At 45.7% G+C, this 72,089-nt stretch overlaps 1 protein-coding gene and 1 pseudogene across 1 annotated transcript; both read right to left on the reverse strand.

The window, feature by feature from the left end:
• Nucleotides 1-9,303: 9,303 nt before the first annotated feature.
• On the reverse strand, nt 9,304-35,741 carry rhcgb (Rh family, C glycoprotein b). The gene is made up of 11 exons (XM_078529996.1): nt 34,308-35,741; nt 32,678-32,870; nt 29,973-30,123; nt 28,102-28,243; nt 21,044-21,210; nt 20,110-20,247; nt 19,191-19,327; nt 18,577-18,701; nt 13,709-13,782; nt 11,549-11,642; nt 9,304-10,194 (listed from the first exon to the last, which is right to left on the reverse strand). Exons 1-10 carry the CDS (start codon nt 34,489-34,491, stop codon nt 11,550-11,552), a joined length of 1,404 nt encoding a protein of 467 aa, XP_078386122.1. The 5' UTR covers nt 34,492-35,741; the 3' UTR covers nt 9,304-10,194; nt 11,549.
• Nucleotides 35,742-49,864: 14,123 nt separating this feature from the next.
• Nucleotides 49,865-49,986, reverse strand: LOC144668463 (U2 spliceosomal RNA; annotated as a pseudogene).
• Between the last annotated feature and the right edge of the window lie 22,103 nt (nt 49,987-72,089).

The following is a 72,089-nucleotide window of genomic DNA, read 5'->3' on the forward strand; positions in this document are numbered from 1 at the left end:
ATGTGAGGTGTCTCCCAGCGGCCTTGTCTCCCCAATAAAACTTGTTAAACCAGTGAGAGTCATTTGACCTCCTGACCTTTGACCACAGGACACCATTGGGATCAGCAACCAAATAAACGCGGATTGACGTGAAAGCAGCTTGTCCATTGACACTCCCACACTACCACAGGTAATTAATCACTGCCAAAAAACTAGAAAAAAATGAGTCCAGGCAAAAAAAAAATGTTAAATAATTGAATTGAATGGAACAAAATCTAACTTCAAAGTTTTTTTTGATTTGAAATATTTTACATCGGAGGGAATTTAAATGAATAACAAATGAAACTTCTCAAGAAACCAAAACCTGATCATTTACTGTTATTTAAGTGATCAGTTTATTACTTCTTACCATACATACATCATGAAGAGAGATCCTGTGCAGTCTGGAAATATGAGTGAAAATTAGTCTTAAAATCTTTGGTCTTAATGTAACCTTTTTTATTGGTAAAGCATGTTTTCATTTAAATTGCACTTTACTACATTTGTTTGTAAAATCTCAAAGTGCTTCATGAATGATAAGTCCCTGGATTCTGCTGATGAAGGATCTCTACTGATCTCTCTCTCTGCTAACTTCAGCAGACTGGTGGAACCCCCAGGAATACTGCTTAAGCAACCGCCCGGGGTTTAAGGTGATTCACGCTGCAGTAGCTCAGGGCTTGAATTACCTTTAAAATGTACAGTGTGCGTTGCTATATCGGTCAACTCTGCACCTGGGCCACAGCGAGTGAATGTGCCACGTGGTGTGGGTTGTACAAACCAGATGAAGAACGACTGCCTGGGTAAGATCCTTAGGAAACACAACCCTCAATAATTTTTATCACAGGACAGGAGAAATCAACGTGGAAGAAAATTAACAGACACCTAGTTGAGGGTGATGCAGTTTTAGGATGTTAATTCCATGTGGGTGAGGCAATTCATTCCATGTTCTCTTTTTATCTGCACCGCCTAAGCTTGGATTCAAAGCCTCTACCCTCTGATTGGCTGTAAAGGGCCCATGTGGACCCAATTTGTACAGTTCTGATCTGCTTCCAAGTTCTCAATTGGTCCACAGGACAAAATTGGCCCCATTGGCAATCTCGCCAAGAGGTCAGAATGGCAGGTATGGGAAATGTCACATGGTTAGAGTGCATTCTTCTGCTGGAGGCTGAGGCAGATTATAGAGGCAGTGTAGAGGATGTTATTGTCTTCATCCAATGCATATGGAATATAACCGGGAAATTCTTGATTGGCTTAATGTTGAGAAAACTTTAATCTTTATTTAAACGATGTTGTCCCTGTGTTTGATGCTACAGTGCATATGGAGCTTTGCCCTGCAGCTAACCTGTACTATATTTGGCTTAGGAGTTCTTGATGTGGCAGTATTAAGAGAGCTTTACTCTGAATTTGATAAGTTCTATATCTGAATTGGGCATGCTCAATGGGGCAGTGTTGGGGAAGCTTTATGGTGTACCTCACAATTTAACCTGGGAATAACTGATGGGACAGTATAGAAGCGGCTTTACTCTTTATATAAACTGTGCAGTACCTGTTCCCTTTCTCACCAGTTCATTTTGTTAAACACACCACACAAGGTGGCAATTTTTACAGTGGGTCCTTTTGTACCTCGCCTAAACTTGTCTATAGATTAGAAATGACAAACGTTCCGTGCTGAATTTTCCCAGTTCCACAGAGGCAGCTTTGAAGCTGGTAGGGGGTGTGGAAATTTGGAACACTGGGTGTCAGATTGGCTTCACAACGCCTTCCTGCCACCTTTCCCAGAGGGATGCTCCCATCGGTAGAGGATGCCAGCCCAATAGTGGCGCTTAAAGGGGAACTTGGCCCATATTTTTGAAAGTTTGCAAGCGGCCCTCTCGCTGTGTCCAATCTCCAACAGGCTTCAAAGCAGGAGATCAGAGCCTCACTGAGGCTGTCGGTGAACTCACCAGTGGCAAATGGCAAGGCCACGTCTGCTCATTTTACAGCCTTGCAATTGAATAATGAAATTATGGGGATGGATGCCTCCAATAACCAGCTGCATTTTACTTTTCAACCCACTCCACGGATGCTGGTGGTGGCTGCAGTGACTTCAAGTCGCTCCCTCTGTCTGACTCTCAGCAGAGCTCTCACTGGTCTCACAGTGGCAGCTACTGTGTACACAGTGGGCCACAGTATACGGTATTTGTGCTCCCGCCTCTGGAATCCACTGCCCCTGATTGGCTGGAGAACCCGGAAACGCCCTGTTAATTGGTTGCCTCCCGTAAAATGAGGACGTTGGGAGGACCTCTAAAATGCTGGGTTCAGGACCCAGAAATGACCTCGATGTCCACAGGAAAATTCAGCCCTCTGGCTGCCCTGATACTATAAGGAGTGAAAGTTTTAGCCCCAAAGAACTGAAGTTATCTCAGAAGTGAAATGAAAACAGAGATCATGGGCAGAATTTTAACTGTGGCGTGCCATTCCAGATGACGGAACAGCAAGTGGGCATCGGTTCCAGTCTCTTGTTTTTTTGCCAACTCCCAAGTAAATTTAATTAAAATTTAAAGTGCCAACAGTGTGCATGGGAGGCACATGAGACTCTGAGGCAGGTGAAATTTCTCACTGGTGAAACCTAGCTGACAATGCAGCAGGTGCAAGCAGGTTATAAAAGAGCCTCCTGCACAAACAAGGAGGCTCTGCCTCATAACCACAACTTTGCTGCCAAAAGCCAGTGCCCTTCTTCTATGATGCCTCTCCTGGATGGCTGCATCCTAAGCAGACCCCCCCCCACACCCCCCACCCCCCACTTCCCCCAACCTCTGGTGCTGCTGTCGCTGGCATTGCAGCCTCTGTTATTGACTGGCAAGAACCACCTCCCCCTGGCCACCCTACCCCACTCCGCCACTGTCACGTTCTCTCCTGCTCCCGGGGTTGCAGGAATAGGAGTGTATGGGCGTGAGAGACCCATAGGTACTTCAGCGATTGTGTTAAGAAGGTGGGCAGTGAGATGAGAATGTTTGTCCATGGTTCTCATCCATGGAACTGATGAGCAGGGAGATTTTCACCTCCTTCCATTGTCCACAACCAAAAATTCCACCGACCACACTCTGAGCTCCTCCCACTTTGATCTCCAATCCTGGCACTGCATGATGTGCTTTTGAAGATAGTCATTGTAAGGTTTGTGATAGAACCTGTTACCCTCCACCCATTTCATGTTTGTCCCCATCAGCCCTGACCCACCAACATCATTTTGCACCTTCCCTCTAGATCCTCCCCCCTCCCCGCATTACCCTGGACCCTGTCACCCTCCAGCTGGTCGTGCCATCTCTCCCCTGAGCCTACACCCATCCCCATTAATATTTCTGCATTGATCCTAGACCCTCCCTGCTTTATCCTTAAGAGCTGTTGTTAGAGGCCATGACCCGCCCTATGAGACCCTCGATTATCCCAACCTCAGGCTGGGCCTGCCTGCCTACCAAAATCAATCTCCCCCTGCGACTGTGAATGGAATGTTCCACCAACCAACACCCTGAGATGGACCCACATGTGGACAGTACTGACACTGCCCTTTGGGCTCCTCATTTTCTTACCTTGACTGACTGTCCCCACCCCCCTCCCCGAACCCAGGGCATCAGGCCCTTCCCTCTTTCACTCCTCCATGCCCCCGACCCCATTTCACACCCACAGCTCCTCCCCGCCTGCCCCCTTCACCCTGTTTCACCCAGGCTGGGCCCAGATCGCCATGCAAGCTGCTGTTCTCCTGCTGCTCTCCCTCCTGCCGTTAACCAGGGAAGCTGCTGATCTCAGGCACAACTGCACAAAGCCGACTGGGCCCCGCAACCTTCAAATGAACCGGGTACCACGAGATTCTGGTGCGCCACTGACTTTAGCTTGATGGTCGGGCGTAATTAAAAAAGTCTCAGCTAATGTGTATTCATGGGCTTGCGAATGTAACCAATAGAAACGCACCACACGATGGCAAGAGGCCCAACCTGCCACAAACACACGGCTGCCTTAATCTCTGCATCTCAACCTGCTGACAGGGCATCGAATTTTCAGCTCCTGCCTAATTCAGTCACCCTGCACACCACATCTGCCATTCTTGTAGGCTCCATAAAATTCTCCCCCACGTGTCGCAGTGAAAAAAATACATTGCAATAAGTATTTCTCTTGAAGATAAAATCCTTTACAAATATACAAATCTAAATTTGTGAAAACAGTTACAGTGTGATATGTTTAAGCTCAGGAACTTGCTTTAAAAAACGTACATGTATCTTTTAAAATTTATAAAGTCAAACTTCTATCCCATCACCTGCATGTTTCCTTTTCAAAACCGTTTTGCATTTTGTGCGCAGAACAAAAGGACGCTGGTTAGAGTTGTGTTTACCACAAACCATAATTAATAAAAGGAACACTGCCAAGAAACCATTCAGGCAAAGATAGCAGATTCCACCAATTAATTCTATTGCTTGTAGAGCCTCCTCCACACATAAACAAACCAAAGGTCCCAGGTTCAGACCTTGATTTGTGCTGATTTGACGGATTTTAGCCAAGCTGCCACTGGAGGTACTGAAATTGGCCTCAGGGGTCAGTTTCCTAGGGTTGGGAACAGGGTGTGTGCCAGAATTAGGCAGCCAAGGTTCCTGCAATGACCCTTACTGGGAAGGGCCTGTGCATAGACATCAGCTGAGGACAGAATGGAGCTTGGCTGTGATACCTCTCTTGCTTAAACGTCCTATCCTCACTTGCCCCATAGGTTAACAGCTCAGGAATGGTTTCTTGAGACAAGCTGTCCAAGGGCAGCCAGGACCTAGAGTGGGATGTTCCACACCCGCCGGGATCTTCTGGTTACACCGCAAGTCAATGGATTTCTGGCTGGGGGCACCGCCTCACAACGGGGCCGGAAAATCCCGACTCCAACATACCGTAAATGGATTAAAAACATGAAACCTGGAGCAGCCGAATCCCAGTGAGAGTCGGCAGCCTGTGGTGGGCAGTGAACTATCGCAGGCCACTGAACAATTTGCTCCATCCTTAGTCTGCAAGTGAGCCAGGGGGTTTCTGGCAGCCTGTTGAATTTGAACAAATTCGGGTGAATTTTGAGCTGGGTTCAGGCCAGTTTATTTTAGGCGGCTGTCAAAATAATGCCAATCGCAAAATCTAGGCGGTGCTTTCTGGCAAAGAGCGCAGCCGGAAGGTCAGATTGACGTTTGGAGGCTTTTGCAGACTCTGTCCACAGTAAATATAAATACAACAGAGATCAACACTGCACCCATCAGATTAGTGACAACCCAACACTGAAAAACCCAAGCCAGCTCGTTAGACTTTATTGCCAATGCATCAGTGAAGTGCAGAGTCGGTGATCCTCTGTGAAATATTTCAGTGTTGCATGTCTGTGCCAGTTATAACAGGGTTATGGAGGAAGCGCAGCTTTGCATCAGAAAGGTGTTCGTGAAGAATCCGTTTGCTGAGAGTTGCATCCACATTTAGCACTTTGCTGCAAATACCAACCAGAGGAAACCCTTACCACATTGCCAATGTCGTTCCACATAATGAGCAAAGGAATTCTTCCCAGCTTAAGTATTCGTGGTCGAATAGAGAAGGGGATTTGAGAACCCACCATGAAAGCCTAATTTTAAATATACTCTTTCGACTAAACCCAGCGCTGATGTGCATTATGGTTATAGCAGGGTCAACCCTCACCATGCGTGATGCTGTTTGATGCCCAAGTACCTTAATCATATTATAAAGAACCAAAGGCAATGAAGATATTGGTTTTTCATCAGATCCAAGACCCAAAATCACTCATCCTAATCACAATGATGTCCTTCATGTCATGAAGTCATTTTGGTTTCACTTTCACTGTCAGATGAATGCCTATTCAAGTTAAAATGTTTACAGTGTGATATTGATCTCCTGAGTAATCCAATCACAGGCTGTCCCAGAATACATCCTTTTATTGAACTCAGTTTTCAGCATAAAGATCTAGCTTATTTATATTTTAGAGGCTTTAGGAGATAGTTTGAGAGGAGGCATGGTCAGCATTTTGTTATCTCACTGCTGAATTCCACTTAGCTTAGACTAGCCTTTTGATCTGATTGAAGTCACATCACCTATATTGATATAACAAATATGAGCTAAATGACCAACTCTAGAACTCGGATGCTGTAAGTTAAACCAGCAATTGAAACTCTCTCTGTAACCTCTTTCATTCCTACAACCCTCCAAAATCTCTCTGCTTCTTCAATTCAGGCCCCTTGCCTATCCCCGATTTTCCTCACTCCATTGGCAGCCATGCCTTCAACTTGCTGTGTGAGAAACTCTGGAATTCCCTCTTTGTCTCTTCACATCTCTCTCCCTTTAAGCAGCTCCTTAAAATCAACTTCTTTGACCAAGCTTTTAGTCATCTGTCCTAATTTCTTCTAATGTGACTCAATGTCACATTTTGGTTCTTAATGCTTCTATGAAGCACTGTGGGGGGTTTTACTACATCAAAGGTGCTATATAAATGCAAATGAGTGGAGTGATGTCTCTTCCTTCCCTCAACTTGGATCGTTCAGTGAGGTCGATCAAGTATTTTACCTATCAAATCAAAATTATCCACTGCACAACTTGTAACAAAAGGACCCTCACTTCAATAGAGATAGAAAAAAAAGTTTAAATAAGAAATATCATCTTTCGACCCAATGGTGTGGTTACATGTCAAACCACATCTTCAGAATTTAGTAAGACATTATGGTCTCCTGTGTGCCTAAGACTTTAAGGCCCAGAATTTTCTGGGTTGGATGTAACTGCAATATAAGACCAGACCAGCAATGGGGGTTGTAATGAGGATGTTTGTGCAATAACTGATTTACACCACAACTTCATGAGGCTCAAATTTCCTCGATCATGTGCACTATGTCCAATACCCTCTGCCGCTCATTTTGCACAGCCCCACTACCACACTAAAGAGCAGCTCGCACGAGCTCCCTACATTTACTCCAGTGATGCATTAGTGTGTAATCACCCTCGGCAATTGCAACATGATCTAAAGCCGCCTAATATTGAATTAACTGGAGGAGCTGCATTTCTCAGTTATGAAGCCTTCATTTCTTTTAGGAAAGAAGCATTTTGATAACTATTAATGCTCCCTGGTTTTAAAACACCATTTCTATTTCTTCCTGTATTAATAATTTTAACTGTTAACTAGAAACTGTAGGATCAGACTTACAGGTTCAAATACTTTTTCAAACTCTCCAGTGAACGATCAACTGATCTCAATTAATGTTTGACCTGAATGCATAAGTTGCACCCCTGATACAACTGTGGATACGTGGAATTTCTAAAGAACCATGGTCACAAACTTTCATTCTTTACCACTGAAGCTTTGTATAAACACATAAGCACCTCTGCAGAGACCTTCCAATCGCTTCTTTCTCCACGGTTCTCTAATTTGCAGAAATGCAGGTCAGGGGAACAAGAGGCAGCCATTCGGCCCCTCAAACCTGTTCGCCCATTCAGTCAGAACATGGCTGATCTGTTCTTTCCCCCATAAAGTGGAGAAATCTGACTGATGCATTACACAGGAGGGATTTGGCAAATGCTACAAATCGCAAAGACTAGCCCAATTCAGCAGGGAAGGTGGTGGCATAGTATTGAGTAGTATTCGCTGACTAGTAATCCAGGGACCCAGGGTAATGATCTAGGGACCAGGGTTAGAATCTCGCCACAGCAGATGGTGAAATTTGAATTCAATAAAAATCTGGAATTAATAGTCTGATGATGACCATGAAATCATTGCCGATTGTCGTAAAAACCCAACTGGTTCACTAATGCCCTATAGGGAAGGAAATCTGCTGTCCTTACCCGGTCTGGCCTACATGTGATTCCAGATTCACAGCGATGTGGTTGACTCTTAAATGCTCTCTGAACAAGGGCAATTAGGGATGGGCAATAAATGTTGGCCTAGCCAGCAACACCCACATCCCATAAAAGAATAAAAAAAATATAATTATCAAGAAGGTCATATGGAACCACATGATCCAGTTCCAACTTTTGTTCAATTTTGGCTTTCTAAAAAATAGAAGTAATCACACTTGGGCTTCTCAACTAGTTCCACTCATCAAAGGCTAACATGGTAAAGAACTCCGTTTTATTTATTACCATCTTTGGTGAAAAGAAAAATGCAACAAAGCAAAACATGTTAGCACACAGGTGCATAATTTCCATCTACTTTAACAGGATGTGTCCAAGACAACCATTTCGGAAGGGTGGATTTTAACTTTTCCTGTTCAGAATGGCTGATCACATTCTATTCCCGCCCATCTCCAAAGTTTATTGCCACTGATTTTGGTTGAAGTGTCCCTCAGACTCAGGGGAAGGAGGGGGGGGTGGGTTGTGTTCAGGGTTGGGGGGCGCTGATTCATAAATGCTGATTAATGTCAGGGGATCCCAATTAGCACCTCAATTTCTTTATTAACTGTGGTCTGAACAGAGTGCACCCCACCAGATGAGGCAGGGGGTGTAAACACTCCATGCAAAAGCCAGGAGGAGCAAGCATTCTTCTCCCCACCACGAGAACGTTGCACAACCCCCCCCACCCCCCTCCCAGCCCTCAACTGCTGGTAGCCACTCTGCATCCTCTTCCTCTCCGTTCTGACCCAGCCAGATACCAGCTTGAGGTTAGAGATTTACCACTCTCTGTCCAGCCATTTTGAATATAATTCGAATGTGAGGCAACACTCCTGAGTTTGCGCTTGTTTTGTGACAATCAGGCAAACGGGCTCAGTGGAAAATTCGGCACACAAGTTCCCTTCCCACAAACTGGCAAGATTGGCACAGCAACTGACATCAATTTTGGTGTAATTTACATACACGCGTCATCCAGGAAATTCTGGGCCTTCAAGGGGCAGGAACGCTGGGTCTGGACAAGTTGAATTTCCGAATTCAACTATGTAACTACTTGCATCTTGCAGGAGGGTCACTGGATATTTTTTAGGGCTGAGTTAGATTCATTCTTGATTAACAAGAGGGTCAAAGGGTAGAGGGAGTGGACAGGAAAGTAGAATTGAGGCCACAATCAGATCAGCCATGATCGTATCAAAATGGCGGAGCAGGCTCGAGGGGCCAATGGTCTTCTCCTGCTCCTAATCCATATATTTGTATATATAGCAGCATAGACACAGCAAACCATTCCCAAGGGGTTTGCAGACTATGAGGAACAGAATGACCAGATCTGGGTGCTGTTGCCAATGGCTCAGTGAATACCTGGTATAGAACTGGCAAGGAAAGTGTCGTGTTCAGAGACCTCATCCAGACCACCTGCAATCAGGTTGGCCTTCCTGGTCTGATCCAGGGGGAGGGCAAATAAAATCCACTAAGGTTCCTTCCACTGATCATTGTCCACTGCCACCCAATGGAAAACAACTAATACGCAATTAACAGAGGCTTTAAACAGAATGGACATGGAGTTTCGCAAAGGAGCAAGTCAGGCTGCTGATTTCCTGTCACCTGTTTATTGTTCTTTGATAAAATTTGACATTAGGGCAGTGGTAATTAGGGAGGGGGAATATGTGTGGAATTTGCGTGAAAACAAAATTGGGCCCAGTCTTGGTGTCAAGCAGGCTGGCCGACATCACAACAGTCAACACACCTTTTAGAAAAAGATCAGCCACTTCACTGACCGTGAGGTGCTTTCGAACGTTCTGATGTGGTGAAAGGCACTGTGTAAATTTCTGACATTCACTGTGTGGCCTCCCATGTGTGAACAGGGAGCCTGCACTCCAGCAAGAGTTAGATCCTTCAGTGGAGGCAAGGAGGAAAATCAGAGGGGACTCTACAAAACAACAAAAAAAGGATCAAGAGAGCTGCTGGTGACAGTCGATGCTCTGGGTCCGAATGGATCCGTCCTTGGAAAGCTAATCACTCAAGAAAACACAGCAATCCTAAGGTGAAAGCAAACATTCCTGGTAAGTGTAGCTGAAGAGATGGAGATGGTCCTGGCCCCTGCAAGGTCATTCCAGAAGAATTCCATCACCCACAGGCTTTTGCGTAGAAATGTGAGGGAAGACATATTGCACAGTTCTGGGTGAGTTCAGTGAAGGTGCTGCTTTCACTTGTTGTTCAGTGTTGATCAGCACAGAGGTATCTGACAAAGCTCTTTTTATGTTTTCTGTAAATGCTTCATAAAATCAATCACGACATGCGATCTAAAACAGGCTAAAAAGACACAAAAATAATCATTTTGTAAGCAGAATGATCTTCAATAGGCTGATAATACAAATTGGCACATTTTTCTTCCAATCTCCTCTCAGATTATAGACTATTTTTCTTAACCCATCACCCCCATGTCCTTCCTTCTCTATTGCTTTTCCTATGTAGTTCAGAGCTGAACAACGCTCCCTTGTGGTGAGCCACTGAAGCTGCAGCTGTTTATTCAGTCAGTAAATGCTCAGTACTGTTCCATGCTCACTTTTCAAAGAAATTTGTTTCTTTACCCCCATTCGTACATTCATTATCTCTAGGCTCGACTATTCCAACACACTCCTAGATGGTCTCACACATTCTACCCTCCGTAAACTAGAGGTCATCCTAAATTCTGCCCCCTGGTACCTAACTCACAGCAAGTCACCGCTCCCTGACTTACATTGGCTCCCGGTCAAGCAGCATCTTGATTCTAAAATTCTCATCCTTCTTTTCAAATCCCTCTGTGGCCTTGCCCTTCCCTATCTGTAATCTGCTCCTGCCCTAAAACCCTCCAAGATATCTGCACTCTTCCAATTCTGACCTCTTGTGCATTCCCTGTGCCTTCAGTTGCCCAGGCCCTGAAATTCCCCCCCTCCCCTCTTATACCTCTCCACCTCCCTACCTCCCCATCCTTCTTTAAGAAACTCCTTAAAACCTACCTCTTTGACCAAGCTTTTGGTCATTTGACCTATAATAGCTCCTTCTGTGGCTCAGTGTCACAAGTTGTTTTATAATATGCACCTGTGGAACACCTTAGGATGTTTCCAAATGTTAAAGCTGCTATATAAATGTAAGCAGTTGTGTTTTTGTCTACATTTTTCTCTCTGCTGAAGTCTGCAGGATGGAGGAAGTTATCATTATGTGGCCCAGTGGTAATGTCACTGAACTGATAATCCAGAGACCCAGGCTAATGTTCTGTGGATAAGAGTTCAAATCCTATGATGGCAGCTGATGGAATTTAAATGAATAAACCTGGGATATAAAGCTAGCCTCAGTAATGGTGACCATGAAACTAACGTCGATTGTTGTTAAAAACCCATCTGGTTCACTAATGTCCTCTAGGGAAGGAAATCTGCCATCCTTGCCTGCTCTGGCCTACATGTGACTCCAGATCCACAGCAATGTGGTTGACTCTTAGCTGCCCCCTGAAAGCAAGCCAATCAGTTCAAGGTCAATTAGGGATGGGCAACAAATGCTGGTCTTGCCAGTGACACCCATGTCCCATGAAAGAATAAATATAAAACAAAAACTTTGTAAATAAATATAAAGATTGGCTCCAGTACACTCCTTCATCAGCTGGCTTTCTGGAATGAAACACATAACTCACCTCATTGTGGAGTGTCACTATTTGTAGTAGGTTTTATGGGTGAGTTGTTCACATATTGGACACTGTACAATGCAGATTCTTCTTCGTCTGGCACCTATAGATTCAAAGATGTTGATAAGAGTTAAAAAGAGCAAAAACCATCTTGTCTCAAATAACCTTCGTTGCAGAGATCTCATTTCATTGACAAAACAACATTTTCCTCAACCACTTTCAGGCTTTTAAACTCACTGACCACCAGCTAGAGTCTTGTTAGATATCAAAATCATCGAGCTGTGGAAGGAGCTTTGATAAATGGAGTAAGGTTCATGATTGGGTAGGGCATACATGGGCAGTGTACAGAATGGGTCTGATGGGCAGAATGGTTTTCCTTTACTCCAGTATAATAAAAGCAAAATACTGCAGATGCTGGAGATCTGAAAGAGAAACAAAGCGCTGGAAAAACTCAGCAGGTCTAGCAGCATCTGTGGAGAGAGAAACAGAGTTAACGTTGAGCACAATAAGTCAATTGACTTTTGGCTGCTCTCCAAATTTACCCATCCCGCCCGCAACGATGCCCATTGGAAAATCCTGACATCTGTTTCTCTCTCCACAGATGCTGCCAGACCTGCTGAGTTTCACTGGTACTTTCTGCTTTCTTTTCTTTCACTCTGGGTTTGCCTATATTCTTGGAAGGAAATCAGTTGCATTTAGAGATTTTCTTTAAAATCAGCAATCCTGCAACAGACTGTCCTGAAGATAACAGAATAGCCTCAGTTACCAACAAACATTTTGATACATGTACCACGTCAACTAGGGCTACCAAACTGGAAAGCTCAAGGCTGCCTCTGCTGCTGTATCAGTGAGGTTTCATAACTGGGTGGTGGATGGGGATTAAGTAGTGAATTTAACTTAGGTATCAGGTTAGGCTGAATTATTTAGCCCTGGGAACCCAGAAAGAAAAACCAGTAAAAACTGGGAAATAAGAATTCTGGTCCGAATTGGTCTTGTATACCTTAAAATGAACACCAGCAAAAACTGGGAAATAAGAGCACTGATCTGAACTGTTTTTTCCTCTGGGAAATTACATGGTGCTAACTGGGCTTCATCACAGAATGATACAGCAAAAAAGGAGACCATTCAGCCCATCGTGCCTGAGCTGCCTATTTGGCAGAGTAATCCAATTAATCCCATTACCCTTTTCTCTCTCCTGTAATTTGTTTCTCTTCATCCAATTCTCTTTTTGGAGATGACAACTGGTTCTGCTTCTACCACACGTTCAGGCGGCACATTCCAGATCACAACAATTTGTTTTATTTTTTAAAAAAGTTTCCTGTTACCACATCTGGTTCTTTTGTCTTAAATTCTGTGTCTCCTGGTTACCAATCCTTCTGCCACTGGATTACAATTTCTCATTATTTACTCAATCAAGGCATAAAGATTTAAACTGAGAGCGGGGACTGTAGGTTTCTGCAGAAGAGTGAGACAGATGAGCTGACTGACTTCCCTCAGCCATTCTCATCTTTATAACAGCACAAGGTTGAAAAGAGTGGTAGAGAAGCCGGAAAGCGGTGATTAGCCGACGTTGAGTTTAAGCACATAGGATGCAGGATGAAGGGGAGCTTGATTGACACATGGGGTTCCAGGGGTTTCAATGTCCCAGGAAAGAAGGAATTAGAGCGGGAGATTATTCTAATTCTGCAAATGAGAATTTACGACTATGGTAAGCAGCTAGCTTTATAATGTGTGAGTGTCACTGTGCCTGAAACATCAGGAATATGAACAACATTCAACATTATTGAAGCAGTCACTTAACTGAGGCAGTGGACTAACTAGGGCCTAGTCACCAAAAATCACACAAAAAGAAACATATTTCCACCTAAGGCATTAATCGATCTACTCGTTAACTCTGGCTGATGCATATATGGCAAAAAAGACAAACTTGTGTCTTTTAAATGTGTTCAGTTACAAAAAATTAAGGCGATGGAGATAGAGCAGGGGAATGGGACTGATTGGATCGCTCTACAGATGGTCAGTATGGGCTCAATAGGTCAAAAGGTCTCTTTCTGTGTAGTTGTGACTCGATAGCTCAACAAAAGCAAAATGAGGTACAGCTCCCAGTGTCAGTGATAAGGAGCCACAACTCCAGCTTTGCCATTACTTTATGTGCCCTCGTGAACTTACCTCCCAGTACACCTGGTCTTCATAACAGTTTTCATCTGATGGATCACCCCAGATTGGCAACTTCAGAATAAAACCTTCAGAAAAAAAAAATCAACAACATTCAGTGGCTTTCAAATTTTGAACTGTTAAACTTTCCCAGGATGACAGGGCTGGAAAGGGGGTTGTTACAATGGGCTATTAGGTGGCAGTAAAGGAATGGACTAAAATGTTAAAAAAAATTATCTTTTTTTAACCCATTTGAACCCATCCTTCCAGACTGCCAATCCTGCAATCTCTGCTCGATAGTGCATCACAAGAGGATACAAGCTTAAGATTGCGAAGGGTAGTTTTAGGGGCAGAAAGCAAGCAATCTTGTCAAAGAGCTCCTGGACCTTGTGATACTTTAGCATTGTTATTATAGTCTGTTATTCTACAGATTGGAATATCTTATCTCAGGCAGAGAATGCATTATATAACACTGTTTACTCATTCTTTTAATGTGACTTCACCAAGCAAATTTCTTCTAGGTTCTCATAATTACGCTATTGTGTAATAGCACAGCAACACCACAAGGTGGCAGCCAAAGTCCAATCTTTTCGATCTGATTGTGGCTTCAGAAACTCAGTTGTGGTTTCTTAAAGGTGCGATGCCTAAATGAAATTAGACTCTGGCAAATCTTTTCTCCATATTGCTAATGGACACACAATGCGGTGTTGCAAACATACTATGGTGCCATCCACATGTTTTTGTAATTAAACCAATATCTGCTGAACAAAAGACTTGAATTTAATGTATGTTTCTACAGTTTGGGGATACTGTATTGGGAGCAGCTATTCTATGATATCTCTCTGTTACCGTAAGGTCATTTCATCAGATGTACACTTTCTCTCCCCAGAAAGAACTGGCCCTTTGCTAGTGTACAATTGCACAGGTTATTCCTTTCGTACTCAGTTCTGGCTCATTTGGTAACATTCTTGCTTCAGACTCACGAGATTCTGAGGTCCAATCCCACTCAGGAGTTTGAACATAAAAATCAAGGTTGATGCTCCAGTGCAGTATTGAGGAAGTGCTGTACTGTCAGAGGTGCTGTCTTTTGGATGAGACATTAAACTGAGGCCCCAACTCTCTGCTCAGATGGATGTAGAAGATCCCAGGGCACTATTCAGAAGAACCTCTAAAATGTCTGCAGCCACCAGCTTACTTTCGGTTTCTCATAACCATACCCACAGGCTTGACCAACAGCACACAGCATAGAGAAATAGACATTTAAAAATAGAAATAAATATATATGATCTGAAAGCCATTACAGAGACATGGATGGAGGATGCCAAAGGCTTGAACCTGAATATTCAAGGGTACGTGGGATTTAGGAAGGACAGGAAGCTAGGAAAAGGTGGAGAGGTAGCTCTTTAATTAAGGATGACATTGGTACAATAGAGAGAGAGATGACCTCAGCTCTGGAGATCAAGGCCAGGATTTTCCTGTCAGCGATTTGGGGGCGGGGCCCGCTTGGCGAGGGGAAAATGACGCAGGATGACATTGGGACGTCATCCCAATGTCGGGATAAATTTTCAGGAAGGCATGCGGACAGTGAAATCAGCTGTCCACCCTCCGACCTGTCAATGGCCAATTAAGGCCAGAATTTCACCCTGGGAGGTAGTGTATTGAGCCACACTTTAAGAAGAAATCACAGGTGCAGGAAGGGTAATGTGTAACTGTCAGTCAACAGGGTAGGGGAACCTAGAAGAGGTAGAGATTGAGGCCCCACAGACACTGGACCTAACTAATAGGTTTGGGGCATTTGCTATCTATGAGGATAAGGATTGAAGGCTGCAGGAGGCATGGACAGAATGCTAACCATGGCACTATGAAGTCGGCGCCAGTCCAAATGGAAGAGGAGCAAAAGCCTAATGTTGTAGTGAGCAATTAGAAAATTGGGGGATAGTCGGCATCCTTTGCAGTCAGGATCAGTAGTTCTGAAAGGTATGATGCCTACCTGGTGCCAGGTAAGGGGCATCTTGAAGTGACTGGAAGTGGGGGGGGTGGGGGCAGGTTGTTAATTTGGGATTAATGACATGGGAAAGAGTAGACTTCAGCAGGACCTTGAGGATGGCAGTCTGAGGATTATTATCTGAGCCACCTGTAAATTGGCACAGGGACAAACAGATTAGGAAAGTGAACATGTGGCTGAAGGAGTGGTACAGAAAAGAGGGGTACCACTTGACGAGACACAGTCACCGGTACTGAGACAGGAGGGAGCTGTACCATTGGGATGAGCTGTACCCGAAGGAGTCAAGCTCCCAGCGGAAAGGATAATTAGGGTGGTAAAAACGACATTAAACTAATAAATGAGGTGGCAAAAGTCATAAAAATATTTTTTTAAAATGATAATTTCAAGATTAAAGAAGTTCCAAGCAGAGTTCAGATCACAAACTGTAACATAGATTCTCCAGGTAAAAGGAATATTGAAGTAACTAAAGTTAATTACAGCAGGAGTGACACTAGGTGAATTGCTCCTGCAGAGGGCCAACATGGATGCAATGGGCCAAAAGGCCTCCTTTCTGTGCTGTAACTGTTCTATGATTCTATAATAAAAAAGCTCTAAATTCAACTGTTAAATAAACAGAAAGCAAACATGATTTAAAACAAAAGGATACAGGCTGCACTAATAAGGAATACATTGAGTTAAACGATATCAGAAAGACAGGAGGATAGGTTAGGATAAAAACAAAAAACTACTGCGGATGCTGGAAATCCAAAACAAAAACAGAATTACCTGGAAAAACTCAACAGGTCTGGCAGCATCGGCGGAAAAGAAAAGAGTTGACGTTTCGAGTCCTCATGACCCTTCAGCAGAACTGAGTGAAGTTAGGAGAGGGGTGAAATATAAGCTGGTTTAAGGTGGGGGGGGGTGGAGAGAAGTTGAGGGGGGGGGTGGTTGTAGGGACAAGCAAGCAGTGATAGGAGCAGATAATCAAATGATGTCACAGACAAAGGAACAAAGACGTGTTAAAGGTTGTGATATTATCTAAGAGAATGTGCTAATTAAGAATGGATGGCAGGACACTCAAGGTACAGCTCTAGTGGGGGTGGGGTGGAAAGACTGAGGGTATTATAGTTATAGATTTAAAAATAATGGAAATAGGTGGGAAAAGAAAAATCTATATAAATTATTGGAAAAAACAAAAGGGAGGGGGAAGAAACGGAAAGGGGGTGGGGATGGAGGAGGGAGTTTAAGATCTAAAGTTGTTGAATTCAATATTCAGCCCGGAAGGCTGTAAAGTGCCTAGTCGGAAGATGAGGTGCTGTTCCTCCAGTTTGCGTTGGGCTTCACTGGAACAATGCAGCAAGCCAAGGACAGACATGTGGGCAAGAGAGCAGGGTGGAGTGTTAAAATGGCAAGCGACAGGGAGGTTTGGGTCTTTTTTGCGGACAGACCGCAGGTGTTCTGCAAAGCGGTCGCCCAGTTTGCGTTTGGTCTCTCCAATGTAGAGCAGACTGCATTGGGAGCAACTAATGCAGTAGACTAGGTTAGGATCTCTTGTCCAAATAAGAATTTTCTATACTAATGCATGGAGCATAAGAATTAACTTGTGTGGCTTAAATGCAACTTCAACGAGTGGACAAAACTGTGGCAGATGGAGTTCAACACAGTAAGTGAGGTCATTTTGCACCAAGAAGGGATAGATCCATGTATTTTTTTAAAATTCATGTAAGGCTAGGAACAATGGTGGTTGTGACAGATTTACACATGTCCATGTACACAGATTACTAAAATGCAGTGGTCAGGTGGTAAATCAAAATGCTTTATAGCATTTTGGCCTTTATACAGGGCTAGAATATAAAAGGAAGGAAGTTTGTCTACAGCTATATGAAATCCTGGAGTGCTGTGTAAAATTCTGGGCAGTGCACCCTAGAAAGGTTATACTGGCTTTGGGAGATGTGCAGCACAGATACACAAGAATGCTACCATGGGTTAAATTAAGAGGAAAGATTACATAAACTCAATTTATACTCTCTGGAATACAGAAGGTTAAGTGGCAATTTGATAGAGTGAACATGGACCAGGCAGGAGACCGACTGATAGGCGGGCATCTGGAACAAGGGGATATAACTTTTTAAACTCAGGGCCAGGCTATTCGGGAGAGGGATTAGGAAACACAACTTCAGAAAGGTGGCAGAAGATTGGAACTCCCTCCCACAAAAAAGCAGCAGATCCCAGCTCAATCAATAATTTAAAGCAGAGATAGATTGAATTTCACTGGCCAAGGATAGCAGGGCAGCTAAATGGATATAAATTGGCCATGATCGCTCTCATTGAAAGGTCAAACAGGCTTGAGGGGCTATATCTGGTGGGAGTGAAAGGTGTTATATAAATGCAAGTCTTTCTTTTCACTCCACTCCTGTAAGCCTCGACAGTCAGCATCCTTAAGCTATTCGACCATGCATAACATTTGCTTTCCCAGTTTGGGATTGAGCCTTTGGCATTCCTGTCTCTGTCAGGAGTGTCTGCCCTTGACGGTCCCAATGGATGGGCTGCAGGGGTCCAACTTTGAGCTCTACTTCAGCAACTTTCAAGTGTGGGTGGCCTCTCCCTTTACCCTTTGGACTGTAGGAGCCCATAAAACCCTTCCCCTCCCTTACTGTCGTGGACTAACCACCCCTGTATGTTAACTGGTTCCAGTCATGGCCAGATCATTCACATCGTGGCCTGTCAGACTGCTAATCAGCCCAGGAGTCCTTCCATTACCTTGCACAACTCACCCAAGAGGAAGTGTACGAAGGCGATGAGCTTCATGACTCAGTCTCCTACAGTTAATTAACAGCGTCCGCTGGCCTTTACATTCTGCACTTCTTGGTTGCCTAGCATCAGAGTCTGGTCCACTCACCTACAATCGTCCCTCCCGCAATACTCAGAACGAGAGTAACACAGAGAGCCGCAGCCTGAAATCCTCCCTGGATACTGGGCGTCCGATTTGCAAATGAACCCTCAAAACCAAAAGCAGCAACTAACCTGAAGGAAGTAAAACAAATCAGTCACAAAAATCATACAAAATGGAGCCTTGCACCGCCACTTATCGGGACTGTCAAGGGCAGGCAATTCTGACAGAACTGGGAATGCCAGCACTGTGCCAGAGGCTCAACACAAAGAGCTGCCAGGCACCTCACAGGCTCCTGTAACAACCTTAGCTGACTCAGCATGGGGGGAGGGGACAGAGGGGAGAACCTGGGATCTTTCTGCTGTGTGCTGCGCCCCGCTTGGATGTAGTGCATCCACCACCTATAACTGTGGAACACAGGAGTCTCATAGGAGGCAGTGCCTATACTTAAATAGCTGCTTAGCGTGGAAGCAAATAGAGTGTCCCTCCAGTGACAATGTCATGAATACCTTCAGGCACAGTGCAAATAGGGACTGAGTGATTTCACTAAATTACAGTGCTGACCAGCTTACCCTTGTTCACTATAAACCCCATTTACTATAGTGCTGTCTGCTCCATCTTACCCTTCTCTGCTATATACTTCTTCAGTCGCAGCTGCAGCAGTGACAGCTCCCACGATAGCTCCAATCAGACCTGGAATAGCATGGAGGTTGTGGATGCCGCAGGTATCTTGAATCTTAAGATATTTTTCCAAGAGTGGCTTAAAACAGATAATCACACAATAAAGATCTTGCATGAAGTTCATTTATTCAGCAAGCAATTCTAAAATTCACGTAGGCTAGGTACAATTCATCTCAGGCCACTGGGTTCAGGGGTTGAATCAAACACAATCCTCACAGGTGTTACCCCACCCGCTGCTTTTTGTGGTTGGAGAGCTGCAAAAGCCTTTCGATACTCAACAGCAGGCTTGCAGTATTGAGCTTCAGTGTGAGTTGTCTCTCCAATCGGGTGGTCAGAGGGTGGAGGAGGTTTGGTCAGTTTAGACAGAGAGGCTTCACCAATCCACAAACCCACCCTGCCAAGTACATTAAGTCCCCGAGTGCCAGCAGCTCACTGGGTCCAGGTTGAGGGGAGGGTCGTGCAACCTGATCCTCTCACCAGCCAATTCCTACAAATCATAGCACAGCACAGACCAGGAGGAGGGTATTTCGTCCATCTTGCCTGCGCTGGCTTGTTGAAAAAGTTATAAATTACTCCCACTCCACCAATCTTTCCCCAAAACCTTGCAAGTTTTACCCTTTCAACCTGATATCCAATTTCCTTTTGGAATATGCACTTTCCAACATGGGTCACTGGATGGAGATCAGGAGGCTGAATCCCCTGACTTTCCCCTCTCAAACCAGGCAGGCTTAATCAGGCTGTGTGACCGAGTGAATAGCCAGTGAGGCAAGGGGGTTGTGCTACAAACTCTTTTTTTAAAAAAAAGCATCTTTGCCATCACTCCTAGAGATCCAATTGTGAAGCTGAGATATCGGAACTCACCGACAGGAAGATGAAGCCTAACGTTGACATAGCCCCTGAGAGAGCTCCGACAATCAGTGATCCATAGGGACTGAGCATCATTTCTGCAGCTGTGCCAAGAGCCACACCGCCAGCCAGTGTCGCATTCTGAACATGAACCTGGCAAGAGAACAACATGCAATCGCCATAATTAGCCGCTCTTCATGGGTCAGTCCAGACAGCAAGTGTTGGCTGGGCTATTCAGTCGTTGAGGCATCACAGTCAAGCATGATCCTGTCCCTACCTGCGACCAATGCACATACACTTGCACAATGCGCATGCAAACACACACACATACATACTTGCATGTGTGTGTACACATGCATGGACACACATATACCCTTGCACATGCATAAACATACACATTTGCAGGCACACACGGATATGCACTCTTACTTTTAAGGGGGGTCTGGGATAATGATCACTAGCTGAGCCTCCCCTCTCTCTTCCCTGCCCCACCGATCCCTCAAATGTTTAAATAAGCAGTACAGCTCCCTCTTTTCTATTCCTGTTCCAGTATCAAGGTGGTCTCAGCTCATTGGAACAGGAGGGGGTCATCCAGCCCCTTGAGCTTCTTCCACCTTTGAATTAGATCTTGGCTGATCTGTACCTAAGCTCCATCGTTCTATGCTAGACACGAGTGACCTTGCTCAATGATGTGCTCCGGCTCGGTCTTTCTATGGGTGGGATCAAGTCTCATTACACGTTGGAATCCCAAAGATGTCAGGGAGATGAGATTGTCATCCCATCAGCCCGAGCTAGAACTGAGCCGTGGCAGGTCAAGGTCTAACCATAATCCTCAGTAAAGTGGCATGGTACTGAGCCTGAGGCTTAGTCCAGGCCTGTAAGATTAGGTGCTTTGTTAAGCTCCAGTCACCATGATGTGCCCACCCTGCCCAACAAGGTGGTTCCTCACCATGCTGATCTTTCCCTTCTTCTCATAGAGACTGGAAATGGCAATGGTGATGAGGACACTGGCCGCCAGCGAGCAGTAGGTGTTGATGACACCGCGGTGTTGGGCATCCCCATGGTTTGAAATTGCTGTGTTGAAGCTGGGCCAGAAGATCCAGAGGTAGAGGGTGCCTGAGGAAGAGAGCAAAATCCCTGTGGTAAATAGATCCTTGTCAACCCTTAACACAGGGTATCCTACAAACAACGTCTGCATCTCCCTTCTCCCCACTCAGCATTCCAATCTTTGGAACTCAAAGCCAGCTCAATTTAATACCTCCCCTGCTTCCCATAAATACCTCCAAATACCCAACACTTCCACTGTGATTTGGACCTTCTGACCTTTAATCTTCCTTATGTCCCACTCAGCATCCTCTGTATCTCACAACTTATGAAATGATCTTAAGCTGTATTTGCAGTGCAACAGTGGTGGTGTCAAGGTGTTTCACATCATACAGGCCATTCCCAGAGTCTGGCCTGTCCTGACACCAAAGCAAAGTGATTTGAAAATCCCCGGAGGACAAGTGTTTTACTTCTGAGTGAATTAAGGCTCTAGCGTCCAGATTTGAACTGTGCAAATTTAGTGTTGGTATGAATTCGGAACCACTTTGCACCAAAGGAGATTACATCGCTTCCAGGGTGGGTGTGAGGGAGATGGGGAGGGGGTCCAGAAAGGGAAGGCATCTTCAGTCATGATGCTCCAGCCATTGTAGTGAGCAGGGCTTTTCCTGCCTGTCATTTGTGTACGTTTGTACCACAGAACATAGGAGGTTTTGTGGCACAGTGGGTAGTGTCCTTACCTCTGAGTCAGAAACTCTGGGTTCAAGTCCCACTCCAGGTCTTGATGGCCAAGAAAGGTGTGTTAATAGAAGCCAAACAGATTGAGTATTAACCTGCAAATCCTTCCAACACATGCCAATGGCAGGTGGCAAGAGTGGGAGAGATTCTTGGTCAGCCATGTTGTGGAAAGAAATTTGGAGCCTCTACCATCACTATCCATAGCCCCAGACTACAGCATGCATGGAATAAGTGCTCTGACTTAATCTTTCTATGGGCATGTAAAAGTGCGTGTTGTCACAGCAACTCTGACTCCCTAGGTGAACTGTAACACATCACCACAAAACATGTAACTTAACTGCACCTTTAGAAAATATTTAACCAGTAAGGTGCTACATAAATAGAAGTTGATGTTGTTGTTCTGCAAACCAATCTGCATTGTAATTTGATTCCATGTCCTTATTTTTGTCTGAGCCCCTTCTCCTCCACGTCTTTACTAAGTTCCTTTAAGGGGCGGGGGGGGGGGCAGTGATACAATGCAAAATGGGAGTAAAGCTTTCTTCCTCCTGATATCTTCTATAGACTCCCCTCCTCTCCCGATCATGATGGGGTGCAGTTCCGCCATACCATGTTGAAGACAGCTGTAGCAAGTCATTTGTCATCCCAGCTGAGATCAACTAATTCAGCACAAACCAAGACTTGAAAAGTGAAACTCTTGTGGTCTGCATGGCTTTGTTTGATTCTGGGTTCTTTTTAAACTGATTACTAAACCTATGTTTTTTTTTCCATTCATGGGATTTGGGCATTACTGCCAAAGTCAGCGTTTATTGCCCATCTCTAATTGCTCTTACAAAGGTGGTGGTGAGCCGCCTTCTTGAACCGTTGCAGTCCAGTAGTGGGTGTAGGTACACCCACAGTGCTGTTAGGAAGGGAGCTCCAGGATTTTGACCCAGCGACAGTGAAGGAACGACGATATGGTTCCAAGCCAAGATGGTGAATGTCTTGGAGAGGAACATGCATCTGCAGTCCTTGAATTTCTAGGTGGTGGAGGTTGTGGGATTGGTAGGTGCTGTTGAAGTTATGTGAGGAGACGAGAAGAGCTGGGGCTGTTCCTCTTAGAACAGAGAAGGTTATGGGGAGATTTAATAGAGGCGTTCACAATTATGAGGTGCTTTGATAGAGTAGGAAAGGGGGAGGGGTGCACAGTGGGAAACTGTTTCCACTAGCAGGAGGGTCAGTAACTGGAGGACGCAGATTTATGTAATTACCAAAAGAAGCAGGAGGGAGATAAGAATTTTTTCTCCCCTGTTGTGTGATGTGATCTGAAATGCACTGTCTGAAAGGGTAGAGGAAGCAGATTCAATTGTAACTTTCAAAAGAAAGCTGGATATATATTTGAAACAGAAAATTTTGCAGGACTAAAAGGAAAAGAGGGCAGGTTGGGATTAATTGGAATAGTCTTCCAAAGAGCTAGCACAGGCATGGTGGGCTGAGTAGCCTCCTTCTGCACTATAAGTTTCAATGATTCCAAATGAATTGGGGATGCTCTAGTTCCATACTATATTATCAAAGTTGCCAACTGTTCACATTTGAATTCATTTTTTCAACCTCCATTCACCTTATTCCAGAAAGGATGTAATTACATTAGAGAGGGTACAGAGGAGATTTGCAAGGATGTTGCCAGGACCGGAAAATTGCAGCTCTAAGGAAAGATTGGGATAGGCTGAGGTTGTTCACCTTGGAACAGAGGAGGCTGAGGGGAGATGTGATTGAGATGTTCAAAACTGTGAGAGGCCTGGATAGAGTGGATGGGAAGGACCTATTTACTTTAGCAGAGGCCAGTGACTAGACAGCATAGATTTAAAGTGATTGGTAGAAAAATTAGAGGGGAGATGAGGAAATATTTTTTTACCCAGAGGGTTGTGGGAGCCTGGAACTCACTGCCTGAAAAGGGTAGCAGAGAGAGAAATCCTCAACTCGTTTAAAATGGTGTCTGGATATGCCTCTCAAGTGCCAAAGCCTGCAAGGCTCCACATTGAATGCTGGAATGTGGGATTAGGCTGTGTGGCTCATTTTTTGATCAGCACAGGCACAATGGGCCAAGTGGCCTCTTTCTGTGCTGTAAACTTCCTATGATTCTATTTGCTCCAGCTGAACTCACTCTGTAAAGCATAATAATTTATTTCTCCTGTCCATGAGCTTTGCTGCTATGGTTTATGACATTTCAGTGGGTACCAAAGGGCCTATTTGGCTCATATATTAAATTGAACCTGACATTACAGGTCCATAAATCTGGGACTATGCCAAGTTACAGATACTTTTCGAAACTGCATTTACAGTTGGTAATTGAAGATCATGTCTGCCTGCTGTAACCCAATAGGCAATAAAACCAGAAGGTGTTTCTCACCTGAACCTTACAGTAACATGGTTAGCTTCAGACCATCTTATCAGATGCTGCATTTTACCAACCCTTTAGAGATGGACTAGGTGGCAGGAAGGCTGGCGAAGTGGTGTGAGACAGCAGTGGTATCTTACATAGGATATACAGCACAAACAGGCCATTCGACCCAACCTGCCTATTCCAGTGTTTATTCTCCACACAGCCTCCTGCCATCTTTCCTCATCTAAATCTATCATTGTAACCCTCTATTCCTTTCTCCCTCACATGCTTATCTAGCTTTCCCTTAGTTGCATCCATACTATTCACTTCAACCACTCCGTGGTAGTGAGCTCCACCTTCTCACCACTCTTTGGTAAAGAGGTTTCTTTTGATGCTATTTTTGCCAGCAACGGGAAAGGTGGCAGATGGCCTGTCCACCCAGAGTCTAAATGAACCACTTGCATGCCCAATTAAGGGCATCTCCCCCTCTCCATTGGCATTTTACCAGCTACTAAGGGGCCCTCCGCTGCTTTGGGAAGACCACCCAGTGAGGCCTGGTGGACAGCTGGCTCTCGGGGGGGGGTTGGGCAGGGGTGGGGAGGAGGTCTCCTTTTTGGACACTCTTTGGTCCACAGAGAGGCCTTCAAGTGACAATGGCTGCCCTACAGCATCAGTGCCATCTGCCCTCAGAAATCCCATCCCCCATCACTGGGACCTCACTGCCTGGCCCCAGTGTCCCCAGGCCACACTTACCCAACTTTCAGGGTGCATGACCATCAGTGTGCCTTCATCCTCCAGGAGCAGTCCCAGCAATGACCACCGCTCCCAGGCACTGCTGAAGCTGCTGAACTGCTGGCCCTCTGATTGGACCAACAGCTCTTGGGGATGGGCTGCTAACCTTAATAGGGATCACAGCCCCTGGGGCAGCCACTTAATTGCGGCCCCGGGTCCCACCGTCCATCGAAGAGGAGTCACTCCCCCTACTTCCAACCTTGGCAATGGGACCCCCGATGCCAACATAAAAACCAGTCCAAGATCTTCTGGTAACCACTGGTCCAAAACTGACAGCAACTTCTGGAGTCCACACATGCAGAGTTAAACATGGAAAGTCAGAAGCTGCTGTAAGTGATTCTGTGCTGCTGAAGTCCCCACAAGTTGCAATCAATTAGAAATCACTGAGCTGATGAGAACATACACTGTAATATCACTTAAAAACCTCCAAAGAGTTCAGTCTGGGTAATAAAGTAAAAGTCTGTTTTTAAACAGTATATTAAGTCAAACAATTGTTAAAGACTCTCTCTGGCCCTGAAAAATCTAATTTTAAATGTTTCCATTCTGATTAAAATGCCAAGATTTAAAAAAAAATGTTTATGACATTTCAGCTTCTAATGTCCCAATTTTTATTTTGCTCTCCATAAATATTTATAAAAATTGAAGGATAATCAGTTCATTTTACTTCCTGGTTTGGAGTCTCTGAGAATGTTTCACTATGTTAGGCTGCTTAACCTGCTTGATGACATCCCTGTGACTTTGACACCAGGATCAACTTAATGTGGGATAAGGGGAAATCCAGGCCTGAGAGATCACTGGAATCTTTGTGGGCTGCGTTCTCAGAGGTCAACAGGAAGCGCTGTTGCTTCACCATTAATTGCAAAACCGAAGCCATTACATTTTATACACTTCAGATTTTAAGCCCTTTAGGCAGGAGGAATAAGGAAGTTACGTGCTTCTTGGAAAGTAAATGAGGTAGAGGAACAAAGGGATCTGAAGATATAAATCACTCAAAGTAGCAACACCGTTTAATAAAGCCATAAAAAGCAAACAAAGCACTGGATATTCATTTCTCGAAGGATGGAATTAAAAACAGAGAGGTTATGTTCAACTTTATAGAACATTGGTTAGATCACACATGGAGCGCTGTGATCAGTTCTGGTTCTGGATATAGAGGCACTGGAGCAGGTGCAAAAAAGGTATTTACCAGGAAGATACTGGAACTGAGAGGTTGTAACTATCATGAAGGATTGAATAAGCTGTGGCTCTTTATCCAGGAAAGCAAAAACTGAGGGGTGGCCTTAGAGGGCTCTCAAGATGATGAAATGGTTTGAAAGGTCATCAGCGCCAGGCTTTGCAGGAAGCGCCACATCACTTTTTGTGAGGGGCCCATGGACAGGTCTCTACCTACCAGCTCTGCCATAAGGTGGGGGTGGCTCTTTAAATGACAGCAGGGCTAGGGCTTGCTTGGGGAAGGGGGAGAAGTGGCCTCAGGCAAGGGAAGAGGTTGCAGGGCGAGCACTATACAGGGGAATGGGGTTATCTCAGGGTGTGTGTGGGGGCACATGTTGATCTGCGCAAGTGGCCTCAAGATGGTGAGGGCTGAGGAGGCAGTCTCCAGAGGAGATAAGACCAGATGGAGATGTGAGGGTATGTGTGAGAGAGTCCCTTGCCTGGCAGTGAGTGAGATGCCAGTGAATGTGTGATGGTCTTGAGAGTGTGAGCGTCTGGAATGATGAGATGGTTGCCTTACCCTGGTGGCACGGATGAGATCATTCATCCTCTTTCGGCACTGGAAAGTGAACCTTTTCTGTGCAGCATTGGCACTGACCACCACTGCCACATCTCCCAAGCCAGAGTGGTGAGATTGCTGGGCCTCCCAAGCCAGAGTCGGGGTGGAGGAGATCACAGCAGGCCTGCAAAAGACATTCCAGTGACATGTCTCTGAACTCTTCTTGGCTTTCAAGGCCATATCTTCACTGGAGCAGTCCTGGGCTGCAAGCATTGAGAACTGTGTGCATGGCTACAGTTTAGATATGGTACCTGGAGTGAGAAAACGGTGAGGTAATGGGTGTGGCGGGTGATTCAGAGGCCACTCGCCAGCGAGAGAGTGTGTTTTCTGTGGCTGCAAAATTAATGAGATGAGAAGAGGACAATACAGCACAAAAACCCGCCATTGTAGCTGGTCTTTTATCACACCCACTACCACACTTAACACGAATCTGGGATGATTCTGCCCCACGTCTTTTCTTGTGTTAGTCATGAAACTATTGAAAAGCGAAGTGAATTGGGGAATGTCAAATCCCAAAATACTAATAAAAGTCCCGAAATCTAACATTAAAAAGATTTCATTAATTCAGACACTTTGAAGCAGTAATGAAAACAGAAAATGCCCGAAAAGCTCAGCAGGTCTTGGCAGCACCTGTGAAGAGAGAAACAGGGTTAATGTTTCAAGTCTTCTTCAGCTTTGAAGAGTCATACGGACTTGAAACATTAACTCTGTTTCTCTCTTCACAGGTGCTGCCAAGACCTGCTGAGCTTTTCGGGCATTTTCTGTTTTTATTTCATATTTCCAGCATCTGCAGTATCACTTTTACTTTGAAGCCGTGGTTTGCTCACTGGTCTTGATTCAGCAAGTTACGTTTTTTAGCTTTTCTGAAGGTATAGGCACCTTCCAAGTTTTGTTGCTTGGCATGTCATTTTGAGTGCCACAGAGGCTTATTGTAATCCAGAAATTAGGAAGGTACCTGCCCAAGATCTAGTGATTAACCCTCGACCTCGGGATGGTAATAAGTAAAAACAAATGAATGAACAAGAAAAGATTACCATAGCAAAAAATGTACAGACACTTGCTTCTCTCTAAAATCCTCGCTTTGATAAACTCACCATCTCCTACTCCAACCCATTCTTTCCCTGGACCTAAAAAATAATGTAACTATAATCCTTCAGTCTCCCCTTCCCCCTACAATGTATGTCTTTTTAAAAAATCCAACCAGCTAGAACTGCTCCATTAAACTCATCTATTTTCCTCCTCTTTTTCTTCCTCTTGCTGGTGGGCCAAGGCTGAAATTCTCAAGACCAAATGGAAAAACACTCACCAATCATGGAGAAGAGGTCAGAGTGGTAAACAGATTCATTCTTCCTTTGATCCAAATTTGGCCTGTACAGGATACGGATGATTGAGAGTCCAAAATAAGCACCAAACATATGGATAACCATCGAACCCCCAGCATCTTTAGCCTTGGAGAGAAGGAGATTTGAGACACTCTCTGTTAAGTGACTTTTATTTATTGACTTATGGGGAAGCAATTTTCTCCCCTATTGTTCCTAAAGCTTGGATATTACCCGGAACAAGAGCAAGCATTCCAGATCTCCTTGTAAGGTCAGCTCAGAGCTGTGTGCAACAACAAGAGGCATTTGGCCAGAGTAGGGATGAAGAAAGCAGTGATGGGCTGTAGGGTTCTCAATTGACCTCAGTGAGGAGGACACAGTAGAAATGAGCCTTGAAGGTGAAGAAGATGCTGATGTGGGTTTTAACAGCACAAAGGGGAAGTAGGGACATGAGAGGACAATGCTTCAGAAGTGGACGACGGCAATCTTAGTGACCGGTCAGATGCGAGAGATATAAACTCAATTTGGGATCAAAAAGAATAGTGTGATTAAGACTGAGCAGTGAGTTAAGGAGTCTGATAGAGTCCAAAGCACAGACAGGTAAATGCTTGAGAGACAAAGACAAATTCAGTCTTTGAGCTGTAGGATTTGATGTTGGAATTCTAGAGTGCAGGGGCTGTGCTTCTGACGGTACATAATAGGAGAGCAGAAAACAGAGAGAAAGGGGCATGGCAGAGCTAGGGCAGGGCAACAATAGGAAGGAGTTTGAAGATGAGGATGAAAAGCCCCCTTTGCATCTTTCTTGCCATTAATTCCCAGGTATTGGGCTAAGGGAATTGGGTTTGTTTCCTTAGGAAAAGCAAAGACTTTGTAGATTATGAAGGGCTTTGCCAAAACTGATCAGGCAAATTTTTCATTATGATGAAGAGCTCAAACAAGTTACAAGTTAGGAATTTAGTGGCAGGAACTTCAGAGGAAACATGTCCAACCAAAAAATAATGGGGCAGGATTTTCTTCCAGGCTTCGGGACCGTGACATCAGGGTTCAGTTCCGCGTTCACACTTGCTGTAAGCCAGACCTAGGGGAGCAATTTTCCTGGATTCAGCCTCCTAGTTGGCTGCGTCCAATTTTGCCAACCAACTAAGGGCAGCAGGTGGGCTCCAAGTGCTGCTGACCCAATCACAGGGGCCTTGACAACTCCACTGAGAGAGATGGGCACTCCCGAGGCATGGAGGATGCAAGGGCACCTCAAAATGTCCTTGGGGAGGTGAAAATTAATAAATTCCTTAGAGTGCCAAGCAGACAGGCCCCTCAGATCACAGGGAAAACCCCTGCCGTGGCAGAGTTTGGGCCTTGGAGCCAGCCTTTGCTGGGGGATGGAGGCTCTGGCTCCATTGGCTGCCCCACCATCAACCCCCTGGACTGCCACAGATGCCACCTCAATGTTCAACGAGGTGTTATGGTGGGGGGAAGGGGAAGACCATTGGAGGATGCAGCCCAAAATGCAAGCAAGTGTTCTTAATGGGACCTGATTGAGGCCTATAAGCAGATTGGCTACTAGCTAGCCCCAGGCAGGAAAATTCTGCCCATAGAGTTTATATAATAAATTATAAGGAAGGGCATTGAAGTGGACAGGACAACTAGATTCCAATAAAATGAGATGGGTTTCTGGAGAGAGAAGGGTAATTGTGAGTAGATAGGGCTGGCCTACCAGAAAGAAAATGGGCTGGTTGTCCCTAACAATTGCTACCCGTTCCAAAAATTTCTCATGTTCTATGACCAAAATCTGCAAATGATTCCTGCAGTGAGATTTGTGACAGGAAAGGAAAATAGTAGAGGGGCAGGTTGGATAACTCACCCCTAAAACATTCAGGAGGATGAATTCATTCACTGCGTACAGAGTCACTTCAAACAGCGACATGATCAACAGCTGGACTGGACTGACTTTTCCAAGAACACCACCAAAGGAGATCAGCACCGAGGCAGTACAGAAATCAGCATTTATCAGACTGGGGAAAGAGAAATCAGAGCAACAAAATATCACCGATGAAAGCACAGACACCACTGCAGCATCCAATGTCTACTGGGCAGGATTAACTCAACAATATTTTGTCAAGGGCCACAACTCAAGCCTTTCCATTCCTGCATCCAAGGACTGGAGATTACTGAAGCTATTGTATGAATATTTAACGTGCTCATATCAAATTCTTCTCCCTGACATTTTAACCTTTTTTTAATAAACAGGGATCAGTGCCAGTAAAGCAGGTTGAGAGGGGAATTCAACAAACATGTCCAGTAACATAATTAGCAATTATTTCTGTGCTTCAATCTCACTATCTACCTTTTGCTCTCTCAATCTCTCTCCCTCTGTCTATCATCTCTCTAAGTCTCCTTTCTAACTCTTATCATCTCACTCTGGGTCTCTCTCTGTAACTTCATTTGTTTTTGTCTTTAACATTGTCTTTTCATCTCTCTCATCTGTCTATAGTTCTTTCTCTTTCGACCCAACATTCCTTCTCCATTTCTGGTTGCTTTTTCCTCATATCTCTCACTCTGTCTCTCTTTCTCTTCCTCATGCATTTTGACTGTCCTGGCCCCAGTGAAGCTGGAGGCTGTGGGGTCCCAAGGACAAACAGAGCAGAGGAAATATACAATCTAATCCATGAGTATACAATGGAATTGGGCGGAGTCCATCCTGTGATGAACAGTACCCACTATAGGTTTAGCTCTATAGAGATGGCTGCACCTCACTTTATTCAGGATCAAGCAATTATGGGATAGCAGTTGTAACATAGACCTCTGTGTTTATGTTTACAGTCTGTGCTCTGACCCACAGGGTGTCAGCAGTTCTATCCCTAATAGATCTGTACAACATCTACAGCAGCCACTCTCTGGCCAACTGTAAACCCAGCAGGGATCAAGAACTTTCCTGCATATATGAAGAGCATTTTCTTTAATTGCAAGGATCAAAAAGCAGCCACAATATATGGACTTTTAGCACCAACACAGAAATGCCCTGTGTCTATGACCCACCCAGCATAACCCAAAGACTGTATTCATTCATTGATGCCAGTCCAGTGATTGAGACACAGGTTTGAGAAGTGGTCCTCTAAATTTGTGGTAATCACACAAATTCTATAGATGGCCATCAATCCTAACTCCTTTGCACACTGGAATACCTGTGCTATCTGGGAACAGTGATGTTATACTGCCCATTCCTGGTTTTGCATTTCACAAATGCAGTGCTTGATAATTTGGGGATCTTTTCCTTGAGTGCTAATATGAATGGAAAGCCAGTGAGAACATATCAGGGAAACCATGGTGGAAACCTCAACATCCATGAATCTGTGCATGGAACCTTGAGTGCTGTCTCCACCTGGTGATGGATCTTGATCCTACATGGAGAATGGGGGTTAATTTCTGAATCCTGACAGTCACTTTCATACCAATTTACCACAAAGTTTGTGTTGATGTGTTAGTTTAATTTCAACATGAAATCTCTTGAATTGAATATGGCGAGATGGTGCGACTATCTCCAGAGGTAGTCTCATCCTCACACCAGCATCAGTGTAACTGCAATGGGCTATCTGGAAAGGGTTGTAAAAGAACCATAGTCTATAAGTGACAACTGCAGATATTAGGGGACAGATATTTAATCTGACAAACCACTTGTGTTACCAGGACACCGGTGTCTTAAACCAGTCAACCCAACCAGTAAAATAGCAGACTGATAACTGACTGTCAGATGAAGTGAATACCTCAAACACAAACAAGTTCATGTTTGAACTTATTTAATAAGAAAAAAAAACTAGCAAACAGCCCACTGTCCTATCTCCGTAAATGTTAAATGTGACTGCAATCTGACATTGGCAAATGTAGCTTTACCTTGCCCCCCTGTCTCATTGGAAAACCATGTTTCACATTTGAGCATTTGTACCACTAGGAGTCACTACAGCAATAATACATGTCCATCCTGCAATAGAAACCCTTGCCAGCCAGCATATTGCCAAGTGAGCAAGTGCAAATTTATTTTAGATCCTGACTACTTCTAAATAAGTCTTGGAATAGAATCTTTTTTTCTTTATTGATAGCAGAATAGTCAAACTTTTCCTATTATTCCCACTCAGCCACAAATGCATCTTACACACCCTTTCTCCCTCCTCCATGTTCATTGTGATGTAACTGGGGTCTAAATTATTGCTTCCAGTTTATGGGACTAAAACACGCAAAATGATAACCAATTTAGCATAGCAGAGGCCCATACTTGATCCGCACAGGAATTTGGGTCACTGCTAAATTGGTCAGGGTCTTTTTTCAATTTGTGCTGGAGGTACAAGGCTCTTTGAAGCTCCTGTACTCATTTCAGATCCGGACTCCTAAATTTGTTTCTCTTAGTCAGAACTTGTGATGCACAAGCTGCAACGGGCATTTTTTTTTTGGTCACTGCCCATATTTTTCTAAGCATTTATAGACCAACCAAGTCTTTTCTAAATGTCTACAGACAAGCCAATATTCCAGGCTCACACTTGCCCACATGTATGGAAGTCAGCTTTTATCACTTACCTTTCCACACCGATTTTGATTTTGCCGTCACTAAAATCTAAAGAATGAAACCATCCCTGCATTAGCAGAGCCCACTGGATGCTAAAGGATGCAACGAGGAAGTTGAATCCAACACTTCCAAATCCGTATCTCTTCAGGAAGGTCATCAGAAACCCGAATCCCACAAAAATCATCACATGAACATCTTGGAAGACTGAAATCAAAGGGAGAAAACAATGTGAATTCCAACCTGGCCCTTTCTAAAGTTTACCATCAGAAAGTAGCCCTGTTGCCTACGGCTCAAAGACTGTCTTCCCGGGGCTACATAATGGAGAAGGTAAAAGAAAGATATTCATAACTTCAATTTACTTCATTGGCTGCAAAGATATCCTGAAGTGTAGCCAACTTACGCATGTCATAATCAAGTTAATTGAGGAATAAACATTGGCCTAAAGACCAGGGTCCTTGAATAGTGCCTTTGGATCTTTTATATCCACCTGAGAGGGCAAACAGGGCTGTTGATTAACAGCTCTAAAACATTTAAAAGGCAGCACCCTGCACTGGAATGCCAGCCTAGATTTTGTGCTTACATCTCTGGGAAGGGGGCTGAACTGAGCTTTCCTATTCAAAGTTGAGAGCATTACCACTGAGACACAGTCGACACTGGAGGATATTTCTCGTGTTGTCTTATGCAGTATCTGTTTCTCAATGGCACCTCCAGATCCCTCAGAACAAACCCGTCTATTTCCACCTCACCAGTATCTTCAAGGGTAATTAGGGATGGGCAATAAATGCTGGCCTAGCCAGCGACGTCCACATCCCGTAAATGAATCTAAAAAAAAACCTCCACAATATCACCCATTTCAGAACATCTGCAGCCAAAATCCTCATTCATATCTTTCTCACCCCCAGTTTCCACTATTTTCAATGCCCTCCTGGCCCGACTCCAATCTTTCACCCTCCACAGGCTTTAACTCATCCAAAACTCTGCTGCCTGTAGCCCAACCCGCACCAAGACCAGCTCACCCATCGCTCATATGCTCAGTGACCTGCCTGACCCCCAAATCCAAATTCGCACATTGGGTATTCCAATCCCTACAATGTGGCTGTACGCAATGTTAGAGGGAAAAAAATATCAGTAATTTGACCATGAAAGAAACTACTCAATAAACAGCTAGCATTTACTCTACAAAATATTTAAAAAAAAGCTAACAGTTACAATCTACAAAAATAAACTGGCTGGAAATGCAATCAGTTAACACTGTAAGAACACAACAGATTAACTCTGAGCACTAACATAGAAACCAGACTGTTTTCACCCCTTCTCTAGGCCCGGACTCTGAAGCTAATTATAGAGATTCAAACCCTCAACCATTGACTAAGACCCAGAGAATTCTAGAACCGGCGACAAAACCCTGATTTACTATGGTCCAATATTAAAAATGGAGAGTTTACCACGGATGGAAGGGGAGTTGGTAAGTTTCCCTTAATCCCCTCTCCAGTATTTGCAATTTTTTTACGAATTCCCTAAAATTTATTTCTAGTGGACGCAAATTGACATTGGATTGGAAAAACGGGACAGGAGTATTTAGGCTTGAGGTAGGCATTGATAGAGCGACAGTGGGCAAATGTTGGGTGTTCCTGTACTTACTGGGATACCTGAAGTAGAAATCGTTTTCCAAGTCGCTGGTGATATTATGGGATTTTTTGGTTACAATCCAATGGGCGTCTGATTCCTCATCGTATCGAATGAAAACTCCGAAGAGGATGATCATTGCCAGCTGCCAGATGAAGCAGATAATAGGCAACTTCCAACGCATTAAAGTGTCCTTCATCCTTCAGCAAGGGCTTGGGGGGGGGTTCAGTGAAAGAGAAAATAGCGATTAATTCAATTAAATGCACTTTGCATTAACCCCGGATATGTCCCCGGGAGAAGCGGGACACAACCTGGATTACCGGGAGGTATTGGAGGTGGATTGGAAGTGACTCACCATTCGTACACTCCAGGTATTTAAAGCTCTGGAGATTTGAGGCGGTCCCCACCAGGGAAGGTGGAGATTGGCCGCTGCATTCCTCAAAAAGATTGAAATCCGAGTGGTTGCCTCAAGAGAAGTTGCAGACATTTCGTTGCCCATCAGAAAAACTGAGGTTAGTTCGCAACAATAAATTGCGCTCCCCACCCCCGACTGAGATTGTATTTTTTGCTTTACAATAAGCGCGCAGCTGAGAAGCAAGTTTGGGAAACGCTGCCAATAGGATCAGACCAGGCAGAATAACCAACTGGGTCCTTAGATGAAGAACTTGCATTTATATAGCGCTTTTGTCGGCTTCATGAACGTCCCATAGCGTTTCAGAGCCAATTATGCCTTTTTGAAGTGCAGTCAACGCTGTGATGTAGGGACCGCGGTCGCCAGTTTGTGCACAGCAAGCTCCCACTAAAACGCAATACTGTTTTCTGTTTCAGTGATACTGTTTGAGGAACACATGTTGGCCAGGAGACGGGGGAGAACTCTCTTGCTGTTCTCCGAAATTTATCGTGGGACCTCTCCTGACCAGCCCAGAGGAGCGAGGATAGAGGGTGAGAGGAGTTTGAATGGGTGGTATCAGAGCCTATGATGGATTGGATTGTACATGGGCTGTGGTTTAACATTGCATCCTAAAGACAGCAACTCAACTGTAGCACTCCCCCTACACTGCACTGGGAGTGTTAGCCTGGATTTTTTTTCACCAAATAATTGGACTTATACCCACAAACTTTTGACTTAGAGATAGAAGTGCTACCCAGAGAGGCATGACATGAAATGTTAACTAATATTGGCTGTGGCTCAATGGGTCTCACTTGCCTTGAAAGTTGAAGCATCATATCCCACTCCTAGATGAGAGCATAAAAATCAAATCTGCCACTCCCAGTGCAGTGCGGATAGGGTTACCAACTGTGATTAAATGTATTCCTGGAAGATTCATGACTTTTCCCTATGGTCCAGCCATCAGTCAGTCATTAGCCAGTGATGCACTGCCTTCCTACGCCAATTGGAAAGCAAAAACTCTCAATACCCAATTGGATGATGCTTGACTGTTAGCCTCTCATGATAATGAAAGAAAGAACACTGAATTGCATCCAAAAAAGTTGGATTTAAAAAAAAATAAGACCTGAGTTTTTTTAAAAACGCACACAAGCCACAGGCTGGAATGCTACAGGGTGACTCCTTAAGAGGTGATAGAACCCCACCCTGTTGCCAGACAAGGCACTTCTAACGATATCCAGAAGCAAATTGCTCCCTCCGGTAGAGACAATGGGACATAATGGGAGATGAGTAACATCTCATCAAGAAATCCTGTGAGCAATGCCCAGACAGATTTGTGAATTCACTTCCCATTTAGAATGTACAAAGAAGAGGTTAAGAGTGAGCTGAAAAGCTGCCCGAGTGTCTGTCTGCTGGTAGGTGTTCTGACAGAGAGCAATTACTGGAAATTTGACTCCGAAGCAAAAACCACACACAGCACCCCTGCAAATCACCATTTTGCAGGCATCCCGGTCTTTCTCCCTCTCCACAGTATTCAACACTACTGGAACCTCGAAACTGGCTATTCACCTGCCAGAGTCAACTCTGCTAGAACCTCGAATCCGACTATTTGTTTATTGGAGTCAATTTTACTAGAATCTCGAATCACAACAGCCACCACGCTCAATCACCTACTCTCCACAAGTCAAAGACTATTTCTTATACCTTCAAAAATTTTAAAAATAATATATATATTCACTTACTTCAAGCTAATTTCCTACCTTTAACCTGTATGACCGTATATGCTTGTGTTTTATCCTTTCTTGCCTTTAGTAGTTAATAACCTTATTCTTACCTGTAACTCAAGAAAGTCTGATCAAATTGGTTCCTTCAAAACCAGAACGATTGGGTCTGAGAAAAAGGATTCTGCAAAAGGGATTCTTTTTAGATTAAATCTTGTTGTGACCAACAGAAGGTGGGTGCTAAATAAAGACAGGGAGCCAGTTCATCCCTCCTCACTTGGGGCATAACAATTTGGGGGTGTCCCAGCCAGATAGTGACAAATTGAGGGGTCTCGCCTGGATCAACAGCTTGGGGGAACCTCACCTGGGGGTGGGTCATAACAAGCCACACAGCCTTTCCCAACCACCAGCCCCACCTCATTTCAATTTTTAAAAATCTGGTAAGAGAAATGCTGCCAGATCTGCTGAGTTTTTTTTTAGCATTTTCTGTTTCCAGAATCTGCAGTATTTAGCTTTTATATTAAGAGTTAACCATATATTGCTGTGGGTCTGTGAGTCCCATGTGGGCCTGACCAGGTAAGTACTGCAGATTTCCTTCCATAAAGGGACATTAGTGAACCAGGTGGGTTTTTACAGCAATCAATGATAGTTGTCAGGGTCACCATCATTGAGATTAGCTTTCAATTTCAGATTTATTAATTGAATTTTTAAATTCCACCAGCCATCATGGTGGGATTTGAACCCACATCCTAGACCATTACCCTGGGCCTCTAGATTACTAGTCTGGTGACATTACCACTATGTCATCATCTTCCCCCCATTTTCCTCCAGGATTGCACATAATTGTGTCCTGGAGATTGATCTTCAATTCCTGGAGACACCAGGCCAATCTGGAGTGCTGGCAGCCCAAGAGGTGTTGCCTTTCTGCCCTCTCAGGTATATCTAAAAGATCACATGGCACTACTTTAAAAAGAGCAGGTGAGTTCTCCCTGGTTCTCCTGGCTGACATTTATCTTGCAATCAACATCACGTGGTGTAGTGGTATTGTCATTGGACTGGTAATCCAGAGACCCAGGATAATACTCTGAGGATTTGGGTTTGGATCCCACCACGGCAGATGGTAGAATTTGAATTCAATAAAAATCTGGAATTAAAAGTCTAACAATGACCATTGTTGTAAAAACTCATCCGGTTCATTAATGTCCTTTAGGGAAGGAAACCGGTTTCCTTATCTGGCCTACATGTGACTCCAGATCCAAAATGATTTGGTTGACTCTTAACTGCCCTCTGAATTAGGGTTGGGCAATAAATGCTGGCCTAGCCACTGATGCTCACATCCTATGAATAAATAATAAAAAAAAAAAACAGGTTATCTGGTCATTATCATATTGCTGTGCACACTTGGCTTTGTTTCCTACATTACAACAGTGACTACACTTCAAATAAAGGACTCCAGTGGCTGTAAAACGCTTTTGGGCATACTGTGGTTGTGAAAGATGCTACACAAATGCACTTGTTTTTCCGTTATTCTTGCCACAGATGCTGCTTGACCTGCAAAGTGTGTTGGACGTTTCTGTTTTTGTGCAGAACAAACAGCAGTATCTGCATGGTTCCATCTGTTCTCCTACAATTCTCGATTGCGTACGATTTTTTTTGTGTAGAATGTTTCAATTCCACGGACTGACCCCAGAATAAAGGTGTTTGTACTAGGAAGGGCAATTGTCCAGGTTTAAAATAAATATGTTTACAAGGTATGAATGATCTAGAAACCAGCAAATTGTTTAATGTCAAGGTTGTTAAGAGAATGTGGAAAATTAATGATTGAGACATTCATTTATGGAATAGTATTCTGGATAAACCAAATAATGCTGTGTCCAATAACACCTTAATATGAATTGAATATCTGGTTAGGAAAAAGACTGAGAGTTATACGTACAGCTTAGAGATGATTGGGAGTGTGGAGACCTCACAGCAGGGAAGGTAGTCATGGGGTTATATTGTATTCCTCTAATGGTCTAGTGACTAACTACGCAATGTGTTGCTGAAGATTGCAACTTTCAACCCTTGTCCATGCTGAGGTTGCTGGTCTTGACCAGGGTAGCTTTTGGGGTGCTACATTTTGCCTCCCAGTGTAGAAGGCAAAGTTAGCAGGATTTTCAATACTGACCACTTTCCAGTCATAGAAAGCCCTTTTGGGTGGAGGTTGGAAGGGAAAGGACAAGGTCGTGATCAGCTGAGATGTCCTCCATATTTGATTACCCAGTTGAGACACATGGGGTGAAATTGGTCTTGGGTATTAGCGTAAAGTCAGCAATAGTGAATGGGAAGCCTGCTTTACTCCCCACACATTAAAGTCAAAGGGAAAGAAAATTGGGCAGAGTGTGAAACAAGATGCCATCACTTAATTTCTTCTCCCACTCAAGATCAATTTCCCTCCCAACAGGTAATATAGATTCACACAATGAATAGTCAAGTTAGGGGAGATACTGCATGGAACAGGAACCTGTGCCTTTAGGGAAATGTTGAGAGGGAGGGAGGAGAATAAATTGACACAGTTGGAGATTACAGTAGTCGTCTGTGGAAAGGGTTCATGCAATTAAAGTTGACTTAAGCAGCACCTGGGAAACTAGGAGGAGAAAGCAATCACAGATCACATTGGCATCAAGTACTGGACCCTAGAAAATATTATTGCTCTTTTGCAGCATCCATTCTATCAAGTCACAAGGTACTTGACATGTGAATATACAGAAGTGATAGAAGGGTTGAAAAAAAGCACAGATCCACTGAGTCTCTCCTGTACAGCTTTTGTCTTGGGAGCATCATGACACAGACACTGCCCAAACTCGCAAAGCTATATAAGCTCCAGGAGAGGTGAAAAACAAGACTAAAAGCCTAAGGTGAAAAAAATGGACAATTCCTCTGCAACCTGCTTAGGTGATCAAAGCTAGTCTTGGTGATCAATCTCGTTGATCAACTAGGTCCTGAATTGTACCGTAGAATGTCCAACTCTGTAGAAGACAATGGCCAGGATTTTCTGGCCCTGCCATGCTGGGTTCCCCTGTGCCAGATGCAGTGAGCCATTCGAATCTCCATTGACTTCGGCAGGGCTGGAAGATCCCGCCCAATATCTTTCCAAGCCAGAAATTGGCTGAGGCCTGTCCTGACATTCAGCCTTCTCTGTATGCACCAAAGGCTCCAGTATTCTCTAGGAACAGAAGAATCTCCCAACATCTAACCCAGCTCTACCTTGGCATGAGTGATGACTTAATTCTTCCTAACCTATCTGGTTGAAATAATGGATCCACATTTTTTTATTCTTCATTTGATGTGGGCATCACTGATAACGCTTGCATTTATTACCCATTATGAATTTCCCCTGAGCAGGTGATATTGAACCACATACAACTGAATGGTTTACTAGGCCATTTCAGTGGACAGTTAAGAGTTAACCACAATGGTGTAGGCCAGACTGGGTAAGGACAGTGAATTTCCTCGCCTGAAGATCATTAATGAGACTAATTTTTATTTCAGTTTTACTAATTAATTGAATTTAAATTCCCGCAGCTGTCATGGTGGGATTTGAACTCTTGTACCAGAGTATGGTCCAGGCCTCTGTATTACTAGACAAGTATTATTATTACTATGCTACCATCCCATCATCTAGTCCCTTCATTATTTTATGAATAACCACTATTTTCACAAGATTCTGTCCGGCTGAAAAACTCTTGTGATGCATCTTATCAAAATCTTTCTGAAAGTCCAGATGGAACATGTCTGAGTTACTGTCATCCACTAACTTGGTGACTTCTTCAACAAATTCAGCCCATTAACCTATTTTCCCATTTGTATTATTTTGCCTTTTTTAAAAAAAATACTATCATGCCACATATATTCAGCAAACCTTTTGCTTCTTTTGAGGAAGGACAAGGCTTAGAAGAGGCACAAGTGAGCTATTTTGGCTATTGATGTCAGGAAAGACTGAATAGGTTGGGGTTTTTGAGAAGGCTCAGGGGTGATCTTTGTGGAAACTGCTTAGTGGATAGCCTCTGGTCCTCTTCTGGGAAGAAAAATACTTTAAATTCATAATACGGGATCTTCTTTTCAAGAGGCTGTCTTTGATGTTCCTGAAAAGGGCTTCATCATCTCAATGGTCATGTAGGGCATCCCTAATGATTCACTTACACATCTTTCCTATTATTGAAGTCAGCTCAATGGGTCTATAGTTACCCAATGCAATCAATCACTTTTTTTTTGAAGTGACAGTTGCTACGTAGAAAACAAAACAACAAATATTACAGTGCCAGTTTTATTCATTGTTGGATGCTCAACAGTGCTGCTTACTCTTAAAACATAAACATGCTGAGATGCATTCACCTTACAGAACTCATGACTTTTCACCCTGCCTCATTGCTCCCATTGGCTATAGACCCAAGATGTTGGAGCAGATAAAATCGAGCACGAGAATACTCAAGACCTATGTACATTTTGAATTTTGAAACATTGGTGTTTTGATTTGGAGGTATGTCTTAGTCAGCCAATGGGATTTGGAACTATTTTACAGATGTTATGTTGGAAATTTATGGAATGTAGTCTGAATCATAACATTGGCTTCCAATAAGAAATTATGTTCCTCTTCTTTTATATTCTTGCAATTTTTTTAACACATTTAGCAGAGCATGAAGATATTATGTTATATTATGTAAAGCCAGTGTGTAAGACACAATACCCTGCTAGGGATCAAGATAATCTTCTGTTATCCTTGCAGTTTAATTGGGTAGATGAGGTGAACTATGTTCATAGTGAGGGAAGTTGCCAATTTATGCGGCTTTAGAAGGCCATTGTTAGCCTGTGGACTTCCTAGTATGAAATAGTACATTCTTCCCTTCTAGGGGAGTGGGCTGGGTGTGCATTGGATTGTTTGGTTTGTGTAGACTTCAGGCAGGAAAGAGTTAAAATCAAGGCTGAAGCATCAGGACCTTGGAGGACATCACAACTGATCCTGATTTTGTTGTCACCCACCATCGACACGCACAGCATAGCAATCAAAGTTCAACACCTTGGTTGATTTTTAAGTTCCTTGTCCATGGGAAAATATTGCAAATTTGAGTAAAAGCAAAATACTGCAGATGCTGGAAACCTGAAACAAAAACAAAAATTGCTGGAAAATCTCAGCATCTGTGAAGAGAAAGACAGAGTTAATGTTTTGAGTTCGTATGACTCTTCTTCAGAACTAAAGAGAAGTAAAAATGTGGTGAAATATATACTGTTTAAGGAGGGTGGGACAGGTGAAGCTGGGTAGAAAGCCAATGATACCTTCCCATGGAACCTTCCCATGCAATCGCAGAAGGTGCAAAACCTGCCCCTTTACTTCCCCCCTCCTCACAGACCAAGGGCCCAAACACTCCTTTCAAGTGAAGCAGTGCTTCACTTCACTTCCATCAATTTGGTCTACTGCATTTGTTGCTCCCAATGCGGTTTCCTCTACACTGGAGAGACCAAACTCAGACTGGGTGACCGCTTTGCGGAACACCTTCGGTCAGTCCGCAAGCATGACCCAGACCTCCCTGTCGCTTGCCATTTCAACACTCCACCCTGCTCTCATGCCCACATGTCCATCCTTGGCCTGCTGCAATGTTCCAGTGAAGCTCAACGCAAACTCGAGGAACAGCACCTCATCTTCCGACTAGGCACTTTACAGCCTTCCAGACTGAATATTGAGTTCAACAACTTCAGATTATGAACTTTCTCCCCCATCCTCACCCCTTTTTGATTCCCTTTTTTCAAATATTTATTTTTTAATCTTTATATATATATATTTTTCCGGCTTATTTCTATCATTATTACTTTTTAAATTTATTTCCATTCATTGTTTAATGCCCACCTTTTACCCTATTTCGATCTTTTTTCCCCACACCGCCCCCTCCCCCCACCCCACCCCCACTAGGGCCATCAGTCACTGGCTCATCCTGCTTTCTACTCTTAATGTCACCATTAGCACCTCCTTTGGCCAGTATCACCACCATCAACGCCACTTTGACCTTTTGTCTATGACATCTTTTGCAATCTCTCCTTTGCCTCCACCTATCGCTGGCCTTCTGTCCAGCTTCACCTGGCCCACCCCCTTAAACAGTATATATTTCACCACATTTCTACTTCTCTTTAGCTCTGAAGAAAACTCATAAGGATTTGAAACGTTAAATCTGTCTTTCTCTCCACAAATGCTGTCAGACCTGTTAAGTTTTTCCAGCAATTTTTGTTTTTATTGCAAATTTGAATGTCTTAGATACAATCTATGTTTCAGTGGTGTTAATCACTCCCCAGATTTTATGACTTGCTTTTACAAGAGTAAAAGTCACATTGCCTTCTATCATGAGCAAATTTCTTCAATCCCTCTGAAGGCAGGCTGAGGTGACATGCGGTTTAATTCAGATCATTGCTTTATTGCACAGGAATGTGTAAAGTAGAGAGCAACAGGTGTCATTTAGTTCAATTAGTACAGCTTAGGTTCACGTAATGATCAAAAATAAAAAGTATCCCCACACTACTCACCTCATGTGACTTCTGTTCAGGGCCTAGGGCTGAATTTGTCTTTGTGCAGACTTATTTTCTAACATGCTGGCAACACTTTCCTGCCTGTCGACACTTTTGGTGTCTGAAGTTTGCCTCTCTCTATGTCAAAACATTTATACCTATCTCACAAACCGACAGAAATCAAATGATTTTCAAACACAATGGTGAGAGGTATCTTTCTGAATACACAGGCAAGCTAATGAATCAATTATTATTTGATCTCTTGGAGAAACCGCCCATGTAATATATTAACTATTGATATTAACAAGTCTGGGAGCATTTTCTCGTAGGGTGTAATTTCGGCTTTGTGTGATAGTAATATTTCATTGAAGTCCATGGAATTGAGAATCAGGTAAGCTGTAAAACAGGCTACCTGTTTGCTATGGCACAAATTCAAAATTACCTCCAAATGTGAGAATATGTGTTGCTTCTAAACTCTAGTATTTAAATTTAAATTATCTTTCCTCCCACCTTCCCCCCCCCAAGGGCTTCCTGTAGAAAGAAAGTCGAATGATTCCGTAATATGACCAGCATTGAGGTTGGTCGCAGCACCGCAACTATTGCCCCATTGACGATCAGCTAGCCTCAGTATAGACCAGCAATTGAGCCTCGCACATCATGCTGATCCTTGTAGCTCGTTACTGCACCGGGCCATGGCTTTTCCTGCTTTGTCACCAGAGGGATCCATAGCAAAATTTAACAAGTTACCACTACATCATCCTGAAAATAATATTCGGGGGATTTTTGTTCATTTTTAAGCAAAGCGAAATGGAAGTAAGTTGCCTCAAGACCAGCCACCTTGTCAAGCTCTATGGGCTTCTTACTTCTTGGAAGTGCTGCATCTTTGAACTGCAAGATTGAAACAAATCTGACTGATTGGATTGATCTACAGAGAGCCAGCATGGATTCGATGGGCCAAATGGCCTCCTCCTGTGCCATGCTGACTCTATGACAACAGCACCTTGCATTTATACAGTGCCTTTAGTGTAATAAAACATCCCAAGGTGCTTCACAGGGGAGCCACATAAGGGGATATTGGGACAGATGACCAAAAGATTGGTCAAAGAGGCCAAATTTAGAGGGCTGTCCTAATGGAGGTAAGTCAGGCAGTAGGTGAAGAGAGTGAGGGAGGGGCAGAGAGATTTGGGGAGGGAATTCTAGAGCTTAGGGCCTCAGAAGATGAAGGCACAGCCATTGATGGTGGAGCAATTAAAATCGGGGAGGCACAAGAAGCCAGTATTGGGGGACAGCAGAATCTCTTGAAGGGCTGTAGGGCTGGAAAAGACATTAGGCCCATCAGAATTTATAATTTCATTTTGGGTGTAGACGCTTTCCTCAGATCTCACAGTCCTCAAATTTTCTGTTTATATGTCAGATTTCTATTGATTTGCAGTTTCTTGCTCTAACTCTGGCAGAGAATGTGTTTAAGATGTTTAACATGATGTCAGTGGGGTTTAAACAGAAAAAAAACAATTTCCTTTGGTGGGGAAATCAAGAACAAGGGTCTTAGAGTTAGGTCCATTCAGGAGGGAAATCAGGAAGCACTTTTTCACACAAAGATCGTAGAAATCTAGAATTTCTCTTCACCAAAAGGCTGTGGATGTTGGGGTAATTGGAGCTTTAATCCCTGAGACTGATAGACTTTTGTTAGGGAAGGGTATTAAGGGATATAGACCCAAGGTAGGCAAATGGAGTTGAGGTATAGATCCATCATGACCTAATCGAATGGCTGAGAATTTTTTTTTTTTTTTTTTTTGCAAAACTATACTTTATTCATAAAATATCTTCAATCGCATTCCAAACCATTTCAAAAACACCATTACAAGGGTACAATCCGGTTAAACTTTTACAAAATGTATCACCAGGTGCATCAGTACAAACAATATTACAATCATTTACAGCCTTTCATTTTGAGCTGTACAGCCCGAGGGGCTCTAAACAGTTCCCAGTCCCTCGGTGCACTGTGGCAGAAAGGTCTTAGACAGCGACCCTTCCCCATTGCGCCTTTGCGGCAGCTGCCCCAAGCTTTAGTGCGTCCCTCAGCACGTAGTCCTGGACTTTGGATTGTGCCAGTCCGCAACAATCGGTTGGGGACAACTCTTTGTGCTGGAAGACCAACAAGTTTCGGGCAGACCAAAGCGCGTCTTTCACCGAGTTGATGATCCTCCAGCTGCAGTTGATGTTTGTCTCGGTGTGTGTCCCTGGGAACAGCCCATAGAGCACAGAGTCCTGTGTCACAGAACTGCTCGGGATGAACCTCGACAGCAACCACTGCATCTCTCTCCAGACCTTCTTTGCAAAGGCACAATCCACAAGGAGGTAAACAACGGTCTCTTCCCCACCACAGTCACCTCGAGGGCAACGTGCAGAGTGGGTGAGACTCCTGGCGTGTAGGAAGGATCTGACGGGGAGGGCCTTTCTCACCACCAGCCAAGCCACGTCTTGGTGCTTGTTGGAAAGTTCTGGCGATGAGGCATTCTGCCAAATGACTTTGACAGTCTGCTCGGGGAACCATCCCACAGGGTCCACCCTCTCCTTTTCCCTCAGGGCCTCTAGGACGTTACGTGCTGACCACTGCCTGATGGACTTGTGGTCAAAGGTGTTTTTCTGCATAAATTTTTCCACGAGGGACAGGTGGTACAGCACGGTCCAACTACTTGGAGCGTTCCGCGGCAGCGTGGCTAGACCCATCCTTCGCAACACCGGGGACAGGTAGAACCTCAGCACGTGGTGACACTTGGTGTTTGCGTACTGAGGGTCTACGCACCGCTTGATGCAGCCACACACAAAGGTGGCCATCAGTACGAGGGCGATGTTGGGCACGTTTTTCCCCCTTTATCTAGAGGCTTGTACATTGCGTCCCTGCGGACATGATCCATTTTTGACCTCCAGATAAAGCGGAAGATGGCTCGAGTGATCACCACCACGCAGGAGTGTGGAATGGGCCAGACCTGCGCCACGTACAGCAACAGCGAGAGTGCCTCACACCTGATGACCAGGTTCTTACCCGCAATGGAGAGGGACCGTCGCTCCCACATGCCCAGTTTCCTTTTCACCATAGACACTCGCTCCTTCCAGTTTCTAACGCATGCCCTGGTCCCTCCGAACCATATCCCCAGCACCTTCAGGCCGTCAGCCCTGACAGTGAAGGGGACAAAGGATCGGTCAGCCCAGTTCCCAAAGAACATGGCCTCGCTCTTCCCACGATTTACCTTGGCTCCCGAGGCCAGTTCGAACTGGTCGCAGATGTGCATCAGTCTGCGCACCGACAGCGGATCCGAGCAGAAAACGTCGACATCGTCCATGTACAGGGAGCTTTGACCTGAGTGCCTCCACTGCCTGGGATCGTCACTCCTCTTATGCCCGGATCCTTCCTGATGGACTTGGCAAAGGGTTCTATGCAACACACGAAAAGAACAGGCGAGAGAGGGCAGCCCTGCCTGACTCCAGATTTAATCGGAAAGCTATCTGTTTCCCACCCATTGATTGAGACTGCACTACTGATGTTAGTGTAGAGCAGTTGGATCCAATTTCGAATTCCCTCCCCAAACCCCATTTTGGAGAACACATCCACCATGTAGGTGTGCGATATTCTGTCAAAGGCCTTCTCCTGATCCAGGCTGATGAGGCAAGTGTCCACACCCCTGTCCTGTACATAGGCAATCGTATCCCTGAGCAGCGCGAGGCTGTCAGGGATCTTCCTGCCAGGTACAGTGCAGGTCTGGTCAGGGTGAATCATCAATTCCAGAATGGATTTGACCCGGTTGGCGATGACCTTGGACAGAATCTTATAGTCCACATTCAACAGTGAAATGGGTCACCAATTTCTAATTTCCTCCCTTCCCCCCTTGTGCTTGTAGATGAGGGTGATGATGCCTTTCCTCATGGATTCTGACATACTACCGGCCAGGAGCATACTCTCGTACACTCCTAGCAGGTCTGGGCTGATCAAGTCCCACAGAGCCGAATATAACTCCGCCGGCAAGCCGTCGCTTCCGGGAGTTTTACTCTTCTCGAAGGATTCAAGGGCCTTAGTCAGTTCATCAGGAGTTAGCGGTTTGTCCAGGCTCTCCCGCGTACTGTCGTCTAAGACCTCCGTGATAGAGGACAGGAAGGACTGGGAGGCCGTGCTGTCCATGGGCTTCACGTCATACAATCCGGCATAAAAGGATTTGCTGATCCTCAAAATGTCAGACCGTGATGACTTTACTGAGCCGTCTTCTTCCTTCAGGCTGCTGATCACAGAGCTCTCTCTGTGTACCTTTTGGAAGAAGAAACGTGAGCACGTCTCATCCTGCTCCACGGAGCGGACTCTGGAACGGAAGATGATCTTGGAGGCCTCCAAGGCAAAGTGCAAGGCTTGCTGGCTCTTCACCTCTTGGAGTTCCTCCTTGACATCGACCCCCATTGACAGCAGCCAGAGCAGATTCTGCATGTTTTTCTGGAGTCGGGACATTTCCCTCTGTTCCTTTCTAGCTTTCTGGGTGCCTTTGAGGATGAAAAACCTCTTGATGTTTCCCTTGATCGCTTCCCACCAGTGTGTCAGGGACTCAAAGAGGGGTTTCACGGTTCTCCAACCTTTGTAATCCCTCTTGAGCTCCTCAATGTTCTCTGGGGTCAGCAGTTGCACATTTAGCTTCCATGCCCCCCTGCCCACCCTCAGGTCCTTCTCCAAGTGGCAGTCTGCCAGTAGGAGGCAGTGCTCAGAGAAAAACACCGTCTTGACGTCGGTGGATCTGACTGTGAATGCACGGGACACAAACAGGAAGTCTATCCTGGAACGAATGGACCCGTCTGGCCGCGACCAGGTGTATCTACGCTGCGCTCCGTCTGCAGGGTTGCTGAAGACGTCGTGCAGCTTGGCATCCTTAACTGTTTCCATCAGGGATCTGGACGTAGTGTCCAATCTGCTGTCGGCCCTGCTGGATCGTCCAGCGGCATCGATGATGCAGTTGAAGTCACCGCCCAGAATGACTGGCCTGGAGGTCGCCAGCAGCAGTGGGAGCTGCTGAAAAACCTCCAGCCGCTCAGCCCCTTGTGTCGGGCCATACACGTTAATTAACCGGAGTGGAGCGTTCTTGTACATTACGTCTGCTACGAGGAGGCGCCCGCCCACCACCTCCTTAACCTCGGAGACGGTGAAGTTGCCTCCCCGCAGCAGAATACCCAGGCCGGAGGAACGAGAGTCGTTTCCGCCCGACCAGATCGATGGCCCATGGGACCCACCATCGTGACCATTGCCTGTAGGAGCTGAGGTGCGGTATCGCACACTCCTGCAGAAACAACAGGTCAGCTTTGACCTTGGCAAGGTAGTCCAAGGTCGCAACACATCGCGTAGTAGATTTAATGTTACGCACATTTATGGATACAATCTTTAAACCCATTTTAAAGCATTTATTCTCCTACCAAACCCATTGTCTCTGAGAGTCCCAGACCTTTAGTCTGCTCCTTCATACCCGTAGTGAGCTCAAATTCCTTCATTTTGGATGGGCTGAGGTAGTTCTCCTTGGCAGTGTTCTGCTCAGGTGGCATCTGGAGGTTCACGTAGAGAGCGGGTTTTGAGATGACCTTTGCTGAAGAAGCTTCTCCAAAACTCACCCCCTCTGGGGTGTTGATGTTCCCGGCTTCCTGGAGCTGGGGTGCGATGATTACCTCACTGCTCCCAGATTCCAGGGGCTGTGGTGCACTGGCCTCCTCAGGTTGCAGGCAAAGTTGGGGGACGCTGGTCTCCTCGTTGTCTCCAATGTTCTGGAGCTCGGGTGTCTCGTCCTCCAATGCCCTGGAGCTTTGCCGCCTCTTCTGTCGGTGCCGCCCTGGCACTTCTTCATCAGAAGAGCTGCTGCCTTTGTCATCCACGTTGGATGGGAGACGCCTCTTGCCGCTTGTCTGGGAAGTGGCTTTGCTTCTTCTTCGCTCCTTCTTCCTTTTGGCATTCTTCACCGTCCACCACTCCCCCTGCTGCTTTCCCATTGCTGCCTCCTCCTCCATTGATTCGCTGTCCTGAGGACTGGGAGGTTCAGGGGGTAGTGCTGCTGATTGGCTATATGTTGCCTCAATCTCTTCCTCCACCTTGTCTCTCTCTGTGTCCTCCTTTGTCCCGTTGAGCTCCCTGGGGGCCTTGGTGGTTGGAGTGACACGAAGCATTTCTTCTGCTTCCCCCTCGTTGGCTTTGGCTGCCTGTGCGTAAGTACGGCAGCGTTTGGGGCAGGTCCTGTAGAGGTGACCTGCCTCGCCACACAGGTTGCAGCACTTGGCCTGTTTGCAGTCTTTTGTCTGGTGCCCTTCCTGTTTGCAGATCTTGCAGAGGGAGGCGCTGCAGTTGGCCGCCACATGACCAGCCTTGCCGCATGAGCGACAATGCTTGGGTTGCCCAGCGTAGACCAGGTAGCCCCGATAGCGAATCTGGAAGGAGGGTGGAAAATGACTCCCTTACCGTCGGTCTTTAGCGTGACCTTAAACTGGCGTTTGCCTGTCCAGATCCCCAACTCGTCTCGAATCTCGGTGCCGCTCCCCACCTTATCGAAGGACCTGGTGAGGAAGGTGACCACGTCGGCGACAGGGACGAAGGGGTTGTACAGATGCACCGTCACCACACGTTCCCGTTGCAACGGCAGAGAAAAGAGCGGCTCCGCCGTCAGGATCTTCATCTCCGGCAGGTCTCTCTTCTCCTCGAACACCCTCAGGAGCTGGACGCAGTCTGCCACCCGCTTGAACGTCACGTCGAAAAAACCAGCTTTGGGGAAGTCCTGCAGGGATACGATCTCCGGAGCTTCGAAGCCGCACGCCTTCAACAGGATCCTCCTGGCGAAGAAGACCCGATCCATAGGTGATCCTCCTTCGCTGTCGTTCACCGTGACTCGGACGGTGTTAGATAACCCATGGTATGGATTTCGATTGGTTATAGCCTTTGCTTCCCGACCTTGCCTTGGCAGGATCATGGTGTCGCCCCTGCCAGGTAAGTAACTGATAAGAACAGATACTACACTTGATCTTAGCCAAAAGGCCGAGAAGCGATGGCTAATGGAATGGCTGAGAAGCCTCAAGGAGCTGAATAGTTTACTCCTGTTCCTATGTTCCTGTGGCTCTTTTACTTTGAAGAAGCACTTTGGAAATATCATTTCAGAGTCATGGGAACTGAAGTTTGGCCAAGTCATTGTTTAGATAACAAGGAAAATACAACAACATTATCAAAAAGTTGCCACACCGGTTTTTGCCTGGCACAAGGTAAATGATGGTCCTAAACTGAAGACAGAAAAGCCTTCTGAAATACTTGCACTCTCTCAGTATGCTACTGCTTTGGCCTAAATTGGAAATAAACCTGTGTGCACTGATTAAGTTCAAGGTCAGGTCAGTGATCCAGTGAATCACTTGGGAACATTTTAAACTAAATCTTTTAATCGCCATAGCATTAGCAGATATCCCAAGGCTCTCTCCAAACATAAAAAAATTACTTAGCAAAACACTATGGGTGGAATGTTACAGCCCCTCCTGCCAGTGGGATTTTCCGCTCCCATCAAAGTGAATGGAGATTTGAACAGCTCGCCGCATTTTCCAGCCCCAGCCTCGCCCTGGCCATGATGGGGCCATAAAATGCTGCTACACTCACGCGTGTTCGTGTGCCCATGCATGTGTGCGTGCACGCCTGTGTGTGTGTGTGTACATGTGTCCGTGTGCCCATGCGTGTGTGCGTGCATGCCTATGTGTGTGCGTGCACATGTGCGCACATGCGTGTGTTCACTGTATATTGTTGTCACTGTTTGTCAGTGGCACATCACTCCCAAAGGTGGAACCAGAGGAATGTGCCACTTCTGCTCTTCCACAATTACAATTAGAATTTAAAGTATGCATGTGAGAACACGTGAGATTCCGCAGCGAGGGATACTTTTCAGTGGTACACCCTGCAGTCAGCTGACAATGCTGCAGGTACAGCGGACTATAAAAGAGCTTTCTGGTCAAACAGGGAGGCTCCACATCACAAACAGAACTTTCCTGCCCAACTCCATTGCTGTTAGCATAAGACTTGATGGGCTGAATCTCCTGTGGAGCGGCAATCACCGTCGGATTGCCAATCCGTTCCTTTTTACTTACCCTAGCCTGGAGCTGCACGTTTCTCACCTGGACTTCCAACCCAGACCCCTGAGAAATGTATAGTGCAGCAGCTCCTGACTCCTTCATGTGCAAGGCAGCAATCCCGGGGGAAGTGAAACCATACCACCTTTTTACGGCACTAGCTGCTGTAAACTAGGGAAGGTTAAAGGTCCCAGTCACTTTGATGGGAGAGAAGGTCAGTGAGCAGGATGAGACAGAGTGGTGGAAAGAGGGGTGGGTGTGATCAGGGGGGTGGTTGGATGGTCAGGTGGGGTTGGATGGGTTGGGCGCAGGGTGTCGGATGAGTTGGGGTGGGTTTGGGTGGTCGAGCTGTAGTCGGGGTGGCGCGGGCTTGCCACGGGTTGGGGCATTTGGGGGGTGGGACTGGGTTGGGTGATCGGGAGGGGTGGGGATGTTAAGGTGTAGTCGTGGGGGGTTGAGGATAGTCAGGGGTGGGCAATCAGGTATTCAGGGGGGTGGGTGGGGTAGTTGGGTGGGTGTAGTCAGCGGGTGAGGGGGTAGTCGGAGGGTTGGGGATAGTTAGGTGGTAGTCGAGTGGTGGAGGTTTTGGGGTTAGTTAAGGGATTGGGGGCATGGGGATAGTCGGGGGATGTGGGGGTAGCAGTCATGGGGCGGGAGGATAGTTTTGGGGGGGTAGTCAGAGATCCAGTGGTGGAGTTAGTGGTGGGGGGGCCATCAGCAGTAAAGTTGCGGGGGAGTTAGAAGTGGTTTAAAACCTTCTAACTTTTCCTGGACAGCTATTCTGCTAAGAGGGTCGGAACCATCTGAAGTCTCCGATTTAACTCAGAGTATCAGGTGGTTCCAGGGGCAGGGTAATTGTCCATTGGAAGTTTAAACTTCCTGGGCAATTCCCATGCAATCCTTGCGTGGGGAAGTCCAGGGGGCCTCCAGCACATCTTCTGGGGCACCTCCAGGCTACAATCCCCCAGGAACAGAAGGTCTGGGCTATTGAAAGCACAATGGTAGCAGGAGTGTTTTTTCAAATTTAAATTTCACTTGTAATTAATTCACAATACATCGGTTTCACTTCATTCATGTGTGCATCATTGTTATTTGTTGAGTCAGAGAGTTAAATGTGCTGGGATGCCTCATGGTTGGCATGCATTGATAGTTATTTGTTGAGATTAGCTTAGTCAAGGTGAGTCTGTCATGCCAGGGTGGGGGGGGTGAGAGTGGTGGTTGGAGTGTGGTTGGGGGCATGGAGGAGTTGGAGAGGGATTTAAGTGAGGACAGAGGGTGGGCTCAGGGGCATAGAGGAGTGAAGTGGGAAGGGTCTGGTGTCCTGGGTCTGTTGGGCGTTGGTAGAAACAGTCAGTCAAGGTAAGAAAACTTGTTGAGACTAGCTTTTTCAGAGTGCTAAATGTGCTTGCATGCCTCATGGTTAGCACACACTGATGGTTACAAGGGAGTTGGGACATCTCTTTATTGTGGAAGAAGTAATGTGAGTTTTTGCATTCACTCTTATTGAATGTTCATGTTAGTGTCCAGTGTTGTACTCACCACCCTGTGGGACATGGTTGAACTTACAGGCTGAGCTGGCCCTCCCTTCTATGCATGGCAAAGGACATTGTCCGAGATCTCTCTCAGCAGGTATAATTAAAATGTTGTAGTTGAACTCAAAGCTCTGTAAGGACTATGCCAGCCAACACCCTGAGATGGACCTACATGTGAAGAGTACTGATAACGCCCTTTAGGCCCACATTTTCTTACCTTGAGTGACTGTTCACACTGAACACACCCAGGACGCCAGACCCTTCCCATTTCACTCCACCATTCCCTCGACCTCACTCTGCACACACCCTCCCCCCCAACACTGACTCACAATTGCCGGTAGAGGGGCTTCATACAAGCTGGCATTCTCCTGCTCCCATCCCTTGTGCCATTGAGTTCAATAAGGAAAATTGCTGGCCTTAAACACAACTGCACAAAGTGGACTGGTGCATGCCACCTTTAAACAAACAAGATTCTTGTGCACCTCTAATTTACCTTGAAGGTAGGAGTCCATTAAAAATGTTTTATGCTAGTGAGTATTCATGGTATGCAAATATAGTCCAAGTACAAACCTGCCATAGGCTGGCATGAGGCTTGACATGCTGCAAATACGCCGTTGACATAATCTCTGCATTTCAACCCGCCATTGGGAAATCGAAATTTCACATCCTGCCCAATTCAGTCACCCTGCATGCCACATTTCCCACTCTTGCGGGCTCCATAAAAACCTCCCTAGGTCTGTATGACACACAGCAAAGCACACTGATGGCATAAGTCGTATTTGAATGTTATAATCTGCACAGGCATTGGCATACGGCCTGAAACTGAATATAAAATCAATATTATTGACGAGTCTGGAATTCCCTTCCTAATCTACCTACCATTTTAAAGCAACACTTGTCCATCCTCTCTTTTCATTAAGGCCCTTCTTAAAACTCACCTCTGTGAGGACAAGGGCAGCAGACACATGGGAACACCACCACCTGCAAGTTTTCCCCCACAGGCCACTCACTATCCTGCCTTGGAAATTGTAGTTTTAAGGAATGTAGTGACTGTAGCTTTAAGACTTATTGTGTTGTATAGTATCACGTGACAGTGAGAATGAATCAGCTCCAAGCGCAGGGAACCTTAGAGTGTGAGTTCTTCTTCTAGTTGTGGAGCTTGATGGTAGCATGTAACTGCTGCTGCAACCCGTAAATAATGTTTGATGTTTCTAATGAGAAACCTGTCTGGAAAATCAAGTCCGTCACAGAAATATATTACCATTCTTTCACTATCGCTGGGTTAAAATCCTGCAATTTCCTCCCCAACAACACTGTGGGTGTACCTATTGCACATGAACTGCAGTGGTTCAAGAAGGATGCTCACCACCATTTTCTTAAGGGTGATTAGGAATGGGCAATAAATGCTGGCCTAGCCAGCGGAGCCCACATCCCATGAATGAATAGAGAAAAGATCAAGCATTTACTCACCCCTCGTTAAGCCTTTAGCCATTTGCAATGACCATTTATTTAGAGTGAGTGAGTATGTGGTGGTGTCACTGCCCTAATCAGTGTCACTGTATTATTCATGTGAGTGGGAGAGACCATTCTGCCCCTTGGGCTTGTTCTGCCATTCAATGAAATCATGGCTGACCTGTATCCTAATACCCTTGGCTAGCAAAAAAATGATTAATCTCAGATTTAAAATTATGAATTGACTCGCTGTCCACCTTTGTCTGATTTCCTTCTCTCTGAAGCACCTGAGGTTTTTCTGAAGAAAGCGCTTCTGTCTTTCACAACTTCAGGGTGTCTCAAAGTGCTTTATAATCACTATCTTATCGGTGCGTGTGCAGGCTGTGTGGCTGCTTTTAGATTATTTTTCAAGAAGGAAACAGAAACCTTTTAAATTTCAAAATAAGTCTGCTACTTGAGCTTTAATCTTTCCTAACCTGTCCAAGTTAAAACAACACCGCCTGCACCAAAAATTATTTGTTTTGAGGGAGAACAGCCATGTGTCATTGTCATGGCAACATCATGCAAAATGATGATGATGGGGCGATTGACTTTGACAAGATGATTGGTCTTGATACAATTTAATTCAGTTTTGTTCTGTGTGTTGCTTAAAAATGAAGAACAATTCTCCAAACCCTTTCCAGGGAGTTCGAGTTGTAACTTGCTTATTTTTGCTAAGAATCCCCCTGGTGGCCAAGCAAGGAAAGCCATCAACCAGTGCAGTATTGATTATGGAGACCAGAATGTGTGTGCTAAGTTCAATTGTTGGTCTGTGCTGAGGCAGCCCATTTCCACTGGGAACCAGAACTACCCTCACTGTCTGTCACATTTCTGGATTTTTTTTGACTGACTTTACACAGGAAGAACTTGGGCAGAGGGGTTTGTTTTTTGGGTTTAAAAGTAAAGTGTATTCTCATAATTAAGTGGTATGTTTGGGGTTGTACTATAGTGTAAAAAGGGTGATAGTGAATGGGCAGCCCATTTTAGATCTCTCCCAATATGGATTCTGAAAATTTTAAAAAGTAAAAAAAGAGAAATTTGGGTTTATAGGGACAAGGTTAGGCCATTCAGCCCATCAAGCATGTTCACCATTCAGTGAGATTATTTGTACCTTAACTCTATCAAGCTGCCTTGGTTCCATATCCCTTTGTACCCTTTCTTTCATCTATCCCACGTTTAAAATCAGTCTTATAAACCAAAAGTTACAATCCTAAAACATATTCATCTGAAAATTATGCCTTTGTAACACCCATCAATCCTTTCAAAATCCTAAAAATCCTTAATCAATTCATCTTCGAACTGTTTTTATTCCATGGAGCCCTGCTCATATTCTGGTGAATCTATACTGCGCTCCTTCCAGGCCAAGGCTAAGGTTTGGTTCCCAGAACTGTCTACAGTACTCTAGATGTGGTCTAAAAACAGGACTTTGTAGAACTGCAGGAAAGCTTCCTCCCTTTATACACTAGCCCTTTAATTATAAAGGTTAACATTCAGTTAAGCTCCCAAACCCTTGACCACTGCCAGTTAGAAGGACAAAAGCAGAAGGCACATTGAAACAACACCATCTCCAAGTTCCCCTCCAAGTCGCAATTCATCCTGACTTGGAAATATATTGCCCTCCCCTCATCATCAAAATCCCGGAACTCCCTCACTAACGGCACAGTGAGAGCATAACACAGACTGCAGTGGTCAAGAAAGCAGCTCACCACCACTTTCTCAAGGGTAATTAGAGATAGACAATAAATGCTGGCCTTGCCAGCAATGCCCACATACTGAATCATAAAAAAGGTACATGGGACTTAGGAGCAGGAGTAGGCCATTCAGCCCTTTGGTCTTGCTGTGCCATTCGATAAGATCATGGTTGACCTGGTTGTGGTTTCAACTTCACTTTCCTATCTGTCCCCCATAACTGACTCCCCTATGTATCAAAAATCTTTCTAACTCAGGCTTGAATAAAATGACCCCCTGAGAGAAAAAAAATTCTCCTCATCTCCATCTTAAAAAGGAGACTTCTTATTCTTAAACTGTATCCCCTAATTCTAGTCTCCCCTACAAGAGGAACAACCTCTTAGTAACCACCATATCCAGTCCCCTCAGGACCTTATGTTGCACTAAGATCATCTCTCATTCTTCTAAATTCCAATGGGTATAGGCCCAACCTGTTCAGCCTTCCTTCATAAGATAAGGCCTTCATTCCAGGAATGAGTCGCGTGAACATTCTCTGAACTGCTTCTAACATAATTATATCCTTTTTCAAATAAGGAGGCCAAAACTGTATGCAGTACTCCTGGTGTGGTTTCACCAAAGCCCTGTACAGCTGTTGTAAAACATCCCTACTTTTATATTCCATTCCCCTTGCAATAAACATCAACATTCCATTTGTCCGCATACTAACATGTGATTCATGTACCAGGCCACCCAGATCCCTCTGTACCATCAAGTTCTGCAATTTCTCTCCATTTAAAACATATAAGACTTTTTATTCTTCCTGCCAAAGTGGACAAGTTCACATTTTCCCACATCTGCTGAATTTATGGCCACTTACTTAACCTATCCATATCCATTTTTAGACTATTTACCTCCTCTTGACAACTTACTTTCCTACCTGTCTTGGTGTCCTCAGCAAATTTAGCTACCATACATTAGGTCCCTACATTCAATTAATTGCTGCAGATTGTAAAAAATTGAGGCCCCAGCACTGATCCCTGTGCACTCCACTAGTTACAGCTTGCCAACATGAAAAGGAACCATTTATCCCCACTTTCTCCTTCCTGTTAGCTAACCAATCCTTTATCCATGCTAATGTGTTACCCTGTACACAATGAGCTTTTGTGTAGTAACTTTTGATGTGACACCTTATTAAATGCCTTTTGGAAATCCAAGTATACCACATCCAAAGATTCCCTTTTATCCACCTTGCTTGTTACTTCCACAAAGAACTCTAATAAATTAGTTACAAATGATTTCCCTTTCACAAAACCATTGTGACTCTGCCTGATCCCATTATGATTTTCAAAGTATCCTGCTATAACCTCCTTAATAATGGATTCTAGCAATTTCCCTATGACAAATGTTAGGCTAACTAGCCTAATGTTTCCTGCTTTCTGTCTCCCTCCTTTCCTGAATAAAGGTGCTCCATTTGCTATTTTCCAATCTGCTGGGACCCTTCCAGGATCCAAGGAACTTTGGAAGCTTATAACTAATGCCTCTACTTTTCTGCAGCCACTTCTTCTAAGACCCTAGGGTGCAGGCCATCTGGTCCTGGGAATCTGTCAGCCTTTAGGCCTAATAGTTTTCCCAGCACCTATTCCCTGGTGATGGTGATTGTTTCAAGTTCCTCTCTCCCTTTCGTTTCTTGATTTTGAACTATATTTGGAAAATTATCTAAGTCTTCTACAGTGAAGACAGACATAAAATACCTGTTCAATGCATCCACCTTGTTTCCTTGTTTTCCATTATCAATTCCCCAGACCCACTCTAGAGGTACTAATGTCTCTTCCCTGATGAGCACGGAACTCATATGAGAAAAGTTTTCAAATGAGTTTCAGTGTCAGTGAATGCATTCACTGAGATATTTTGAATGCTTTTGGTAGGCTTTAATGTGCATGTGTTGAGCATAGGCAGGAACACGCTGTTCCCAAGGTGTGACATCCTTCAGCACCATGTGAAATGTTAAAGACGTAAATAAATTAAAATGTCAAATCAAACAGTGGTCCGCAACCTTACCAGATTTTGCAAGCAGTTCTGTTCCATTGTGATCTGCTGCTCTGCACCGTGAGGTCAGAAGTGATGGTTGTGCAGTGTTCAATTCCATTTTTAGCTTTTCAGATAGAGGCAGTTTATGCCCACATGCAGAAAGATCTGGACAACATTCAGGTTTGGAGTGATAAGTGGCAAGTAACATTGATGCCACTCGAGTACCAGGCAATGACCATCTCCAAGAAGAGAAAGCCTAACACCTCCCCTTGGCATTCAATGGCCATAGTTTAATCCCCACCATCAACATTCTGGGGGGGGTCACCATTGACCAAGGAACTTAACTGGACCTGCTAAGTAATTATTGTAGCTGCAACTGCAGGACAGAGGTTGGATATTCTACAGTGAATGGTACACCCCCTGACTCTCCACAGCCTGTCCACCATCAACAAGGCACAAGTCAGGAGTGTGATAGAATACTCTCCACTTACTGGGTAGTATAATTTATAATTATCATATAATATATAAGCTCCATCAACACTCAAGAAGTTCAACACCACCCGGGCCAAAGCAGGCTGCTTGATTGGCATCCCATCCACCATCTTAAACATTCAACCCCTCCGCCACGGACGTGTGGCAGGAGTGTGTACCATCTACAAGACGCCCTGCAACAACTCACCAAGGCTTCTTCAACAGCAACTTCCAAACCCACAATCTCTACCACCTGGAAGGACAAAGGCAGTAGACACATGGGAACATCACCACCTGCAGGTTCACCTCCAAGTTACGCACCATCCTGACTTGGAAAATATTGCCATTCGTTCATTGTCGCTGGGTCAAAACCCTGGAACCCCTTTCGTAGCAGCATGTGGATGTCCCTACACCACATAGACTCCAGCAGTTCAAGGAGGCAGTTCACCACCACCTTTCTCAAGGGCAATTAGTGATGGGCAATAAATGTTGGCCTTGTCAGCGATACCCACGTACTGTGGCAAATAAAAACAATCATTCAGTAACCATAAGACCATAAGACATAGGAGCTGAAATTATTCGGTCCATTCAGCCCATCGAGTCTGCTCCGTCATTCAATCATGGCTGATAAGTTTCTCAACCCCATTCTCCCTCCTTCTCCCCATAACCTTTGATCCCCTTACCAATCAAGAACCTATCTATCTCAGTCTTAAACACACTCAATGACCTGGCCTCCACAGCCTTCTGTGGCTATGAATTCCATAGATTTACCGCTCTCTGGCTAAAGACGTTTCTCCTCATCGCTGTTCTAAAAGGTCTTCCCTTTACTCTGAGGCTGTGCCCTCAGGTCCTAGTCTCTCCTACTAATGGAAACATCTTCCCCACGTCCACTCTATCCAGGCCTTTCAGTATTCTGTAAGTTTCAATCAGATCCCCCCTCATCCTTCCAAACTCCATCGAGTATAGACCCAGAGTCCTCAAACGTTCCTCATATGTTAAGCCTTTCATTCCTGGGATCGTTCTCGTGAACCTCCTCTGGACCCTTTCCAGGGCCAGAACATCCTTCCTGAGATACGGGGCCCAAAATTGCTCACAATATTCTAAATGTGGTCTGACCAGAGCCTTATAAAGCCTCAGCAGCACATCCCTGCTTTTATAATCTAGTCCTCTCGAAATAAATGCCAACATTGCATTTGCCTTCCTAACTACCGACTCAACCTACAAGTTAACCTTAAGAGAATCCTGGACTAGGACTCCCAAGTCCCTTTGCACTTCAGATTTCTGAATTCTCTCCCCATTTAGAAAATAGTCTATGCCTCTATTCTTCCAACCAATGTGAATGACCTCACACTTCCCCACGTTGTATTCCATCTGGTCTTCTGGAAGTCCAAGTAGATAACATCCATTGGCTCTCCTTTTTCTAACCTACTCGTTACCTCCTCAAAGAATGCAAGTCTGCCATTTCTGTATTTTCATCTGAAATGTTACCCCAATCTGTTTTTAAAGGGCATTACCTTAAGTACCTTTTTCCTTCTAATATAAATGTGAAAACTTTTTTCATTAATCTTGATATTTACTCCTTGTAATTTTCTTTTCCTTCTCCCTTTTTGCAGCTCCTTCTATTCTGTCATCCTTTACTGTTTTTTACAGTATTTATCTCCCAGTCCTCTGGATCTGTTCTATTCTCTGCGCTTTAATATACTCTTTCCTTTGGTTTTATGTTATCTCTCACCAGTTTTGTCGACCATAGATGTTTTATTTGGTAAGTAATGCTCTTTCCTCTTAGAATTATATATTGGCCCTGTATTAAGCAAAATTATTTTTTGATTGTCTCCTACAGCTCATCTGTAGTTTTGCCCAATAATAGTTTTGACCAGCTGGCTGTCATCAGTTTCTGTTTCATCTTGTTAAAGTTAGCCAATCAAACGCTAGGATTTTACTATGTTAAGTTTTCCTTTTCAACTCTAACATTGAATTGGATCATATTTTGAATATGGTTAGATAAATGTTCCCTTACATTTAGATTATTAACTAATTTGGCTCATTATTCATTATTAAGTCTATTATGGATAGCTTGCTTGTTGGTCCTGGAACATATTGGTCCAGAAAATTATTTGAATATAGTGCCTTTCATAACTTCAGGACATCCAAAGCACTTTATAGCCAATTAAGCGCGTTTTGGAGTACAGTCACCGATGGAATATAGGAAACACAGCAGCCAATTTGCATAAAACAATGTCAATGTAATAATGACCAGATAATCTTTTTTTAAAAGGTATTGGTTAGGGAATATATATTGACCAGAACACAGGGGAGAGCTACCCTTCTGTTCTTCAAAATAATACCATTAGGTTGTATACTTTGACCCGAGCGGGCAGACTGGGCCTCAGGTTAACATCTAATTTGAAAGATGGCATCTCTCCACCCCCTTACTACTGCACAAGAGTGTCGGCCTCGAGGTTGTGCTCAAGTGTCTGGGGTGGGACTTGAACCTGCAACCTCCTAACTCAAAGGTGAGTGTGCTACCCACTGAGCCATAGCTCAAAAAGAGACACCAGAGGAAAGGTGGATAATTTGTTATTAGGATGGTGTCCCAAAGATCAAACAATAATTGATTCATTTAGATTTTCAGAAAGGCACCTCTCACCATGGTCTTCAAAAGCCCTTTGATTCTTTGACATTTTGCGAGAGGGTCATTAGAAAAGGGAGAACAGTCACATGTTATTGTTGTTATGGCAACATCATGCAAGCTGATGATGGGATGATTGACTCCGATGAGATGATTTGTTTCAAGACAGTTTACTTCCGTGTTTTTATGTGGTTTGCTTATATATGAAGGGCGATTCTTCAATTATTTCTTTAGTAAGTTTTAGTTGTAACTTGTTTCATTTTTCCCCTCTGATTGACAACAGAAAATTTTCCTGAATCCACTTAGGAAAAAAGCTCCATGAATCCTGTTGATCTCTGGCAATGAACTGACCAGGCTGTGTAATGTGTGTCTGAAAGCATCCATATGAGTCCTCTCATTGAAATACTGTGTTACACCAGGATCTATTCGATATTCTAATTATAGTGAAGTTTTATAAGCTATTCTTAAAATTTGAAACATTCAGTTCATTTAGCAAGGTCTGTATGGATCAAGAAAATCTCTGTCAGATTTCTGGGTCTATGCTGATTTGCGCCAGAGCAATGGTATGGGCACTACAATTGGCCTTGGTGTCCATGGGTTGGAAAGGGGAAAATCCATCTACTCGCAATCACTTAACAGTGATCCCAAAACACACTTCTATGTCACATCAAGCCTGTGGATGTGGATCCCCGCCCTTTCCTATCCCTGTAAACTCCTGCAGGTTTAAAACCCTCCAAGGTCTCTGTACGCCTCCATTTTTGGCCCATTGGACATCCCTGATTTTAATCACTCTACCATTGGCACCCGTGTCTTCAGCTGCCTAAGGCCTAAGGTCTGGAATGCCCTCCCTAAATCATTTTTTAAATCATTCTTCCTCTCTCTCCTGCTTTAAGACACTCCTTAAAACTTAGCTTTGTCCAAGAGTTTGCTCACCTGCCTTAATATCTCCTAATGAGGCTCGGTGTCAAACTTTGTCTGATAATCACTTCTATGAAACATTTTGGGGTGCTTTACCATGTAAAAGATGTTATCTAAATTCAAATTGTTTTTGTTATGGGTGTACCCAGTTTTGATTTAATTTATAAACTTGACCACAAGGTATAAGAGACAGGAGGGCACAATTTTCATTAGAGCTCTTTTAAATAACCAGTGATCCAATGTTCTTAGAAAAGAGAGAAACCACTTCTAGTTAATACACTTAGTACAGAACTGGAAAATTACATAAGCATTTCTGCAACTGTCAGTAAGATGTTAAATTTGTGGTCTGGTATATTGTGACTCCCTCAACAAAAAAACATTCCATTTGAAATGCCTCCCATCTCAATGTGACATGATTTATGTGCAGTTTCCAAACAAGAATGCAGCAGGAATCTAAAACTGTCAATCCTATATTCAAAAAGTTTTCAACTGGTCTACCTCAGCCCTGTGAACAAGTATTCCAAAGATTTTAGAGGGACAATGTATTCACGAAGAAGCATTCCAAGTGTGCCATTTTACAAACTCAATGCCAAAGCAAATGATGTGATGACTTTACTTTGTTGCGTAACACGTAAAGAAAGTAAAGTATTATCTTTTTTCTGAGAAAAGGATAGATATTTAACATAGAGATAAAAGCAAAAAACTGCGGATGCTGGAAATCCAAAACAAAAACAGAAACAGAAATACCTGGAAAAACTCAGCAGGTCTGGCAGAGGAGAGCATAGTTGATGTTTCGAGTCCTCATGACCCTTCAACAGAACTGAGTAAAAATAGGAAAGGGGTGAAATATAAGCTGGTTTAGAGGGGGGGGGGGGGGTGTTGTTGGGACAAGCAGCCAGTGGTAGGTGGAAATAACCAAAAGCTGTCACAGACAAAAGAACAAAGAGGTGTTGACGGTGGTGATATTATCTAAAGGAATGTGCTAATTAAGAGTCGGAGACAGGACAGATAAGGTACAGATAGCTCTAGTGGGGGTGGGGGAATACTAAAAGGTAGAAAAAAACAATGGGTGGAAATACATTTAAAAATAATGGAAATAGGTGGGAAAAGAAAAATCTATATAAATTATTGGAAAAAACAAAAAGGAGAGGGAAGAAACGGGAAGGGGGTGGGGATGGAGGAGAGAGTTCAAGATCTAAAATTGTTGAACTCAATATTCAGTCCGGAAGGCTGTAAAGTGCCTAGTCGGAAGATGAGGTGCTGTTCCTCCAGTTTGCATTGAGCTTCACTGGAACATTGCAGCAGGCCAAGGACGGACGTGTGGGCATGAGAGCAGGGTGGAGTGTCGAAATGGCAAGCGACAGGGAGGTCTGGGTCATGCTTGCGGACTGACCGAAGGTGTTCCGCAAAGCGGTCACCCAGTCTGCGTTTGGTCTCTCCAATGTAGAGGAAACCGCATTGGGAGCAACAAATGCAGTAGACTAAGTTGAGGGAAGAGCAAGTGAAAAGCTGCTTCACTTGCAAGGAGTGTTTGGGCCCTTTGATGGTGAGGAGAGAGGAAGTGAAGGGGCAGGTGTTGCATCTTCTGCGGTCGCATGGGAGGGTGCCGTGGGAGCGGGTTGAGGAGTAGGGGGTGATGGAGGAGTGGACCAGGGTGTCACGGAGGGAACGATCCCTACGGAATGCCGCCGGGGGGTGAAGGGAAGATGTGTTTGGTGGTGGCATCATGCTGGAGTTGACAGAAATGGTGGAGGATGATCCTTTGAATGCGGAGGCTGGTGGGGTGATAAGTGAGGACAAGGGGGATCCTATCATGTTTCTGGGAGGGAGGAGAAGGCGTGAGGGCGGATGCGCGGGAGATGGGCCGGACACGGTTGAGGGTCCTGTCAACCACCATGGGTGGAAAACTTCGGTTAAGGAAGAAGGAGGACATGTCAGAGGAACTGTTTTTGAAAGTGGCATCATCAGAACAGATGCGACGGAGGTGAAGGAACTGAGAGAATGGGATGGAGTCCTTACAGGAAGCGGGATGTGAGGAACTGTAGTCGAGGTAGCTGTGGGATTCGGTAGGCTTGTAATGGATATTGGTGGACAGTCTATCACCAGAAATTGAGACAGAGAGGTCAAGGAAGGGAAGGGAAGTGTCAGAGATGGACCATGTGAAAATGATGGAGGAGTGGAGATTGGAAGCAAAGTTAATAAATTTTTCCAGGTCCCGATGAGAGCATGAAGCAGCACCGAAGTAATCATTGATGTACCGGAGAAAGAGTTGTGGGAGGGGGCCGGAGTAGGACTGGAATAAGGAATGTTCCACATACCCCATAAAGAGACAGGCATAGCTGGGGCCCATGCGGGTACCCATAGCCACACCTTTTATTTGGAGGAAGTGAGAGGAGTTAAAGGAGAAATTGTTCAGTGTGAGAACAAGTTCAGCCAGACGGAGAGTAGTGGTGGATGGGGATTGTTCGGGCCTCTGTTCGAGGAAGAAGCGGAGAGCCCTCAGACCATCCTGGTGGGGAATGGAGGTGTAGAGGGATTGGACATCCATGGTGAAGAGGAGGCGGTTGGGGCCAGGGAACTGGAAATTGTTGATGTGACGTAAGGTGTCAGAGGAATCACGGATGTAGATGGGAAGAGACTGGACAAGGGGAGAGAGAAGGGAGTCAAGATAGTGAGAAATGTGTTCTGTGGGGCAGGAACAGGCTGACACGATCGGTCTGCCGGGACAGTCCTGTTTGTGGATTTTGGGTAGGAGGTAGGAGCAGGCCGTCCGAGGTTGGGCGACTGTCAGGTTGGAAGCTGTGGAAGGAAGATCTCCAGAGGAGATGAGGTCAGTGACAGTCCTGGAAACAATGGCTTGATGTTCAGTGGTGGGGTCATGGTCCAGGGAGAGGTAGGAGGAAGTGTCTGTGAGTTATAGATATTTAACAGCTTCATTTAAATCGCCTGAAAATGCTGTCATTGCTGGAACAACACTTCCAACAGAACCTGTCGTCCCCTGATATCTCACCATACAGTTTCAACAGTGCCGGGCTTACTCTGGTACTTCACCCAAGTGGTCATTCTTTGCCTGTGCACCTAACCAATGAACACCAGCATGTTTCCAGCCACGGACAACTTTACAACCCAACCCAATCCTGTGCTCACCTGATGTCTGCATGTGCATCATCATGAGCAGGGATCACAAGGAGGAACCCTGGCTAATGTAGTCCACACCCCTCACCAGTGAGACCAGGTAGCTTATCACAAGTAGAGATCGAACATGGCGCTTTCCTTGTTTGTGCGGCTTTGTGCCACGCTGTACAGTGCACTTATCCAAGGGTCACGCAGGTCAAACATGTTCTTAACAACAGCACACACTGACTCATGGGGCTGAATTTTCTGGCTGGCTGGGCAGGGGGGGGCGCGTGGTGGAGCGGGAGTTGGCGCAGGTGGGTGTGGACCCAATTGCCGCCCACGATCAGGTCCACGCTGCCATTTTACGCGGGTGGGCCAATTAAGGCCCACCCAGCGTGACTCATGGCTCCCGAGGACAGCGGGAGTGGGCGGGCAGTGGCGGGTCTGCAATGACCACTGGGTCCAATAGTCACCCCGGGCGGCTTGTTTTAAAAAGTTGCTGCAGCCTTTAAAAGGCTGTGAATCACGGCCAGTGGAAGGGCTTCCCAGGGTGCTGCTGGTGAGCAGGCCAGGCAGGAGGGTGGGGCAGGGGGGCACTGTGCCCCTCGTTTTTCTGATGATTGTCTTGCTGCCCTCCTCGAGGAGGTGGCAGCCCGGTGGGAGGTCCTCGTGCCCCAGGACGGGAGGAGGAGGCCACCCTACATGACGAAACGTGCCTGGGAGGAGGTGGTGGAGGTGGTGAGCTCCCGCGATGTGGTTCGGCGCAACTGGATCCAGTGTCGCAAGCGCTTCAACGACCTGTTGCGCTCAGGAAGGGTGAGGACTGTGTTGGCATCGGTCACTTACCCCAGCAGGTCGGCTTTACCCCCAGCTGCTCCCCCGCCCCTGCATTGAATCATTGATGACACGTGTCCTTCGCTGGTTGGGCCAGCAGATATTGCCCATGCTGAGGTCACCCTGAGAGGGTGGTGAAGAGATGGGTTCTGCCCCCGTAGCATGTGGTACACTGAGGCCCACGTTACTGTATTGGGGGCAACCTGGAGGAGCTGCATCTAAGCGCAGGGCTGGAACTCCAGGACATGTCCAAGTCAGGGTAATGAGATGCTGGGAGGGGAGCTTCAATGGGGTGTTGGCACCGATCGATCTGCTGCCCTCTGCGCTCCACGTGCTTGTGCCTCTTTGCTATGGAAGGTTAGACCGTGTGGTGCCTGGTGTGATGTAGGCAGCATTTGGCCAAGGGAGAGGGTGGGGGGAGGTGGGAACAGGCCTAGCAGCTTCGTGTGAGTGTTCAGCAGCAGCAGGTGAGGAGGCTCTGGAGCCCTGATATATCCCACTCTGGTTGGAGTGGGCTGTGCGTGATGAGAATCCAGGTACAAGTAACACTAATCAATGCTCTTCTCCCCTTTCCAGGAGAAGATTGCACATAATGCCGCCGAGCGGGTGAGGACTGGCGGTGGCCCGGTATAGTTAGCGATTCTCAGCCGTTTCGAGCAGGAGGCCCTAGATCTGGAGAGGCGCCATGCGCCCAGGTCCACCGGTGTCGGTGAGGCTGGGGTGCCACGGGCAGGTATGTTTGCCCAGCGCTGAGGTCACCATTGTTCTCCCAACAGCCATGGCAGAGCTGAATGTTCAGTGATTGGAGTTTGCAACATGGCTTAACCATTGCTTATGGAAGGATGAGCGCATAATGATCCGGGGGATAGGGATACACATTGACATTGTCTCCACGTTAACTGATCCAATGTGCTTGTTCTTCCTTTCAGCATCAGTGGAGCAGGGCCGGGAGGAGGAGCAGCAGAGGCCCCCTCTCACACCTGAGGGCCCTGATGCCTCATCTATGTCACACCATCTCTACCAGGCAGGCACCAGTGCAGATACTAGCACCTCGGTGCGAATTAGATCATCGGCTAGTGTCCTGGGGCATAGCGGTGAGGGCACTTCATAGTCACTGGAGAAGCTGGCAGAGACAGAGAGTGCCCATGGCACCAGCAGTTGAGGACTGCAGGGGACCAGGCACATGTTCAGTCGCTGGTTGATGATGTCCCTCTGGAGTCGTCCGCAACGCAGCAGCTGCAGGAAATGCAGTCAGGTGTGCGGGAGCATCTGGGGGAGATACATGAGGCTGTGCTTGGCTTGGACTCCATGGTGGAGGAGCCTACCTGGACCATCGCTGAAGCAATGAGCCTCATGTCCGAGCATCATGCGACCTCCATGGAGAGAGTGGCGATTCTCGTGGAGAGGCTCCTCCAGGAGACCCATCAGGGCTTCCTGGGGAGGTGCTCTGACCAGCAAGCCCTCACATCGGCATTGACCTCAGCTGGTCAGTGCCAGTGTGGGAGATGGTCTGGGCACCAAGTTTCCCAGCTTGGTGCCCATCCATCCATGGTGAGCAGGGAGGTCCGAAGCGACCTCACGTTGGCGCAGCAGCTGCCTGTCGTCTCTGCGGGCACCTCTCAGGGCGCTCCGGATGAGGGCGGCAGGTCCTCCGCCCCTCTCCCAGTGACTGTAGCATCCGGTGAGGCTGTGACAACTGGGGAGACACTAGCTGTGGAACTGGCAGCTCCCTCCCAGGCGGGGCCAGCACAGGCTCCACAGGACAGAGGACGGCTGCCAAGGTCATCGAGGCCAACAGGACAGCAGAGTCAGCAGGCTGGCTCAGATGCCACTCTCAGCGAGGAGACAGCACCAAGACGTAGCACCCGAAAATGTAAACATAAGGCACCTTAGGCACACCACGGGTTTATCACTAATGTTTTTGTGTTGGCCCGAGATGAGGTTTTTATGAGTTGGTGTGATTTTTAACCTTTTTCATTTTGTTTCATTAAATTTCTTTGGTTGCAAAAGTAAATTCAGACATGTCACCCTGGCTGAGGGTGCCTCTTTTGTTCTGCAGGTGGATGGTTTCCAAAAATGTAATGTGTGCTTTGTGGGACATTCAATTTTATTAACAAGGACCTTAGTTAATGTTCCAAACCAGGCAGATTTTGCACTCAGGTATCGAGTATGGAGCCTGCAGCCCAGGCTTGTCCTGGAGGTCCATGTGTGGTGTGCTAGTTGAAGGTTCATTGGATTAAAGCCTCCCGGGTGTCCCTGCCTCCCTTGAGTATGCCCGGGTCAGCGTCTACCCCCTCAGCATTTCCCTGTGCGTGCTCATCCTCGGACTCACTGCTGGACTCATCGTGTGCAGCCGCAGCCACTGCGTCTACGTCTTCATCGTCCTCAGCATTCCCCCTTTCCAGGGCAAGATTGTGGAGAGCACAGTGTGCAAGCACTATCAGCGACACAAGATCTGGGGGGTACTGGAGTGTGCCCCCCGAGCAGTCCAGGCATTGGAAGCGCATCTTGAGAAGACCGATGGCTCTCTCTACCACAGCCCTTGTGGTACCCTGGCTCCTATTGTAGCGCTGCTCAGCTTCTGTCCTTGAACAGTGGAGTGGTGTCATGAGCCACCTTCTGAGGGGATAGCCCTTGTCACCCAGCAGCCCATCAAGCCGAGCCAGAGCACTGAAGAGCCCCGGCACCTGGGAGTGTCTGAGGATGTAGGCATCGCGGGAGCTGTCTGGGTACCTTGCACAGACTTGTAGAATCAGCATCCTGTGATCTCACACTATCTGCACGTTCATGGAGTGGAAGCCCTTCCTGTTGATGGAGGCACCGGGCTCACCTGCTGGCGCCTTGATGGCCACATGTGTACAGTATATAGCACCCTGGACACGGGGGAAGCCAGCAATGGCCGCGAAGCCTCTGGCCCGCTGTGCCTGACTTGCCTGGTCCCAATGGAAGTGGATGAAGGTCAATGCCCATCTGAACAGAGCGTCTGTAACCTGCTTGCCACAAGTGTGGACAGCTGATTGGAGACACCGCAAAGATCACCCACCAAGCTCTGGAAGGAGCCAGAGGTATAGAAGTGGAGGGCAACTGTGACCTTCAGAGCCATTGGCATGGGGTGTCCACCCACACAGTGTTTTAAAAAAATATATACTTTATTCATAAAATATCTGGAAGAACATTACAAAACATTTTAAAAACTCCAAGACAAAAGTACAATCAGCTTCAACTTTTACACATGGATCATAAGGTGCATCAATACAATCAATGAATATTACAATCATTTCAATATGGTCAATGCAGACAATCAGACAATGGGATTGGAGTTATATACATACATCATGTTTCCCTCTGAGGTGCTTCAATACAATTATAATACAATCAGTGTTCAATGCATACATTCATTGTGAGATGTACTGCCCGAGGGGTCTATACAATTCCCAGCCCCTCAGTGCACTATGGCAGAAAGGTCTTAGACAGCGACCTTTCCCCATTGCGCCTTTGCGGCGGCTGCCCCAAGCTTTAGTGCGTCCCTCAGCACGTAGTCCTGGACCTTGGAATGTGCCAGCCTGCAACACTCGTTCGGGGACAACTCTTTGCGCTGGAAGACCAACAAGCTTCAGACAGACCAAAGAGCGTCTTTCACCGAGTTGATGATCCTCCAGTTGCAGTTGATGTTTGTCTCGGTGTGTGTCCCTGGGAACAGCCCATAGAGCACAGAGTCCTGTGTCACAGAATTGCTCGGGATGAACCTCGACAGAAACCACTGCATCTCTCTCCAGACCTTCTTTGCAAAGGCACAATCCACAAGGAGGTGAACAACGGTCTCGTCCCCACCACAGGCACCTCGAGGACAATGTGCAGAGGGGGTGAGACTCCTGGCATGTTGGAAGTATCTGACGAGGAGGACCTTTCTCACCACCAGCCAAGCTACATTTTGGTGCTTGTTGGAAAGTTCTGGCGATGAGGCATTCTGCCAAATGACTTTGACAGTCTGCTTGGGGAACCATCCCATAGGATCCACCATCTCCTTTTCCCGCAGGGCCTCTAAGACATTACGTGCCAACCACTGCCTGATGGACTTGTGGTCAAAGGTGTTTCTCTGCATAAATATTTCCACGAGGGACAGGTGGTACGGCACGGTCCAACTACTTGGAGCGTTCCGCGGCAGCGTGGCCAGACCCATCCTTCGCAACACCGGGGACAGGTAGAACCTCAGCACGTAGTGACACTTGATGTTTGCGTACCGAGGGTCTACGCACAGCTTGATGCAGCCACACACAGAGGTGGCCATCAGTATGAGGGTGATGTTGGGCACGTTTTTCCCCCCTTATCTAGAAGCTTGTGCATCACGTCCCTGTGGACACGATCCATTTTCCACCTCCAGATAAAGCGAAAGATGGCTCGGGTGATCGCCGTCGCGCAGGAGTCTGGAATGGGCCAGACCTGCGCCACGGACAGCAACAGCGAGAGTACCTCACACCTGATGACCAGGCTCTTATCTGCAATGGAGAGGGAGCGTCACTCCCACATGCCCAGTTTTCTTTGCACCATAGCCACTCGCTCCTTCCAGTTTCTAACGCATGCCCCAGTCCCTCCGAATCATATCCCCAGCACCTTCAGGCCGTCAGCCCTGACGGTGAAGGGGACAAAGGATCGGTCAGCCCAGTTCCCAAAGAACATGGCCTCGCTCTTCCCACGATTTACCTTGGCTCCCGAGGCCAGTTCGAACCGGTCACAGATGTGGATCAGTCTGCACACCGACAGCGGATCCGAGCAGAAGACGTCGACATCGTCCATGTACAGGGAGCTTTAACCTGAGTGCCTCCACTGCCTGGGATCATCACTCCTCTTATGCCCGGATCCTTCCTGATGGACTCAGCAAAGGGTTCTATGCAACACACAGACAGGACAGGGGAGAGAGGGCAGCCTTGCCTGACTCCAGATTTAATAGGAAAGCTATCTGATTCCCGCCCATTGATTGAGACTGCGCTCTGATGTTAGTGTAGAGCAGTCGGATCCAATTGCGAATTCCCTCCCCAAACCCCATTTTGGAGAACACATCCACTATGTAGGTGTGCGATATTCTGTCAAAGGCCTTCTCCTGATCCAGGCTGATGAGGCAGGTGTCCACACCCCTGTCCTGCACATAGGCAATCGTATCCCTGAGCAGCGCGAGGCTGTCAGAGATCTTCCTGCCCGGCACAGTGCAGGTCTGGTCAGAGTGGATCATCAATTCCAGAGCGGACTTGACCCGATTGGCGATGCCTTTGGACAGAATCTTATAGCCCACATTCGACAGTGAAATGGGTCGCCAATTTCTAATTTCCTTCCTTTCCCCCTTGTGCTTGTAGATGAGGGTGATGATGCCTTTCCTCATGGATTCTGACATGCTGCCGACCAGAAGCATACTCTCGTACACTCCTAGCAGGTCTGGGCCGATCAAGTCCCACAGAGCCAAATACAACTCAGCCGGCAAGCTGTCGCTTCCAGGAGTTTTACTCTTCTCGAAGGACTCAAGGGCCTTAGTCAGTTCATCAGGAGTTAGCGATTTGTCCAGGCTCTCCCGTGTACTGTTGTCTAAGACCTCCGTGATAGAGGACAGGAAGGACTGGGAGACCGTGCTGTCTGTGGGCTTCACGTCATACAATCCGGCATTAAAGGATTTGCTGATCCTCAAAATGTCGGATTGCGATGACTTTACTGAGCCGTCTTCTTCCTTCAGGCTGCTGATCACAGAGCTCTCTCTGTGTACCTTTTGGAAGAAGAAACGTGAGCACGTCTCATCCTGCTCCACGGAGCGGACTCTGGAATGGAAGATGATCTTGGAGGCCTCCGAGGCAAAGAGCGAGTCTTGCTAGCTCTTCACCTCTTGGAGTTCCTCCTTGACACCGACCCCCATCGACAGCAGCTGGAGCAGGTTCTGCATGTTTTTCTGGAGTCGGGACATTTCCCTCTGTTCCTTTCTAGCTTTCTGGACACCTTTGAGGATGAAAAACCTCAATATTTCCCTTGATCGCTTCCCACCAGTGTGTCAGGGACTCAAAGAGGGATTTCACAGTTCTCCAACCTTTGTAATCCCTCTTGAGCTCCTCAATGTTCTCTGGGGTCAGCAGTTGCACGTTTAGCTTCCATGCCCCCCCTGCCCACCCTCTGGTCTTCCTCTAAGTGACAGTCAGCCAGTAGGAGGCAGTGCTCAGAGAAAAACACCGTCTTGACGTCGGTGGACCTGACTGCGAACGCTCGGGACACAAACAGGAAGTCTATCCTGGAACGGATGGACCCGTCTGGCCGCGACCAGGTGTCTCTACGCTGCGCTCCGTCTGCAGAGTTGCTGAAGACGTTGTGCAGCTTGGCATCCTTTTC

The sequence above is a fragment of the Cetorhinus maximus genome, chromosome 26, assembly GCF_964194155.1.
Source record: "Cetorhinus maximus chromosome 26, sCetMax3.hap1.1, whole genome shotgun sequence".
In the NCBI taxonomy this organism is placed as follows: Eukaryota; Metazoa; Chordata; class Chondrichthyes; order Lamniformes; family Cetorhinidae; genus Cetorhinus; species Cetorhinus maximus.

What these genes read in the sequence shown, in the direction of transcription:
- rhcgb (XM_078529996.1), bottom strand. Translation starts at nt 34,491, where the DNA reads ATGAAGGACACTTTAATGCGTTGGAAGTTGCCTATTATCTGCTTCATC. An exon ending in ATCAAAATCGGTGTGGAAAG is followed by an intron (nt 30,124 to 32,677) that starts GTAAGTGATAAA and finishes CTCTTTCCCCAG; the next exon opens with TCTGATAAATGCTGATTTCT. An exon ending in TCCTCCTGAATGTTTTAGGG is followed by an intron (nt 28,244 to 29,972) that starts GTGAGTTATCCA and finishes CTTCTCTCCAAG; the next exon opens with GCTAAAGATGCTGGGGGTTC.